The 72,089-nt window shown below is 38.8% G+C and overlaps 5 protein-coding genes and 1 long non-coding RNA gene across 12 annotated transcripts; 1 reads left to right on the top strand and 5 right to left on the bottom strand.

Moving 5' to 3' along the window:
• Positions 1–526: 526 nt before the first annotated feature.
• Positions 527–2,450, bottom strand: LOC133733920 (uncharacterized protein At5g64816-like). Its single transcript, XM_062161567.1, has 2 exons — positions 2,378–2,450; positions 527–1,229 (listed from the first exon to the last, which is right to left on the bottom strand). Exon 2 carries the CDS (start codon positions 1,193–1,195, stop codon positions 818–820), a length of 378 nt encoding a protein of 125 aa, XP_062017551.1. The 5' UTR covers positions 1,196–1,229; positions 2,378–2,450; the 3' UTR covers positions 527–817.
• Positions 2,451–3,240: 790 nt separating this feature from the next.
• Positions 3,241–8,908, bottom strand: LOC133732290 (sodium/calcium exchanger NCL-like). Its single transcript, XM_062159813.1, has 9 exons — positions 8,311–8,908; positions 6,800–7,000; positions 6,220–6,401; positions 5,964–6,109; positions 5,463–5,721; positions 5,136–5,281; positions 4,685–4,943; positions 3,739–4,041; positions 3,241–3,589 (listed from the first exon to the last, which is right to left on the bottom strand). Exons 1-9 carry the CDS (start codon positions 8,747–8,749, stop codon positions 3,341–3,343), a joined length of 2,184 nt encoding a protein of 727 aa, XP_062015797.1. The 5' UTR covers positions 8,750–8,908; the 3' UTR covers positions 3,241–3,340.
• A 7,072-nt stretch (positions 8,909–15,980) lies between these two features.
• Positions 15,981–19,357, bottom strand: LOC133732781 (sodium/calcium exchanger NCL-like). Its single transcript, XM_062160361.1, has 7 exons — positions 18,610–19,357; positions 18,021–18,206; positions 17,497–17,681; positions 17,265–17,413; positions 16,876–17,158; positions 16,504–16,806; positions 15,981–16,405 (listed from the first exon to the last, which is right to left on the bottom strand). The coding sequence occupies exons 1-7, from the start codon at positions 18,980–18,982 to the stop codon at positions 16,157–16,159; spliced, it is 1,728 nt and encodes a 575-aa protein (XP_062016345.1). The 5' UTR covers positions 18,983–19,357; the 3' UTR covers positions 15,981–16,156.
• Positions 19,358–29,126: 9,769 nt separating this feature from the next.
• On the bottom strand, positions 29,127–34,227 carry LOC133732623 (uncharacterized). Of its 7 annotated transcripts, none has more exons than XR_009857223.1 (12): positions 33,988–34,227; positions 33,378–33,760; positions 33,175–33,290; positions 32,987–33,073; positions 32,684–32,828; positions 32,466–32,603; positions 31,301–31,348; positions 30,048–30,144; positions 29,762–29,943; positions 29,540–29,674; positions 29,313–29,450; positions 29,127–29,185 (listed from the first exon to the last, which is right to left on the bottom strand). It is a non-coding gene; the product is annotated as an uncharacterized LOC133732623 (long non-coding RNA). The 7 variants fall into 7 exon arrangements; XR_009857229.1 differs by having other exon boundaries at positions 29,171–29,185; positions 29,313–29,382; XR_009857224.1 differs by lacking the exon at positions 29,127–29,185 and adding an exon at positions 31,722–31,898 and having other exon boundaries at positions 29,196–29,450.
• Positions 34,228–35,253: 1,026 nt separating this feature from the next.
• Positions 35,254–38,941, top strand: LOC133730953 (glutamate receptor 2.8-like; the record flags this gene model as incomplete). Its single annotated transcript, XM_062158449.1, has 5 exons — positions 35,254–35,521; positions 36,220–37,466; positions 37,617–37,929; positions 38,028–38,425; positions 38,546–38,941. Coding segments are annotated over 5 exons (2,622 nt in total), but the record flags the coding sequence as incomplete, so codon positions are not given.
• A 5,516-nt stretch (positions 38,942–44,457) lies between these two features.
• LOC133728118 (magnesium transporter MRS2-3-like) lies at positions 44,458–46,947 on the bottom strand. The gene is made up of 6 exons (XM_062155520.1): positions 46,423–46,947; positions 45,875–46,066; positions 45,632–45,760; positions 45,225–45,400; positions 45,022–45,133; positions 44,458–44,808 (listed from the first exon to the last, which is right to left on the bottom strand). The coding sequence occupies exons 1-6, from the start codon at positions 46,873–46,875 to the stop codon at positions 44,473–44,475; spliced, it is 1,398 nt and encodes a 465-aa protein (XP_062011504.1). The 5' UTR covers positions 46,876–46,947; the 3' UTR covers positions 44,458–44,472.
• Between the last annotated feature and the right edge of the window lie 25,142 nt (positions 46,948–72,089).

Below are 72,089 nucleotides of genomic sequence, written 5' to 3'. Positions count from 1 at the left end.
GAAGCTTGCCTACATATTGGGTGAGATTTTAAAGAAAAAAGATTGCATCCCAACAACTTTCATTATTAAAAAATCATATGTGGATTGGTGGATTTCTCATACACAGAGGCGGTCTAATAGTGAAAATGAGCATGAAATGAGCAGTAAACTCAAAACATTCGAGCATTAAAACCATGTAGACATACAGCTGGGCTTACATGATAGTTGTGGTCTATTGTGCACCCTAAGGTTCTGTACATAAATACATGATTAAAGATAAGGTCACAACTCATCAGAGTTTCCTTAGTAACAGCAAATAATATAAACTAAAAAAATGGCATCCTATTAATGGTCTTAGAAAAGAATTGTAGCCCTAAAATTGATGGCAACCAACCATCTATTTACAAATACATTCAATGTCGTAGGAAGGTTGGTAAGAGATGGTGAGTGGTGACTGACTGCATGTGTTGATGGATGGCCGGCAGTTATCATGAAGAAAAGTATGTTGACGATTAGCATACTTGCACAAATGACACTGACAATTGGCTTTCACCAAGCAAAAGAGAATTTAATATGTTGTTTACTTCTGTGATCTTTTAGTTTTAGTACAGTTTTCATCTATTGTCCACTAAGGTACTTTCCTAGAGCTTAAAGCTTGAAGTTCATAGAGGTTCTACAATAGCAGTCAAGCATAATAGTCCATGCTTCTGACTTGTGAGCTTACACTCAAAATCAATCACAACCATAATCTAGAAGAGATGTCAGAAAATGTGAGTAACAAATACTACATCAAACCAATTTTGATACATATTTTTCATTTAAATTGAAAGAAAATGTACTAGTTAGAAGTCGAAGAAGAGAGTTTCAAACACTCACTCTGGCATCTTCGGAGGCAGATGTCATTCCAGTTTGGTAATTGATGTTGGTTTACACAAACAGTCCGTGCACATGCATCAGCGCATGCGTCAAGCTCAGAAACACCGCACACAGTAACACAAGTATCAGGAATTGGGTCCTTTGAGAATGCACCAACTTTCTTCAGCATCCTCTTAGATGTGCATACCCTCTCGCAGACAAAAATCTCATCAGAACTCTTCTCCCTTCCTCTAGCACTCTTTAATTTCTGCTCTTCATCACGTCTTTTCTTCACTCGAAATGCTTGTCCTGCAACCACTGCAGGGATAGCAGCTAAAAGGGACCACCACACTTCCACCATCCCCAAGGTAGAGGTCAATCTCTTCTTCAGCAGTCTATAACAGCAAAGAAATACAAAGAGCTTAGCTATTCATCGAGCCATCATTAAATTGTTAGGTCATATCTGGTATTGATTCATAGGTTAAATATTACGAAAGTAGGATAATCAGGTCAAGCTGAGATAATTCTTGAATACATCTAACAGATAAAATATCACAGATTTCATTAGGCGCAAACTTCTCTCACAATGAAGCACGCGACACCAATATTATCAGAAGTTTAGGAAGTCATTAAAGTACTGCATTCTGAATGTGATAAGGAAAGTAATTGTAAAATTCAACACAACTGCCACCGCCAAAGTTGAAATGTCATTTCAGAATTCCGCAAGATATCAGACAGATAAGACAATCACATTCGACATGGTTATCAGATATTAGGATCACAAATTAAATACAAAAAGAAAAAAAAAAAAAGTCCTTTTCCATAGTATTGAAATGAACATCAGCAAAGGGACCCCTTTTCTCCTATTACAACTCTCAAACACAATAACAAAATAGTTTCTTCTTGTCTCGCATACAAAGCATTTACACTAAAATTTACCCATACTAATCCTATCAATTCATCAATTCAACCACATAAGCTACATTGAGTACAACAATGGCAATCACAATGAACATTTCTCACTGGTATTTCCAACAAAATTTAACAATCACATTTCAATCATCTATCACAGTCACATCAAAAGAAACTAAACCACTAAAATAACTTTTCAGGATTTAAACTCAGAAGCCCAATAGTAGCTGTGCCCAAAGAAACACTAAAAAGCGGTCCAATTCATTTCACAACAGAGATTGCTTCTGAATCAACCCAACCGATCAACAACTGACACACAAGAAAATAAGAAACAACTACCCCATTGATAATCAACCTACAAAGTACAGCAAGACTAAAAATTTTAAAATGACCAAACATCAGATACCCAAAGCTTAAACCCAATTTACGTTATCTTCTTCAGTTTTACATTTCTGTTAAGGACCCAACTGTTGTCACTCTAACCTCAGTAGTGAACTAAACTGAAAACGGTTAAAGCATGAAACTGGACTCGATTCACAGAAAAATAAAGTGAACCCGGGAAGCTTGAATGGTTTCTGGGGTTTTGAGGTTGTACTAACAGGAGTAGACAGTTGGGGTTTAAGAAGCATACCTGGTATGTACAATGAGGCGTCTCTTCTTCTGGCGAGAGAGCGGGAGCGATGAGAGAGAGTGAGACTGTGGGAGTAAACCGAGGAATGAAGTTGGAGGTGTTTGGACTTGGGCTTAGAAATGGGTAGGCCCAAATTAGACTCCAAAATTTTTGTCTTTCTATAAATGTTTCTTTTGGCCCAAGTAACGTTCTAGGGTTTAGTCTTTTATGAATTAAGCACTTTTGAAGGAAACTAGAACTAACTACTGCAAGTGGCCTAGTGGTTCTTGCCTAGTTGAGTGTGCTCCTCAACCTAGGTTCGAACCCCGAAGTTGTCAAAGTAGCTAGGCACTGTGCTGCAATGCATAGTTGGAGCATTTTACATGCGCCGAAGGAGTTTATCTTGGGCCTAGGAAGCCTTTGGATTTCCCTTAACACAGTCAAAAAAAGGAAACTAGAACTTTTATTGATCAATTTGAGTACAATCACGAGAAAAGACACCCAATCGTGAGAAATGACACCCTGAAGAAATTTACAGAGTATAAGAGGATATCGAGCTAATAAATGAGTAACTTCATTAACATGGTCTATAAATATATTGAATCCAACAACTATTGAATATCCTTCGCCAGATATTCATCAATGGACATAGGATTACTCCTCATTCTCCTTGTTGCTTGTTATTTGGAATAGTATGAGATTTTTTTTTCTCTCTTATTTTGGCTAAATATATGATATTTGATATAAGCAGCAACAAAAATTATTGAAGTTTGGGCGTAATGATTAATTTCTTAAATGGGGACTAAATATACAGGGACAGATTTTCGAGAAAGAGAAGGGGAAACAAACAAGAAGAGACAAAAAAAAAAAATGGAAGTACATAATTTACTGAATCTAATCTTACAAAAAAGAATGGCAAAATTAGTGCCAAATGTGCCTACTTAGTACAAAATTATATTTCTTTACTTCAGAGAGTTTCAGTATTTAGGTATAACCGATGACATCATTGATAATATAGACTAGAAGCAATGATACTGGGTAGAGCAAGAAGGCAACGAATGCTGTCCAGAGAGGAAAGGTAGATCTCAAACTTGCAATGAGACCCACCACAATGCAGACTATTAGAACTACTAATACTTCTGCAGAGAATTCCCATGTCATTTCACGAACATAAATTATGGCCAGAAGCACAGAAAATCCCAGCACATTGTTCATAAAAACCCCACCATAAATCTGCATCCAAAGAAAACTAATCAATTAGTCTATATTTGACAATGCAGTCAATTTAATCAAGGTAATGTATGCCATATAATGTTTAAAAGTGCAGAACGACAAACTGAGAGTGAGAATAATAGGTGAAGTAATTGGACACCAAAAATTACCTCCGAAAATGTCAAATCAGTGGTTCTTGGTGTTTGGCGACTTGCTGCACTAATTGCTGAAATTGCTTGTCTAGCATTGGTTGCTAACGGGACAAGCACAAATGCTACGAAGAAAGAAGGTATGCCTGCAGCGCCGGAGAAGTCCTGAACATTATCTATGAGAGGTTCTGCTAGAACTGCTAGTACAACAAACCCGATCACCATATATGAAATGGCCTTGAACCAACCCCATAATGACTTGTCAACAGGTCCACCGCTCCTAGTTTCTTCATCGACCAACTTATCTGTTGCGTCCCAAGTTCTCTGCACAATCATTCGTTTTTGAAGAATTAAATTTGATTCCAAACTATCATAGTTGAATGTGTTAGCTTGATATGATAAATTACTAGTACTCTAGTCCTTAATAGCTTAAGCTTTAGGTTTGTTTAACACGCATCACCAGACTTTATTAATTTTTGGGTTAGGCTCTTTGAGGCATTTTATCAAACAAATTTCTTGGATCTTAAGAAATATAGAAAGAGATCAGTTATTTGGGCAAATTAATCTGGAGAATTTGTTTAGAGTGGTGCATGGTGCAGCTATACATTTCTCTCGATCGAGCTGCATGTGGGATGATACGACCTAAATTAACTTGATAGTTTAGCCAAAAGATAACAAATTAACTTGACACACATTCGCCTGGCTAGCCCTAGCTAGTTAAGAAAGAGTCGTGGGCGTTCAAAATGGAATTTTTCTAAGATCCATTGCTCGATTTTGCATGCTATGCTCCCAAAATGCAGAGAGACTTTCGAGGGTCCAGAAAGTCATGGGAGAGGCAGGCTAAGTAAAATAGCTTAAGTTTTTGGTTTGAATCTACTAGCTGGCTAATGAGCACAATCTGCAATTCATCATTAATTTCCTTTATAATTTTGGAGATCAAATTGATGCTCTAATTAAGTATACTTACTTGGTAGAGATCGTCCTCCGACTCTAATGACGAAAGAGTTTGGGTATCATGGGATTTATTCATCCATTTTGTTAATCCAGTAACGAATTCCTCCTCATTAATCAAATGGTCTCCACTTGTGTCAAGTTCTTCTACCAATTTGTTAACTGATTCATCAACGTCGAGTGGAATGTTACCAGACTTGATGCTCATGATCAGTTCTCTTAGTTCTGCTTCTGATATATTATTATTTCCATCAAGATCAATCTGTTCAAACAAGCTGTTTTTTCATGCAGAAACAGTCGGTCATTAGTACACACCATATCACAAAAAGCATATAGGTCGAAGAACATGTACGTACCACTTGTATGGATTACATTGCTGATCCCATCTCTCAAAGAGATTTAACTAGCAATGTTATCCATAATTTAATGGTGGTACAGTTCGGGAAAAGATTTTCATGTGTACTAACCTTCTAATATTTTCCATATGAGGCATGCCATTCTCTGTGAGAATGGCTCCAACTGAATTGCTTTGGACGTGTCTTAGTACTTCTGACATCAAATTCTTCTTCATTTCGCGTTCTTTTCTTCTATTTTGAATCCAAGGTTGAAAAACCTGTCCATGCCACCAACAAAGGAGCTTAAATATGAGTACATTAACGACTTTAATAATTAATTATTAGGGCCCTTGGAAGAAAAAGAGGAGATTGAACATAAACAAAAACTTCAAAATTTTACACTTTGACAAGCATTATGTCGATAATGTTGAATCCATACATGGTATGGCTGAATATTACCTGGTATATGTCCTCCAACGATCTTTCGGTATTTTCTTTATGCACTGACTTGTACTCATCAAGCCATTTTGTGAAGCCATTCATGAATTCATCTTTATTAATTTTTCCATCATGATCGATGTCAAACTGTTTCATCACTTCTGCTATTCCTTTGTCCTCATCATTTTCCAATGATGTGAATTTGATTTCCTGAAGAAGTTTTTTTACTTCAGGAATGGATATATGATTGTCACCATCTTCATCGATTTCCTCAAATAGCCTGCAAATATTAGTCATAGATTAGTTGGTATCCAGAGAAGGGCTTATACTTTTGTATTCGGCAAAATCTCATACCGTAATGGCATAACGAGGAATTAATTTGAAGAGAATATCGACACGTGTGTTGTAATTAGGCGCAAGAAAACAGGAACACTCAAACTCATCAACTGCTATACACCAACAAGAACTTCGTAGATATCTTTCACAATAAGAGAGGAAAAACAAAATTGAAAACCTTAGTACCTTCTTATGGCACGTAAATTAGGTGCTCCTTGGACAGTGAGGATTCTCCCTAGCGCGTGTTTTTGCACATGTTGTAAAATGTTTGATACCAAATGCCCATGTTTCACAAATTCTAATCTTCTTTTTTGGACCCAGGGCCGGAAGACCTGTACTTATACATAGTAAAGATAAAGGAGATTATGAGTACTTCATAGACATTCGTAATAGTACAAGAATATGGTGAGTTCATTGACAAATTAGTCACGGATGTGTCTACCTGATAAATGAAGTACAACAATAGGAATACAACAGAAACACCGAGAGCAATCAAGATAAAAATGTTTTCCGCAGAAGAGGAGTGGAAGATATTGGGGATTTGCATTATAAGAAATGGAATCACTGAGAAAATCATGATCCTTGCGAGGACGCTGGTCTCCAAATCAATTGTAATACCACAACCTATAAATCAGAGAAAAAAAAGAATACAAAAAGAAATGAGCCAATGCTAATACAATCAGTTCAACCAATCAGCCAATGCTATACAACTAAGTTGGAGTTGGAGCTTCTAAGTACTAAACTGAGAAATTGTCAGAGGTAGGTAAACTAGTAATTAAAGGTAAGAGATCAATAAGGTACTAATTGTAAGAGGAAAACGAATGAGAGTTTGCTGGTCACCTTGGTCAAGTGAGCATGTTACGAACCTATTAAAAGTTTGTCACACGCACATAGATTGTTAGTGTATGCGACACGTGACATGCTATTAATCGGCGATCACATTTAAATTAATGTTTGCAGAAAATGTAAATCCAAGAAAAACTTGTTACTAATTTAATCGAGAAGAAATTAAGAAAACTGACTAGTCAATAATGCAGGTATTCTTTCCCATGAAAAAGCTGTTGACAAATTTGTATCATTACAACTTGTGAAGTGTTGCCGGCCAGCAATTACACAAGTCCCCCAAACTATTGTTAGGAGCAAAATTGATGTTCCCGCCAACAATCCAACTCCAGTGTACACGTACTCTTCAGCAATTTCCTTGGTGTTAAAGAATCCAGAAGCTGTGAAAAGTTATCAACAAATTAAACATATGGTAACAAAAGTTAGTCAAAGGAATGCATTCTATGTACAATAGTCAAATCAAACCATGCCAGAAGAACATCCACCTAAAAAAAACTTAACATACTCTTTTTATGTTGGCCCGCCTTATATACATACCTCATTTATTGAAAGTAATGAATCTTTAAAGGAGTCACATTTTTTTTAACTGGTAAAACAACCATTGTACTATTGAAATCTAATCAAACGCCAGAATAGTACAAATTCTAAAAATACGCATAACTTACTTATGCCACGCGACTACTCATTATATAAATATTAATGCTTTACCTGAGCCTATAAACAAGACAAAAACACCTCCCATTGGTCGTTTTAATTTGCAATCTTTTTATTATCTATACTACCAAACATCGATCAATGTGTAGCAAGAATAGTTAATTTGTTGATATTAAATCTTTAATGTTAGTGAGAGCATAATCCTAGTACATATCAATGATATCATATATGGACGATAGTTGGAGTAGGCGGTTCTCCTAGGGTTCCCAGCTCATCTGGGATTGAGGGGAAGAGGATCAAGTGGTTATCTAGTGTAGGGTTAAACTTTATTCTTGGATATTAATCAATAAACTATCATCCTAATAAAAGAAAAACAAACTTTCAGAAGGGAGAAAATTTTATGTGGGACTCTTCAAAGCCGGACAACAGTTGACTTGAAAAAAGAGGGTCTTTGGCTCTTTGCATTCCTCACTTGCTTTTCGTACAAGGCACGAGCTTCCCAAACCTTAAGTAATTATACATGCATCAACAAGTCAAAACTGTATTCTAGCATATAATCCCCCCATTTATTATATATAGTATTCGAGATCACTAATTAATTGGATAATTATAGATAGTGATCGGTGACGACCGGCGACAATTAAATACATGTGCAATAACAGCTAAATAATTGACGCCACATGTTTTTCTCTATTTTCTTTGGTGATGAGAATTATAGCAACTACAATAATTCCAACTACTCTCTCTTCATGATCGATATCCAGCAAATGAATTTGTGATAGCTGTATTTCTATTATTTGTCATAGTCTTATTTTTGTATAGTGCTTGTGTAATTTCTCAGTAATTCGTTGAAAGAAAACGAAGTGATCGATGAACTATCCATCAATCTTAGTTTATTTTTCAGAAAATACGTAATATCCGTCTAATTTTAAATTGACACTCTCACGATATATCATAAAATTCATATGACAGTATAAAGAAGATATAGCATAGCCGGAAATTAAAGCAGCAGAGATTATTGAAAATTAATACGTACCAAGAAGCAACAAAGACTCTGGGAGGGCGCCGAGGACATGGAAAGCACTAGCACCGAAGACACCAGGACCCAGAATCTTGAAGATCTGCTCACCTCCGGCGGCCAAGTACGACTCTCCATGGAACAACAAGTACTCATACACCACCATCAAGAACACATGCCCGTAAACACTGTTCGAGCACGGCAAGAACCCGTACAGTTGGTCGCAGGTCTCCTCAGACTCGGCGTCAATTCCTTTGAGAAGTTGGAAGGAGCTTCTGATCGTCCCATTACTTTGGTTGAATCCAACATAATGATGATGATCATCAACACCGTCTGAAACCGATTGAGCACTAGTAGTAACAGTAGTAATATGTCGAAAAGAACGGCCTCTGACTTGGACTAATACAGCAAAAAGAACCAAAATGAAATATACAGCATTTTTGCTGATTGTGTTCATTCCCTCTAGCAGCTGAATGATCGAACAGGAAAACTATATCTAATGGAGGAGGTAGTAAAGGATGTATATACTTACAGATTTGAAACTTCATTTCTTATATCTATATATAATGTATATTATGGTGATTTGTGGAAAAGTATTAGGAAGAATGGATGTGCAAACATAAGGTCAAATGATCCTATGTTGATTTTGGTGTATTAGGTACGGTGTTTGTTATTTTGTTACTTTATTCCAGATAAGAGAACACCCAAGCAGCCATGTTTTTGACAACGTGTACTTTATATATAATTAATGAAATAATTAATCACTAGAAAACTAGGAATGATGAAATAAGAATAAAAGAAAGGGTCCTTAACCCAAAACACAAAAATTGGCCAAACTTATCCGACTTACTTCATCAACAAATTTTTATTCCCACTAACACAATTTAAAGTAAAACGATAATTTTGCCCTCAGCCTAATTAAAAAACTACATCCATGCCATCTCTCTCTCTCTCTCTCTCCCTAGTAGAAAAGAATACTTCAATTCAGGGTTAATTCGATAATTCTATTCATCCCACAATGAGGGTATATATACAAGTACAAAGGAGTAGTCTAACTCTAATAGGAAACAATCTTTCCATAATTACAGGATATCCTAATTAAATAAAATCCTAATTACATACAGATTTACAGCGATTCTACACTCCCCCTCAAGTTGGTGCATAGATGTCTATCATGCCCAACTTGTCAACTGAGCTGTCAAATACCTTCCTAGACACTCCTTTAGTAAGAACATCAGCTAATTGCTCCTCTGAGTTTACAAATGGAAAGCGAATAACCTTTCTGTCGAGATTTTCTTTAATAAAATGACGGTCAACCTCCACATGCTTTGTTTTATCATGCTGAACTGGATTATGTGCAATCTCAATGGCAGCTGTATTATCACAATGCAAATCCATAGGCTTTTTAAGCTTGTAACCCATGTCTTTCAAGACATTACGAATCCACAACATTTCACAGACTCCGTGTGCCATACCTCGGAACTTAGCTTCTGCACTTGATCTGGCAACAACTTTCTGCTTCTTGCTACGCCAAGTGACAAGGTTCCCTCCAACAAAAGTGAAGTACCCAGATGTAGAACGTCTGTCAGTTTTATCACCAGCCCAATCTGCATCTGTGTACCCAACAACTTCCAATTCATCTTTTTTCTGAAACAGTAACCCTTTACCTGGCGCCATCTTCAAGTACTTCAAAATACGAAAGACTGCATCCATATGCTCTTCACTAGGACAATGCATAAATTGACTAACAACACTCACAGCATAAGCAATATCAGGTCTAGTATGTGAAAGATAAATCAACCTTCCTACAAGACGTTGATACCTCCCTTTGTCAGTTGGAACTTGATCAGGATAAATAGCAAGTCTGTGATTCATCTCAATGGGTGTCTCCATTGGTCTGCAGTCCAGCATCCCTGTTTTAGCAAGTAAATCAAGAACATACTTCCTTTGTGAAAGCAAAATCCCCTTCTTAGACCTTGCAACTTCAATACCCAGAAAATACTTCAGTTGTCCCAGATCCTTCATTTCAAACTCCTTTGACAGATACTTTTGCAATTCATTCATCTCTTTCGGATCATCCCCTGTAACAATCATGTCATCAACATACACAATAAGAGCTGTAATCTTACCATTCTTGCGTTTGATAAACAAGGTATGGTCAGAATTGCTCTGTCTGTACCCAAAGGCTTTCATGGACTTTGAAAATCTTCCAAACCAAGCTCTTGGAAACTGCTTCAGGCCATACAAAGACTTCTTCAATTTACACACCTTGCCAACGTCACTTAGGTAATTCTTAACACCTGGGGGCACAACCATGTACACTTCTTCCTCCAAATTCCCATTAAGAAACGCATTCTTCACATCAAACTGGTGCAAGGGCCAATCTTTGTTTGCTGCAAGTGAGATTAGAATCCAGACAGTATTAATCTTTGCCACAGGTGCAAAAGTCTCCTCATAATCAATCCCATAGCGTTGTGTATATCCTTTGGCAACCAACCTCGCCTTGTATCTATTAATAGTTCCATCTGCATTAAGCTTCACAGTAAATACCCAACGACACCCTACAGTCTTCTTTCCAACCGGCATAGGTACTAGCTCCCATGTTGCATTCTTTTGAAGAGCTTCCAATTCTTCATTCATCGCCTTTGTCCATTTTGGATCCATCAATGCATCCTGCACATTACTAGGAATAGATACAGTAGATAATTGATCAACAACAAGTGCATGTGACCCAGAAATCCTATGGTTAGACATAAAATTAGCTATAGGGTATTTAGCTTTGGCTTTGATATCTGGTTCATATTGTTTCTTAGGAATTCCCTTGGTAACCCTTTGTGATTTCCTAGGTTCGACACTTTCTAACCCAGAAGATTCATTAAAGTTTAGGGGTACCTGAGGAGGATCATTCTGAGCGGGATCTTCAGTTGGTGATGCAGAAGGGGGAATATCTTGTGTGTGAGCTTCAGATACGTCTTGATTTTGATTCAAACTATCCAGAAAAGTCGTCTCTTCTGTCTCGGAATTCACAACACTCTGTTCGGCAGTTACATGTTCTGTTTCGGAATTCACAACACTCTGTTCGGCAGTCGCATTTTCTGTTTCGGAATTCGCAACACTTCGTTCGGCAGTCGCATTGTCTATTTCGGAATTCACAATGCTCTGTTCGGCAACTGCATTTTCTGTTTCCAAATTTCTACCCTCAAATGTATCCTCCAAATTTTCCAAGTCTTCAAAGACATCAAAATCAATAATAGAACGAGGATTCCCTTCACAACCTCTCTCCCCCTGAAGGGAAGACTGAGAAGCTCCCCCTGAGTAATAAGGCTCGGATTCACGAAAAGCAATATCAAGAGAGACATGTATAGTGCCAGTAAGGGGATCATAACATCGATAACCCTTCTGGAAGTCAGCATAACCAACAAAGATACACTTACGGGCACGGGGATCAAGCTTGCTGCGTTGAGGCTTGGGAATATGAACATAGGCTGTGCACCCAAACACCCGGGGCTCCAAATTAGGCATAGAAGGGATGGTTAAAACTGTATGAAGCTTCTGATGAGGATTCTGAAACTCAATCACCCGTGAAGGAGTACGGTTGATAAGATATGCTGCTGATTTTACTGCTTCTCCCCAATAGGACCGAGGTACATTCATGCCAAATAAGGAAGCACGAACAACTTCCATCAACTGCCTGTTCTTCCGTTCTGCTAAACCATTCTGTTGAGGAGTATAAGAATTGGAGGTTTGATGACGAATTCCATGTGACCGGCAAAACTCAATCATAGGGCCATTCACAAACTCTCCACCATTGTCAGACTGAAACACTCTGATGGATTGTTGATACTGAGTTGCCACCATTTTGTGAAATTCAGTAAACATTCCAAATACATCACTCTTATTCTTCAGTAATGACACCCATGTCATGCGAGTGCAATCATCAATAAACGTTACAAAATACCGAGCTCCAGAAAGAGAAGGAATTTTCGCAGGACCCCAGACATCGGAGTGAATCTTCATAAAAGGAACATGACTTTTATTAAGACTTGGTGAATATGAAATACGGTGACTCTTGGCCAGTTCACAGATGTCACAGTGGAAATCCAAATCACTAACAACTGAAAACAATTGAGGTTGCAGCTTCTTAAGATAACGAAAGGATAGATGACCTAAACGGCGATGCCATAACCATGCAGCTTCCTTCACATTCTCTACCCCGTTGATCTGATTAGCTTGTCCCAAAAGATGCTTCTGTTTCTTTCCAGTCTCTGTCAGATCCAGATAGTATAATTTCCCCCTTCTAACACCATAACCAAGAATCCGTCGAGTCAGAATGTCCTGAAACACACAGAAAGACGGATAGAAGGTCACAATACATGCAAGAGCTAAAATAACTTGACCAACAGACAGGAGATTATAAGCTAGTGATGGAACAACTAAGACAGATTCAAGGGTTAAGGTATCAGATAAAGCAATAGAACCTTCTCCGGTGACCGGAGTTGGAGTACCATCAGCAGTAGAGACAACGTCTTGAGGGGAACGTCTAAGGTTTTTCACAAGACTAGGGTCATTGGTCATATGGTCAGATGCACCTGTATCAATTATCCATGTACTATTAAAAGTAACCTTACCCTTCATACCTGACTGCGCTACATTAGCGGAGGCATTGTCTAGGTAAACTTCCTCTTTAGTAGCAACAGCGGCCTTGCCCAGATTCTTTCGCGGTTTCTTGGTGAAGTCCCACCAATCAGGGTAACCAATCACTTCATAGCACCGCTCCTTGCTATGACCTAATTCCCCACAGATAATGCACCTTTTGTTTGCATATGGATTTGGTTTACCTAGAGGACGGTGTGGAGAAGGTCCTGAGAAGCCTGGAGGACCCTGTTTGCGTTGAGCCATAACAGAAAATTCGGTAGTCACCGAATGCCCCATAGCCTGTTTCTCTGATTGCATCATTGAGGAATTCATGATTTTCGCAGGATTGGATTTTCAAGGGTTTCAAGATGGATATGAATGTTTTTGAAAAAAAAAAAGTTTTTTTTTTTTTTCGAAAAAAGGTAGGGTGATGGTGGTTTGAAATTCAGGATGGTTTGATTTCAACGGTGGTGGTACGCAGCGGTTTGTGGTGTTCTTCGGGATTCAGGATTCAGGATTCAGGATTCAAAGGATGCAGCGCAAGTTCAAAGGATTGAACCTGCTTTGATACCAAGTAGAAAAGAATACTTCAATTCAGGGTTAATTCAATAATTCTATTCATCCCACAATGAGGGTATATATACAAGTACAAAGGAGTAGTCTAACTCTAATAGGAAACAATCTTTCCATAATTACAGGATATCCTAATTAAATAAAATCCTAATTACATACAGATTTACAGCGATTCTACATCCCTCTCCCCAGAAGGCGGCTCTTCCTACAATGCTGACCTGATGAAGGCACTAACGATGTCGTCTCCACCTCTGTATATCCACTGTTGTTGCTTTCCTCCTCCTCGTAACCGCTGTGTTCTTCCTCTTCCCCTCCGACCCAGCCCTAGAGCTCGCTCGGATCCAACTCAACCACGTCGGAGTCTACTCATCGCCGAAGCTCACCCTAGACCTCTCGTTCTCGCTGATGATCAAGGTCGATTAGTTCTCCGATCCGCCACCGGTCATGGAATCGGACTCATCCTTGAGCCCCGAACCAGACTTCACTTCGGCTTCAACGACCGCAATTTCTTTGATCGGGTTGTCAAGATTGCAATTCCTCCGATCGGGTTCTCAGAATATGGTAATTGTACTCCGAGAATCTGTCCGGAGGTCGAGTCCAAGATTTGCTCCGAGTGGGAGCTCGCGTCGACGAGTCGTTCTAGCTTCTTCTTTTTGTTTCTCATATAACAAGCTATGTGGTCGGAGCGGATCACATTTTTTTTTCCCATGACAACACATGGTTTAATATGGTGTAGTTTTTGTTTAACATGATTGGCCTGGCGCTGTTTCGTTTGGATGTGGCAATCTAGTCGTTCTGTTTTTTTTTTTTTGGGTAAAATGGGGAAGAAGGCCCAAAACGAAAGAAAAAAGAATTTTTTTTTTTTTATTAGGGGGCAATAAAGGTCTATTGGGGCGCAATAAATGTTTTGAATTTGATGTAATCTTCTCGTTTTTTTCCTTAATCAAAGTTTTATTTGTCTAATTTTAGGGAGATTAGTTTCTATTCCGGCAACCGAAAGGTCTATTGGGGGGCAATAAACCTCTCCGGCCCCATATGAGATCTCCGACGACAACATCTTTGGGGACTTTCGGGGAGGTTTCATAAATTTTTATTGCCCCCCCAATAAAGGTCTATTGGAGATTTGGGGGGGCAATAGATGTTTATTGCCTCTCTATTGGGGGGCAATAAAGGTCTATTTGGAGCATTAAACTTTTCCGGCGACCTATGAGATCTTCGACAACCTCTTTGGGGACCTTCGGCGAGGTTTTTAGAGAAGTCCGGTGGTCGGCAACCGGTGACGGGAATCCGGCGAAGTCCCTAATGGCTTCTCTCTCTTCCATTCTCTCTCTTTCTCTCTATGTAACAAAGGGATGAAGGTAAAATAGTCTAAAAAAAAAAAAAAAACTTATTTGGATATTAGAGAATACATTTTTAGAAATTATAGGGAAGTTGTTGGAGTTACTCTTAGGTTATAGATGAAAATTACGTACAAGATCGATAGCGTTTGGCAGGTCAAGCTAGTTAATTGATCTATTATTGCAACATAATTTTCTTTAGTTTTTGGGCCATCTGTCATATGGACCTTGCAGAGTTGCAGCAGGCTGTCATGCTTCAAGCACATGGATTTGTTCATATTTTCTTGACTAAGGTTAAGTATTAGACTATGACAAAAGAAATGGTTAATTATTTTATAGAAAGGGTTTAGTCTCTAATTACTATAAAACATGCATGAATGTAATATTTGACTTCATATATTGATATACGTAAGTGACACAGTTTTAGTCTCTATCTACAAGACTACAACGTAACTCCATGTTCCAAATTAACTTTCAAAAAAGAAGTTTAGGTCTCAGTCAAAAGATCTTGCATGTCATTTGAACTACAAACATTGTTTTCATTAGACCCCCCATCAATAGTTTCTCTACCAACGTCTCATTTTGCTCTTTTAGCTCTTGAGTTTTCAATTTGATGATGATTGGCAACCGAACACCCTTTTATGGTGTTCATGATTATCTAGAGTTAATAACACAATGTATTTTGGTAGCTAATTAGCTACCGCGAATTATGCGATATCAACATCGGAAGTTGTCGGCGTGTTTACGGACCAAAAATAAAGTTATTTTTTGGGGGTTTAACATCAGTTCAAATTGGCTATTATATAGCCAATGGCTGCGCGGCAGCTATTTGAAGATAGCCGCCAGCGGCTTTCAATTCATTCGGTAACATTGGATGGATACAGAGTTTAACTTCTTCTGTTTTGTCTTTCATGATCTTATAACTAATACATTATATATTCTCTAAAATATAGATTCTTTTAATCCAGACAATAAGTCGATCCAAACAATTTTGGTAGTGTGGTGGGTAAATATATTCGCCCCTGGAAATTAGAAATGATCCACTCGACTTTAAAGTACCATTTAGATGGCATATATCAATTCTCTAAATGTTTCCAAAAAAGCAAAAAAGAAAGAGAAGTAAGGTCAAAATTGCAATGCTGGTTCTTGTTTGGTAGTATAACCAAAGAGCATACAGAAGAATATTAGTTGGTTTTAAGGAGAAGATTAGTCAAGGTAAAATGAAGCACTTAAAGAATAATGCAATATATTGTTCTAGCTGTTTAGCCTAGCCAAAGACTGCTATTCTATTTTCATCTTTTTAACATTTCAATCATGATCTATGACCAGCCAAAAATAGAATGCAGGATGTAAACCAATGCGAGCAACAAGGGATAAAGCAGGACGGCTACTACCGATGTCCAAAGAGGCAAAATGGTGCGGAAGCTGGTGAGAGCACCCATCACAATGCAAACAATAACGAGAACCAGCACCTCAGATCCGAAGTCCCAATACAATCCCTTGATGTAAACAATGGCCAAGAAAACTGATAGGCAGAATAGATTATTCAGTGTTACCGTTACGGATAACTGCACCAACAAGTTCAGACATAAGGTTTAATGATCAGACGATTAATATGAATGTTTTAGCCAATGAAGCTGAGGCTAGAGAATAGTGGGAAATGAACCTCAGACAATGTCGATGAGACTGTTCTCTGGGTCTTCTGGCGAGCCATTTTGATCGCTGACAATGTTTCACAACTGTTTGTAGCTAAAGGCAACACAATGAAAGATACAAAGAAGGTTGGAATGCTGGTGGCTTCCGAGAAATCATCAACAGCATCTACCAAAGGGTCAGCAACTAGAACAGCGATACAAGTTCCCAGCAACAACATCATTGCTGCTTTGAAGGAGATCCACTTGGGGCTTTTAACATCCTTGTCCCTCTTATTTTTCGCAGACACCAACATGTAGTGCTCTTGGTTTATCACCTGTACTTATGAACTTTATAATAATTAATCTATTACTAGGGGAAGTAATCGTTGTTAAGAATCTTATACCTTTTGTATGCCCGTAAAGGGGTACTTAATTGAGCGGCGGCCAGGCTCATGAAAAGCATTCTTTGGACGCTTTGCCTTATTAAGCCACTCTGTTATGTGCGCGATAAACTCTGTGACATCAATGCATTTATCCCCAGACCTATCAAACTCTTTCATAATGTTATCCAATTGATCATGATTCCTACTCGAACCAGTCTTTGCTGATTGGATTTTGATAAGCAGTGTTCTCATTTCATCAGGTGAAACAAATCCACTACTATCAGTATCAAGGGTCTTAAACAACCTGAGGAAAGTGGCATAACAAAATCACATGGAGTTCAATAAATCATGTAGCACCTACAACTGAAAATACTAAAAAAATAAAAAACTATTTTCTTTAAATGACTAACCTTTTGAGAACATCTTTATTAGGTTCACCGTCGCTGGTTAGGAGCTCTCCTTGTGCGCAAGAATCTAAGTATATTAAGAGTCCTGACATAACTTGCTTGTGCTCTACATAATTGATACGGCTTGTCTGTATCAAAGGTTCACAGTAGAACTGCACCAACAATTGCAAATTGATAAGCATCAACTTCTAGTTTACCATATAACAAGCTGTCAACAGATTAATGAATCAGTTACCTCATAGAAGATATAAGCTATAGTAAGTACCACGGAGACAATGAGAGCAATTAAAATTGCAAGGCCTTGGCCACCTGAACTTAAGTGGAGAACTTGAGGTACTTGAGAAACAACAACTGGGATGATAGATATGATCATAATCCTTGCAGCATAAGTAGTCCAAATTTCTGTACTCACACCAGAACCTGCAATTGCAAATCAAATTACTTAGAGATGACTTGTTACTATATATCATCGCTAAAAGCAGTAAATACTAAATAATACTAAAAACACGAATAAATTATGGGATAATGTTTATCTGTTAAGGATTGACTTCCCTCCCTAAAGCATGCTATGAACAGGTTACTGCAGAATGCTGTTAGTATATGATACATTGTTCTTATACTAATTTGCTTATACAAAGAACCTCTTCACAAATTAATATTGCTAAAATGAAAAAATTTGATAGAATATAGATAAAAGTTCGAAGTATTTACAAAATACAGTAGATTAAAGAAAGCCTTCCAAAAGGTAGATGCACATACCTAATAGGCTGAACTTTTTTGTGTCTTTTGTATCTTGGCCTTCCGTACCCTCAAGATCACACTTGCCAGCATAAACACATAATCCCCACACAGCTGTAAGGTAGAAAACAGTTGACCCAACCAGCAATCCTACTCCAATGGAAACTTTACTTTGAGCAGTTTCTGTACTGGCAGTGAGCCCGGATACTAGGGAAACAAAAGAGATTTGTGAATCAACATCCAAATTCAACTATAATCTATTCATATATCTATTCCATATCTTTCACATTTAATTTCATAGATATTGTTCCCCATGAGGAATACAAAACACACACATGCAAGTTTTTACTCTCAAATGTTGGCCTGCATACTTGATTTCTCTCATCCGCTATAATACCATGTTTTAGTTAGAAAATCCAACTGAAACTCAAATTGTGTACAATGGGTAGAGGGCCCAAAATTTTATGTGAATATATAGATCAAGTATATTCTCAACAAAACAGCACCAAGCCACCAACTGGGTCAAAAAATATATTTAAATTTTTTTCTTAAAAGCGAAGAAGCAGAAAAGCAGATGATAAATTGTTAGTGATCAGGGCAAGTATTGTACCTAGAAGTATAATGGCATCTGGAATGGCACTGAGGAAGTGAAACAAATTGGCTCCTACAGAGCCATTAACCTCAAAAATCAGCTCACCTCCAGCAACGACATAATATTCTCCAATTATATACAGAAGAACATATCCCACAATCAAGAAGAGTTTCCCCAAAACAGTATAAGAACATGGAAACAAGCCATAGAGTAGACTGCAGTCCTCGGAAGAATCTGTTCCTCCAAAAACAAGAAGAGAAGTTTGGGTGACTGCTTCAATATTATCATTGCCATCTGAAACTAAATTAGATGAGCTGTGTTGCAGAGAGCGGGCTCCAACTTTGAACAGTATTATGGCAAACAGAAGTAAAGTAACGCATACAGTTTTCATGTCTGACTTGAACAAGAAAGCAGAGGATATGAGAAAAGCTTAAACAGTACAGATGAGGATCTAGCTGCTTGATTAATTTCTACCATATTCTGAGCTAGCTAATTTTTTTACTTATACTCAAGTTGACTAAGATTATGTAACTAGCATTTCATATAGCCTCTAATTCCAAGTTGATACAGACAAGACAAACAAAAAATTCTCATTGGGAAGGAGTCCAACACTAATTTAAAATTATATTTATTTCAGTTGATTTTAGTCATTATATTGCAGTGGATTTCTTATAGATATGAAGCAGTCAAACTAGAACTAGTAACTCATTAATTAAAATATAAAATTGGTATTAGACTATTACTCCAGATTAACAATCTGCACTTGCAACTGGCAATATATACAAAACAATAATATCTCTAATATAGTTGACTCTACACAAGTACCTCCCGAAGTCCTCCTTGTGGACAATGCATGTGGCAAGCACAGTAGGGTCTGCGTGAATGTTACTCCAATGTTGGTTCAATATTGTCAGGATAGACATGCTATATACACAACCAGCACTCCAAATCTGCAAATTTATCAATATATGCACTGTCAAAAACTGTTCCCACAATAAAGATAATAATAGTAATAAGAATATTTGTCTTCTGGAGTTCTGGACCAATTCGATTAATAAAATTTATTACTCAACCAGAGATCACAACACTTGTAAAAGATCTTCGAAAAAGATCAATGAAAATAGTGGTTTTGTTTCCTTGAAGAAGCAGAAGATGGTCTAATGATGGGTTTTACTTCTAGTTTGAGAGTTATGAAGGCATGGAAGAAGTAAAAAAATTGGGGTTTTACCTATCTTTGTTAGCAGAGGATCGAGATAATTAGAAGAGTAAGATCTGAGACAAATTGGGGTTTTGCCTTCTTCAAGTTTTAACCGTTTTGGTCTCTTGAAAATCAAATTAATCTGACATAAACTCCTTAATCAACAAAATCTATCAACAAAGATCATGGACAACACAATGAATAAAAATATCTGTTAATATCTGGGCACAATGTTCAAGAAAATGAGCCTACTAATAGTTGGGATTATGAACATATGACTGCAGATATTTGTGCATTCTTTTTACATATAGACTAGTAAACTTAAATCAGTAATTAAATTAGGGATAACCTATCAAATGCCTTGCAGAGGAAGCAATGTTGATCTAGACTATCCAAGTACTACCCTTCTTGAACTCTTGCATCTCCCATGAGGTAGCTATGACCAGCTGAAAAACAGAATGCAGGTCATGAACCAATGTGAGGGACAAGGGATACAGCAGAAAGGCCATACTACCTATGTCCAAAGAGCCAAAATATTTCCGAAGCCAGTGAAAGCACCCATCACAATGCAAGCAATTGTGAGAGTCAGAGCCTCTGATGAGAAGTCCCATTTCAATCCCTTGAAGTAAACAATTCCCAAGAGAACTGATAGGCAGAAAAGATTATTCCGTGTCACCTTGACAGATAGCTGCACCAAGAAATTCAGATATAAGAATGATTAGATAATTAGACTCATGATATTTAAATATCACAACATCAATCAAAAGAGACAGATGTAGAAAACAGAAAATGAAGCTGCGGCCAGAAAATTAATGGGAAACTAAACTCGGACAGTGTCAACAAGACTGTTCTCTGCGTCTTCTGGCTAGCCATTTTAGTTACTGAGGATGATTTGCTATAGCTATAGTAGCTAAAGGGAGCACAAAGAATGACACTAGAAGGTTGCAATTAGTGGCATTCAAGATATCATCAACAGCAAAAGCGTGCATCCATTGGTTACGAAAATATGTCAATCTCTGTTTTGGAAAATGCAAAGCAAGATGATTGTAAAAGATCAAGATACGCATTTACCTAGAAGTACAATGGCTTCCAGAATGGCACAGAGGACATGAAATAAATTGGCTCCAATAGCACCATTAACCTCAAAAATCAGCTATCTCCAGCAGCCACATATGATTACCTAATGATATACAGAAGTTCATACCCACAAAATCAAGAAAAGTTTCCCCAAAATCGTATAGAACATGATGGCAACCAATAATAAAGTATCTTGCATCCTCACTAGACCTTGTTACATTATCAGTGCCATCTAAACCAAAAGCTCTGGCTTCAAGAATTACTGCAAAAAAAGAACCAAAGTGCGGCATACAACCTTCATAGTGATGATTTCTCTTAATGCAATACTCAAAAAGAGGGGATTCAATGAGGATACTTATTTGCAGCTTGATTAAGGTATATTCTATGTATTGAGGTTACGGCACAACTAGATAATAATGCAAGTTTGTTGTAAACTTTAGCATATTATCATAATGCGAATGATCCAGTATTTTCAAATCTGGATAATTCAACTTGATCTATACATGTGTCAATAAACTAAACATTCAAATCCGAGGATAAACATCTTAGCATACAGCTTGATGTATACAAATGTCAAGATACTAATGACCTAATAATATCTTGGTTCTCATTCCTTGAATGAGCACTGAGTTTGGCAGAATCCTGAAAGATCAAGATACCAAGACATATAACAATGAATGAACGTTCATTTTACTTTTAAGTAATACAAATTACAATGAGAACAAGAATATAATTGGCAATCCCCAAACAACAATGCGGCCAAACTAAGAGAAGAATCATAATTTTCCCTGCGATACGATTTAGGGCTAATTCTAAAGTAAGCAAATCGATCAATAGATTCATCATCATGCCAGAAGTGAATCAAAGGCTAATTACATTTACCCTTCCATGCACTGGGGCTAAAAGAAATTATATTTCCTGTCAACTTTCTGAGTTCGTGATCAATTCCGTTTAGACAAAACCAACAACGATTTGATACACTGGGATTGAGCCTGACAAAAGCATACAATTCGAATACTACAACTTGATTCTTGTTCTTTAAAGTAAGACTAAATAGGATCGTAATCTGTGCAATGTGCATATGGGTAGTACAAATGAATCAGTCTAAATAATACTAGATTAGTGATTTTGATGCAAAATTCCTACTTAACAATCTGCATAAACATCTGGGGAGGAAGAGGAACCTTCCCGCCAGAAGAATAATAATTTAACTACGAAAAACATGCCTTTCAAAGTGGTGCCTACTTGTCCTCATTCTAGAGAGAGCATGGCATTGGCAGCAAGCTGCTTGATAGCAGCAACTGAAATTTTCTCTTCCCTTTTTGTATGTTGGGTCGAATGTGGGCAATTGAAATTGTTTTTTTTTTTTTTTGGATTGTATACAACCAGTAATTTTCTATATATAAAAGTATAAAACCCTTCAGTTTCGTTTTCTTTTTCTTTAATTCTTTTTCAGATATTTAGCCAATAATTATTGTATAGTGGTTATGGACTTATGGACTACTATGTTTCGTGGAGTTTCTAGAACCGATTTTGGTGTATCTTTAGATGTACAAGCGAGGAAAGTTGACAATCAAGGAGAAGGAGATGACGGTGAAGAGACGAAGGTGGTGACATGGTGTCGACAGTAGGGTGGTGGTAGTGCTGGGTTTACTAGAGTCCCAGGAGTGTCTAACAATCCATTTTGGATTCAAATTTGCTCACCACCAATATTTTGGTGGTGATACCACCACTCAATATAAAACTGTCATGTGTTATAAAACATAATTATAGTTAATCATGATGTTTTATTAAACAAATAAATTGTAAGTATTAAATTAATTCTACATGACATGACAAGTTTTAATTGGGTAGTGATATCACCACAAAATAAAAATGGTGAGCAAATTTAAATCCATCCATTTTGGTCGGGTCGGAGTCACAATGAGTGTAGGCTAGGTCGATCAAAGGATTGGTCGGGTGGACTCTGGATGGCGAGTTAGTGTTGGCACAAGTGTGGTTGTATGATTCATTGGTTTTCTTGGCTGGACGGGAGGTGAGATTCAAGGATACACTACTCTTGCGCATGGGTTATAACATGAAGTTTTGTTTAGTTGAATCTGCCATAAAGGCATTGCGCAAGACGAGAAGGTAATAAAAATTCTCATCATTTTTTAAAGAAGCCTTTCCTTTGTGCTTTGGTTAAGAGTTGGAGCTTTCTGGGTTCCAAGAGTGTGTCATTATGGACTTTCAGCTTGAAGTTTAGTGCTGGCAAAGTTGGGTTCTATCACATTCTTGTTGACTATTGATAGAATGACTTTTGTACCCTACCCATTGTAATCTTTCATTATAAATGAAGTTTCTCTTCTGATAAAAAAAAATGTATTCCTACATGGTGTCAGCCATAATGTTGGCAAATACATGTAGGGGCAATATGAATGAAAATGAATTGATTATCATCAAGATGAGGCCACATAGACCAATCAGATTGTTGAAGAACATGAACATGTGACGGTCTAAAAATACTAAATAGTTTTTGATTTTTTTTTTTTCAATTGGGAAAATATCAAGAACATTACATGAACATTTGCCCACTGAAAATTAAGATTAATTGCTTTCTAAAATATCACAATGGTATCTGAGGTTGAAGACCCGACACACTTTTCGTACTTTCCATCAATAACACCGTTAACCCTAAACTATTATTTATTTTTCAAAGGGTAATTTAGTATTATCTCTCTATCATACATACCAGGTCGCAAAACCTTACCCACAGTGAAGTTCCGCGACGGCAAAATCATACTTATCGCGTTGTCGAAGCTCGACCAGACCACCGGTGCTGTTTCGAAGTATCAGGTTGTCGGAATTGTCAAGCTGAGCAGAGGAGACGTCGCGGCTGGTGGCGTTGGATTCCCATAGGGCCTACTTATCTCATCTCCTACAATATTTGTCTCTGTAATTGAAGTAATTTGAGCAAAAATTGTAGATGGGTTTTGTTCATTTTGATTGAAAAATTCGGGATTTTTGTTTTCTGATGCCAATTTGGTCAACCACAGGGGGAAATACTCTATGGAAATTAACGTTTTAGGTTTTGGATTATCTTGTTTTCTAGCATCTGGGTTTTGTTGGAGGATTCAAGGTTTCAATGAGGAATTGAGGATCTGATTTTGGTAGATTATTAAAGTGGAAGGGAAAAGATGATGCCCAATCAAAGTTATTCTCGGATCGGTACTTAAGAGCTGAAGGATCTGATTATCCAGAAATGTGGAGACCCAATTCCTTTTATTTTTTTTGAGAGAGTTCCATGTAAAATCATATTTTTATGGGCTAAATACTGTTTAGTACCCTGCATGTGCTATAAGCCCAACATCGATTCAGTCCCTCGACTTTCAATTTCATCAAAAACACCATCGCAATATCATCTTCTCGTCCAATAGGTCCCTCCGTCTTGATTCCGTCAATTTCAGACGTTAAGTGGGACCCACACGGAAGTGAAATTCTCCAAATGACCTTGGCTCTTCATTGTCAGTTCTGCCCTTCTCTTTCTTCTTCCTCTCTCCACTTCTGCAAAAACAATTTATTCTCTCTTTTCTAACATCAACGGAGCTCAGCTTCCCGTTTCGATCAGAGACTTTAGTCTCGCATGTGCTTTACTCTCCTCCTCTCAATCCTTAACCCACGAGCTTCTCTCGTATATCCCCAAACACTTCCCGGTCGCCGCCAAAGCTTATTCCGATTACGGCGAGTAATCTATTGATGGTTTGTTGGCCGAGGAGAAGGGGTCGCTGCTGAAATTGATGCCTGAGGTGATATCGTTGCTGGAGTTGGTCAAGGCACCAATTCATGTCATGGAGTGGTTCACTGAGCAAATCCCCTGTTAATCTTATGCTCAGGCCCATGGACTCAGAGCTGCAAGCATTCAAAACAGATAGAGTTTCCCGAAAAAGGAATGCAAAAAGTGCGTGACGGTTGCATTGGGTTGTTGGGATTATTTTAATTGTTCGCATCTCATTTTAACTCGTGAATTTTCCCCACCGATCTTCTGTCAAAGTTTGCTTCTTTCTTCTGTTTTTGAATTTGGCTATCAAAGTTCGATTCTTTGTTCTGTTTCTGAATTTGGGCTTTGGCGAATGTGGGTGGATTTGGCAATGCGGTTGTGAGATTGGAACTGCATTTGAATTGGTTTTCTGTTTTTGATTTTCAATGAAGTTGCGGCGATGTGGTGTGTGAAAGAGGGATGGAGGTTAGATTTGATGGTACCTGTACATGTGCGGTACGATAAGCTTCCATCGCCGGTGATTCAGTGGCCCAAGATTCAGTCGCCGGGGATTGCGAGGTCGCGTTTGCAGGTGTGGTTCATACGGTTGTGCTCAAGCTTGTTTGTTTCGACTTGTTTGGTTTGTTTGCAGGTGTGGAATTCGCTTTGTTGATGAAATTTAAAATTTGCAATTGTGAGGAATCCAATTTTGAATGCTTGCAGCTTTGAGAACTCGGAGCTTACAGAGTAGAGAGAGAGAGAGAGAGAGAGAGAATTAATTATTAAAAAGCCAGGGTCATTTTGGGAATTTCACTTCCATGTGGGCCCCACTTAACGTCTGAAATTGACGGAATCTCGACGGAGGGACCTATTGGACGAGAAGATGATATTGTGAGGGTGTTTTTGATGAAATTGAAAGTCGAGGGACTGAATCGATGTTGGGCCTATACCACAGGGTACTAAACAATATTTAGCCCTATTTTTATTTATTTGTGGCTACATTCCGCATTTTCAAATGCCCCAATTTTTATTTTCCACTAGAAATAAGTCACCGAACTCATTTTCATCATATTTTCATTTTCTAAATTTAAAATATAGGCATGATAATGTTACCGAACGCCACCTAAGTATTCAACCTAAATTCAATCGGTGTAGAGAAGGCCATAAGAGCATCTTTAGCAGACTCTCTATTTTTGCTCCTTAGCTATTTTGGAGAGCATGTTTAGTTTCTTTATATATTTTAGCTGCTACACCAGACTTCTAAGTGACTCTCTCTATTATAACTTTTAGCTATCTCGCTCCTAAATATAGAGAGCGAGATGAGGCTCTCTATAATTTAAAACATTCCTATTGAGTTATTTTATATAACATATAAATATATTTAAACTATTTAATCTTCATTTAAAAAATAATATAAATTCAGAACTCAAAAATAGCTAAAATGGCTAGCTAAAATGACTCTTCAGCTACTTTAGCTAAAATTTAACTCAAAAATAACTAGCATTGCTAAAGATGCTCTAACCCAATCATACAAACTAATATATATATCTATAGGGGATCATATTTTACAACATGAAATAATTCTCCACATCTGCACACTTATTTCAAAGCAAGAGCATTTCTATGGAAAGATGAAACCAGCAGAGATGTTTTAATCATTAATTAATGTGGTCCACTTTAAGTGATTCAAATATCACCTATACATCACATTTTATATAACGTTACTGACGAAAAAAAGCAGTAGAAATCAGCAAGAATTTTGACTAACATACAGTACGCGTGTGTGTGTGTGTGTATATATATATATATATATATATATATATATATATATATATATATATATATATATAGCCGTTCAGAAGTGGATGTCCGCAACTCATAAAAAGTGCGGACATCGCTTTAATTTCCGGGCTGCATCAGGCGCCGACGGGTAGCGTTGCTCGTACCGGACGGAACCAGGCCACGATGTCGTCCCTCTTCTTGCTGCTGGACTAGTCAATGAAGGGTTCGAAGTCGACCTTGATGGTGCTTCCATGATTTCAGGCGAGCTCACTGCGCATCACTGATAATCCGATCACTTTCGCCTTCGCGTTGATGGCTATGCCGTTCAGGATGTCCAGAGCTTTCGTCCGGTAACAGAAACGCCGCCATCGACGCCTGAACCATCAAAGAGAGGACAACTCAGAGGTTAGTCGAATTATAGATGATTGCAAAGATTACTTACTTGCTTTTGATGTTATTGGAATTTGACATGTTTTGAGAGAAGCAAATAGTGTGGCAGATAGATTAGCCCATTTTGCTAGTTTAGGTCATGTTATTGATCTATCTTTAGAAGAAGCTCTTGATTTCTTGCAGGATGTCCTCTACGAGGATTTTTGTAAAGCTTCTATGAGCGCTCGGGGTTCAGGTATTACGTCCTCCCCAATGCGACAACCTATAATAAATAATAATATGGGCATAGGGATGAGTCTCCTAGCTTGACTGGGTTCCAAAAAAAAAAAAGATTGTTCAAAGTCCCAAATATCTAGCGACTTGTCGATTGTCAACCTAAATTACTATCGCTGTCAATTTGTATGAATAATTATTCAAATTTGTCCATATATGGCTACAAAAAAACAATTGAAAGAAAAAAAAGATGTTAGAAGTGGTCAAGTAGTCCAGGTCTTTTAATTAACGGAATTTAACAATGAGACTTGCGATATTTTCTGTGATCAGAGAATTGACAGAACAAGTATGAATCTTGCTCGATGATCGGAATTCGGAACCATTCAATAACGTTAGTCTCTATTCAAAGATGGTCGATGAAGACAATTAACCAAATTGTACATTTTCAAGGTACAAAATACAGTTCAACGTAATTTAAAGCCTATATACAAACGTACGTAATGCCTCCAATACTAACCACAGCTGAATCATCTGTAGTTAGGCTGATTTTTGAGATATAGTATATGTATAGAAGTCTAAAATATGAACAACGTACGGACCAGATGAAGAGCCTTACATAAACTTCCTCGAACTAACCAAACAAAGACAAATTTGCTCAACGATGTTCAATTTGACTAAGATTTGCTTAAATATAAATAGAATGGTATATTTATCAATATATAATTAACAAGTCGGTTCACAAACGATTTATTAAACAACTAAATAAATAGATCCATGAGTGGAATGACCTTCTATAAATAGATCTCTGAGTGGAATGACGACGTACCTTCTATTTATTTTGTAATTTTTGGCTACTAACTCACTATGTCAAAAAGGCCTTCAGACGACAGACAGTTCTGTCGTCTGAACGAACAAAAATGTGTCGTCTAGTACGATGTCGTCTCTTGGGCGTATCGAACGACAGAAGAGTTCTGTCGTCTGAATTTTCAGACGACATAAAAAATGTGTCGTCTGATGAGTTTTGCATTTTGGGAACATTGTGATCTGTTTCTTTAAAAGCATTCAAACAACGGTTTTGTATTGTCTGATAAACAAAACAATGACAGTATTTTTTGAAATACTATTCTGTGAAGCATATTGCAAGACTTATTTGTGTGGTCTGAATGCCCTTAAATAAGAAATATGAAGACTCATATGTAGTGTCTTCTCTCATACAACAACACTTAAAGGTTGTGTTAATTTACTTTACACGACAATTATATGTGGTCGTAAAGTGTATCAGAGAACAATTAAGTGTCGTTCTATGGTTGATTTGTATGACATTTAAGTGTTGTGTGAAAGATTTTTCAATTATACATATGTGATGTTGGGAAATGGTTTAGACAATAGATTTCTGTTATGTCAATCTCATTACGACGACAATTTACTGTCGTTTGAGATTATTTAGACGACAAATTTTTGTGGTCTAAATATAACAAGGACCACTAATAGTACGTGTTTTATATTGTCTGTAATCACGTCCAATCACACTTATTTGTTGTTGTTATACACTGTGCAGCTGCAACCACACATTTTGGTGTGCTTTTGTTGTAGCTTGCAGTTTGTGATGACACATTTTAGTAGTCCCCTGTACAATTGGTATGCATGCATTCTGGAAATTAAAATTGCCCATTAATGAAAGTATGAAACCATAAAATCCACATTCAAAATCATTCATTGCAATTTCCATTAATCCACTAGTATCTCATGTACACAAACTTAATCATGAACTTCAGTTCAAAATAACTCATATATACTAATCTGGATCTGAAGACAAGTCTAAATGCTTAATGAATGAAAAATTTCTACTAGACACAAGTTAATAAAGGAACTAGCTAGCTATACTGCTGTACTGCTGTACTAGTTTCACAATCTGATCATGAACGGAATCACCCAAATCATAGAAGTGGTCATAGAAAACGGAATGGCCAGTGAGCTTGCAGAGACACAAACCTGCTGACCCATTGCAGAGACACAAATCTTTCTTGACCCCCATATAGACTTATGCTGCATATTACAAGAGCAACTAGTCTTCATTCTCAATGAGGAACAAGATATTGCAGAAAAAAGAACAAAAACCTTTGCTGCAAATCTGGTAGCTAGGTGGTCTACTCGTCTGCATTTAACTCATGTGCAGCTTAGTGAGGCATTTAACTCATCTGCAGAAAAGATACAAGCTACAAATAAAAGATCTACCTTAATTTATAGAAAAACATGACCAGCAGACCTCATAAAACTGTCATAGCCAAACTCTGTGAGCGGAAGGCATCAATCAAAGAGACATACCCTTGTCTTTGGAGATAAACGTTCCATAAGAGCTGATGCAGCATTTCCCGCATTATTCTCCTCTACAAAACTAATGGTTGAATTGATTATTAATAGGACAATAATCCCAACAAAGTCTTGCCAGTCAGGACCTTCACCCTGGAATATCATTTCATTCCAGAATAAGTTACACTTCATATTTAATTTGACCTGAATTGGAAGTGCATAGCTAGTTTAAGACTACTTACTCCCCCATTAGCAAGGACAAGTGCCATAACTACTGCAGCTTCCATAACCCATGAAGAGCCCGGATATTGTATATTCGTGGAGTTAATTTGAGTGAGCAATGAAGAGCCAAATAACCTTGTATTTCCAGCGCAACACTACGACAAACCAATCATCTTGTCAGTATTTAAAAAAAAAAAAAAAAAACAATGGAAGTAAAAAAACGTCGAGTTCTGCGACCAAACCTGAAGAAAGACAAACTTCCATCTTAAGTACATGTCAGCAACACAGGGCCCCGAGCCAACAGAGAAAAACTTCGGGACTCCACAGTTGTGACTGGAGATTTCTGCCTGCTGCTACTTCGATGCCGATGAGAGCGGGATAATACTCCTGTGTGAGAATTCATACTGACAGAATATATAAACCCCTGCAACAAATTATCCAATAGACTACATCAGTAAAAGTTATGCAAGTTCATAAAAAATATATATATAAAAAAAAAACTGCCAATGAATATAGGCCATAACACACCGTCCCATCTCCACAGAAAATGATCTGTCCAGTGTGAGCATGGTCCATAGCGGTAACTTGACTGTCAAATGATGTTTTATGAATGGTCCTCCCAGTACTGAAATTGAAAACATGGTATATCAATGCAGAAATACCACCAATCAAATCTAATCTATTAAATTACATATATCCAGGAAAGACCAACACTATAGGGAAATGAAAAATGGAGTTTTCATATGCTTCGGATAAAGAAAAATGAAAAATAGAAAATCAAGACAGCCATATCATTTTTTTGTTAGGGCTTTTGAATGAAATGCCAACTATGATTGTATTGCATTGCATACCAATACATGAGATTGTATTCAGTCAATCAACATCAATAAACTCTGTAGTTTAAAGCATTACAAATCTAGTTCCATATTAGTTTGAGATCCCGGATAATAAGTTAATAACAATACATATAATACCACCACAACATCATAATGTTAAGAATTTTGATCAGTTAAGGTCAGATGACTAACAGAATATATATCTATTTTGTACTTGAAAAAACATCTATGCAGTTCTCATAAGTTCATAACTATATTACTTGTAGTTTCCAAAAACAATCTCCAGGTACTCTTGATCGTGCCAATTCCATTCATGTTTTACGTTATCCTTTCAAACAGTCGAGCAAAAGTGAAAACATTTAATCATCTAACTGTGATTAAACAATTACAGTTCTTTCAGAAAAAAAAGGGAAAAAAAAAAGAACATCGAAAATATTAAGGTAGTATTACAAGTATGTTCTTTGATTATTACAAGTATGTTCTTTGAAACAAAATAAAAAAGTTTGGATGTGGTAGCACTCTGTAGTGGGCCTAAAGGGGTTGTTAGCTTCATAATAAGAAGCTAACTGCTTCCCTCCAGAGCATTACTCAGGAAATAAGATAGCATAACTATATCCATCTCATCCACTTTACCTCATAGTAAAAGTTCCTTTGTTTGAAGCACAAGTAGAAAAGGTGTTTCAGGCTTTCAGCACACACATACAGAAACTCCAATATTAACAAATTTTCTAGTCCATTAAAAAAAACAAAAAGGGTCATAAAGCAGCTATACCTAAGTCCATAAAAAAATATTAAACATTAAAGTATGAGCTGCAATATCTAAGAAAATATGAGGCCATGCAAAATCAGGAAGACTCAGTAGATATTCGTGACATCATGTTTTAAACCAAAAATCTCATGTTCTCCTTTCTGAAGAAACAACAAGCATAGGTATGCAACCCTTACCGTAATTTCTTTGTCTGCATTGCCAACTGAAAGGAAGTTGTTATTTACCTGCATTAGAAAGATAAAGCAAAAAATAGACATTAAAATTGCAGTATGGCACATCATGATTAAAATATACATAAAAAATGGTGACAAACTCCATTATAATCATCCAATGAAAGTCAAGGGGAAAAGGCATTATTAGCTGATTGTAAATACTAAAAACAGCACTTGATTGAAAACATGGTGGATTCAAGTCTAATGGGGGGGGGGGGGGGGGGGGGGGAAGGAATCATTAATAACTTAGGCTAAATAAAAAAATTGCATAAATGAAATGAAACACAAAAAACTTAAGCATGTATATATAATAAGTTATTAATCATAGAAAAGGATTGAAGCCGTTCGGAAGGGCTAGATATTCTTAATGTCCGTGTACACTTACAGGGTGAAAACGAATACACAGTTGTGGAGAAACTCCATATATTACTCTTATGCATAGGCCTTTTGAAATCTCCCATACTCTCACAGTTTTATCCAACGATGAGGATGCAATGTACTGATTGTTTGACGAGAAATCAAAGTTTGAAAATAAACAAGACATGGTGTTTAGAACAAAGACCTATGCAAGGAAAAATGGAAAGAATAAGACTTCAATTAATGCATCCTCTAACATAATTACACTTCTAAATTTATACTAGAATAAGGAATCATTTCTCATCATTATAGGTTGCAATGACACTCAGAATCCCAATTGATAAACTCAGGGATTATCTAGAATCTACCGGGAAAATAGCGTTGGTCCCATAACCAAGTGGAGATGATGATGCAGGAAACAAAATCTTACCAAAGAAATATGCATCCACTACAGAATAATGGACTTAATGTTTAATCATTTGAAGCACTGTGAACACTTGTAATGTTTTCAGTTGACCTATTAATTTACTGCCACAAGTTGATGGGTTTAGCCAAAAATGAGAAAAAAAGAAAAAAAAATCGTAGCCATTCTAGAGTGTTCAGTTGTAGCAAACTGCTAAGGCCTAATTTCTTATCCATATCTCATTGAATATCACAACTAAATTTTTGCCCATACCAATATACTTATCAGTGGAGGCAAGAAACTTAGAAACAGATATATCAATGCAAAAGCAAGAGAAAAAATAATGGTAACAATACCAGTCAATCCAACCTGTAACATCTTTGGAGTGACCATTCAGATGCTTGAGAATTGAAGGAGGATCAGAGACAGTGCATACTGTCAAGGTTCCATCTGATGCTCCATACGCAAGCAGATCTGAGCTCATGTGCCCAAACTTCAAAACAGTAACTGTGGACAGCAACTAATGAGGTTCTTCCTTTGGAAAAATAAAATAAATCTTCACTTATCTTCCTAATACAAAAGATTACCCGAGGCTCTGCACTGATCAAAGATGCAATGCATTCCTACAAAAGAGTATGTAGGTTGTTCACCCCGTTGACGCAGGCGGTCATTATCACTAGTACTCGAGCCAAAACTTCTACGAGATGAAGGTTGACTGCCATTATGCACATCCTGCAACAAGCAAAACAGTTAACAAAGTAAAGTTCAAACTTGCATTACTAGTTCTCTCATTTCATCCTGGAAATCAAAAACACCAAATCTCCACATTCAAGCGATTTACGAAGATTAAAGAAACTTGAAAACCAAAACCGAGGCTGCATTGCACATACCCTGCCAGGAGTCCAGCTCTCGACATCACACAAAAGTGAGAGTGGACTCGGAGTTTGAATCCATCACCCACTGATGCATCAAGCAGCCTGATGTCAGCATACGAATTTAACAATTCAAAGCACTGACTAATCGAAAACGTGGATCAACCAGCAAAAGCTTGAGATATGAACTTTGATTGGAGGACTACCTGTTTCCCGGAGTGGTCTGGAGGCTCAGAGTCCGCAGACTATCCTTCTCCCAATTCGTCGGCCTCCGAATGTAATTCCGGAACGCCACGTAGCCCTTACCATTGCATCTCCAATCCTTTCAAAAGCGAACAACAACAACTCTAAGACTCAATTCGCAGCGAAAATGAATGAAAACGTTGGGGATTGAGATGGAGAAGCTTACTAGGCGGCGAAGAATGGAGGACCATAATCATGCAACTCACTACATTCTCACATAAATCCAACAATTCCGAGGCATGAATTCCACCAAGATAAAAAATTAATGAGCACCCAATTGATCAATTTCACTTTGGAACAGAAATTCCTAACCGAGACAGATTCTTACGCAATTGAGATTAAATCATGGTCTTACAAAATCATAATCACCAAGAGTTTCCAGGAACTATGTTTATGTTCTAAACAAAGAAAGGTCCAAACTTTACTTACATTGTCCATAATTGAGAGGTCTCAGAACTTCCCCTATAATCTAACAAACACTTTGAAGCAACTTCAAGTAATCTTCAGTTTTCCCAAAATCCTTCTTAGCTCCTCCCAAGTTTTCTCACACTGCAAAACCTGAAACATGCAATTCAGACCCAAACAAATTCCTCATAGCATCTAAAATTTCCCAATTCACACAGAAACCCACTGCCCAGAAACAACATCAACCAAAATTAACAGGTAGGGCACAAAATCGGCTGAATTGAAAATCAGAATCGAAACCTAGACTAAAAATTGAACAAATTGGGAAAATTTGTAGTTGGATAGAAGAGGGTTTGGAGTGCGAATCTGACCTGCGCGGACTTGGAGCTCCTTATGCTGGAGTAACCTCTTCAGGTAATCGTTGATGGCAGTGCGATGTCGTACGGCGTCCTCCATCTGGGTCGAGGTCATCGCGGTGGTGCTGGGCTCTGAGAGGTTTTTGGGAGAAGAAGAAATCTGAGAGGGAGAGACTAAGAAGAAGAATCGAGAGAGCAAGAAGACGAAGGAGAGAGTAAAAATCGAGATTTGAGAGAGGCTGGGAGTGAGAAGTAGAGAGGAGAAGGACAGAAAATGAATTATTTGCGAGGGATTTATGTCAAAAAGCACGAGTCAAAATAAGCTATAAAATTTTGAAACAAGCTCCACACTCAGACGACATTTAAATGTTGTCTGAGTGTCACAACATTTTTTAGTCAACTAGAGCATGGCTATTTGAGAGGGAAAAATACTTATCAAATTTTGGATATCCCTCCAAATTTGAGATAGGAAATCATCATCTTCTACAACGACCAAAATGTGTTGTCTGAATGCTGACCATTTTTTCAAATTGAACGAGTATGGTTTTAGTCCATATTCAGACAACATAAAAAAAAATTGTGTTGTCTGAAAAACTCAGACGACATAAAACAAAACTTATGTCATCTGATGCGTGTCGTCTGAAGGCCTTTTTGGCATAGTGGTACTACTAGTACTGTTAATATAATACTTCTAGATGTTCCATGTATATTGTCAAAAATGAAGCTCAGGGGCTTTGATTTGTTTGCAAACTTGTAAAATTGAACATAGGGTTTACCATTTCCTTACCCATAATTGAAGCTATTAGTTCTAGACTTGGTTGGTTCGAAGTAAACAATCTAGAACTACAGGTCATGAATTGTCTACCTTCTTCCGAGATTCTCTAATCGTAGAACTGACTCAGTCCACATGCCATGATTTTCCATAATTTAATAGCTACAATTACTATGAAATTTAATCGACATGCAGCTCCCATAATTTGCAGTGGACTAAGCTACGAGCGAATAAATCTAGCAGAAAGTATAGATGCATGCATACGTAGAGACATTGGAATTTAAACCCAAAGTGTGTTGAATTAATTCCTACTGTTGACTAGGACCCAAGACAAAAAGGAGGGAATCATTTTAAAGTTGACCGAGTAAAAACCACGGTAGCTACTCAGCAAATTCTAATGCATATATAGATACACACACACACACACACACACACACAAACAGATAGCTCGATCATCTGGTATAGCTATGAAGAGAGAGATAAATAGAGCTAGCTGATGCAAACAAATTAAAATGAATCAATTTGCTCCCCTTTTTTATTTTGTTACCATACTTTTAGCATTTAGGCCAATTGCTGCAAATACAGTGAGGAATATTGAAGCTGGAAAGGGCGTCGTCGTTAACGTTGGGGCCATTATAGATAACAGTTCTCGAATTGGCAAAGAACAGAGAGTGGCAATGGAAATGGCAATGGAGGATTTTTGTGCAAATAACAATCAGAGATTGGTTCTGCAAATAAAACACTCTCAGAGGGATCCCATGCAGGCGGCTCTTGCAGGTTAATTGGTTTACTTTTCTCTCTTCAAGATATGGTTCAAGTATAAACCATGTTTCAATGATCCAAGTTACTTTTCTCCCTTCAAGTATACATTTGCTTAATAAATTTCTGAAAGAAAAAAGAAGAAGATATTAGCAAAATAATTAATGATTATCATTATAATGCTCTAGTCGGTGAGACGTTTATTTCTAATAAGATGTTATATTATTTTTATTTTTTATTATCTAATCTCTATAATAAGATGTAGGTAGAAGCTGATCAAAAAAAAAAAAAAAAAGATGTAGGTAGAAGTTTCAAGTTTAAACTTGAATTTTTTTTTTATATTAAAAAATATATATATGATATATACGAATGCATGTTCACACGGTCCAAGTGATCAAAGAGTTTTATGGTCACCCACAATATTTAAATTTAATTCAAATGGTTGAAATTAAAACACTTAATTTCTTAACCGTTGATATTAAATTTACGGATGAATGACTATAAAATCTTTAGCCACCGGTGACCATGTGAACAGTATTGGATATGAAAATTAGTATCGACAAAAAGACCTTTTTGAAAACATATAAATAGTGAATTGGTTGAATCTCCATAAATTCCTTTAAGTTTGCAGACATTGATCGAGGTGTACGTTGTAGTTGTTGCAAGTACTATTCTAAAAGGTTCATTTTTGTTTTTTTTTTTTTCCAACACCACAGCTAGAGATCTCATAAATATGCAAGAAGTCCAAGCCATTCTAGGACCGCATACATGGGAAGAGACATCATTAGTAGCTGGGGTTGTCAGTGAGAACCACATTCCAATTGTTTCTTTTGCGGAGGCTACTCCAAACTGGGCAACAGAGCTCTGGCCCTTCCTAGTTCAAGCTTCTCATAACGAGCTAAAACAAATGGAAGCAGTAGCTGCTATAGTTAAGTCTTTTGAATGGTATCAGGTCACTGTTATATTCCAAGATAGAGATTATTCGTCCAACGAAATTTTGCCTGGCCTCTCTCGTGCCTTGAGACAAGTAGGCTCAGAAATAAGCCAGCTCGTAGCTCTTCCCCCTTTCGGTTCTTCTTCATTAGTCAGAGAGCTTGAGAAGCTTCGACAAGACCAATATAGAGTTGTCATCGTGCATTTGTCTTTGCCGTTGGCATTGCAACTATTTGAAAAAGCTAAAGAAATGAAGATGATGGAAAAAGACTATGTATGGATCACCACAGATCCTATTACTAGCCTAGTATATTCCTTCAATGCCTCCACCATTTCCGCAATGCAGGGGGTTATCGGAGTCAAGAGCTTCTTCCCTGAAAGTGAGAGTCCCCAATTTCAGGGTTTTCATCGTAGATTTCGTAAAAGGTTCAGCTCAGAATATCCTGAAGAAGAAAACAATGATCCTGGGGTCTTCGCGGCACAGGCCTATGATGCTGCAAGGGCAGTGGTTCTAGCAGTCACACAAAGAAAACACAATGGGAGGCCCTTGTTGGAAAATATTCTTCGAAGTGATTTTCATGGCTTAAGTGGAAAAATTCAGTTCACTGACCAAAAATTACCACTACAAAAAATGTTCCAGATCATCAATGTTATAGGAAAGAGTTACAGAGAACTCGGATATTGGTCAGATGGATTAGGCTTCACACAGACTATCGGGGGAAATGATACTATCAGCTCATCCATGAAAGATTTTGGATCAGTGTTTTGGCCAGGGGGGACTTTCTATACTCCAAAAGGATGGACTGTATCAACAAGTTCAAAGCCATTGAGAATCGGAGTACCTACCGGAGCGGCATTCAAACAGTATGCAAATGTAGAAAAAGATCCCTTGGGTAATAACTTCTCATTTGGTGGAATTGCAATTGATCTCTTCGAAGAAACCCTAATCGAGCTGCCTTATCATTTGCCATATGAATTCTTCCCATTTAATGGCACATATGATTCATTAGTGCAGCAAATTCATTCTAGTGTAAGTGACTTACTTGCATTCTCCTTTCTTGATCAACTTAATTAGTTCCAACTTGTATGTGAATATGTGATTATTATATATATATTTTTTTTCTTATGATCAACTCTAATGAAACTTAATTGACTTGAAATTGTCTGTGCATTGAAGCAGAAATTTGATGCTGTAGTTGGTGATGTAGCAATAGTGTCGCAAAGATATCAGTATGCAGAATTCACACACCCCTATTCTGAAGCAGGACTGATGATGATAGTTCCAGTCAGGTCCAAATTTTCCAACAAAGCATGGTTATTCATGAACCCTTTCACACGAGCCATGTGGGCGCTCATAGTGGCCATCAATGTCTACAATGGTTTTGTCGTTTGGTTGATAGAGCGCAACTACTGTCCCGAACTCAGAGGTTCTCTGCCAAATCAAATTGGAACCTTGATTTGGCTTTCCTTCACCACTCTATTCTCCTTACATGGTAACTAGCTAATTCAAAATTTTAAATCTTATTTTTTACCTCTGCATTGGACGATAATATATGCCTAATATTACTCCAACTAATTTGACTGGGAAAAGGAGAAAAGCTACATAGCAATTTGTCAAGGATGACAATGGTGGTCTGGTTATTTGTCGCACTAGTCATCACACAGACATACACCGCCAACCTCACCAGCATGCTCACGGTTCAGCAACTTGAACCAGCTGTAGCAGATGTTGATGCACTTCTACAAAGCAATGCCGTTGTTGGTTATTGTAAAGGATCATTTGTTTCTATGTATCTAAAGAAAGTCTTGAAATTTTCCCCTGATCACATTCGGGAGTTTAATTCCCCGGAAGAATATGCAAAAGCCCTCAAAAGCAAAGCAATTGCTGCTGCATTTCTTGAAGTCCCTTTTGCCAAGATATTCCTCGGACAATACTGCAAAGATTTTGTGTCGGTTGGGCCAACATTCAAAGTCGGAGGATTTGGATTCGTAATGCTCTCTCTCTCTCTCTGCCAAATCTCTTCTGCACTTCAAATTTACAACTATTAAGTAGTAGGTACTCATGATTACAATTTCTCATCTGGTTTGTGTGACGTAATTTTGCCACAGGCATTTCCAAGGGGGTCACCATTACTTCCGAGTGTAAATGAAGCAATGCTGAAGGTGGCCGAAAGTGGTAAGCTTCGAGATTTGGAGAACAACATGCTGGCATCTCAGAAATGCTTGGATGCAGAAACAGATGGTAGAACCCCAAGTCTAAGCCCCAGCAGCTTTTGGGTACTATTCACATTCTCAGGAGGGACATCAACAATTGCTCTTCTGGTTTACATTTTCCGCATTTATAAATCGATGCTTAAGCACAAAACAGTCTGGAACTTAATGTTGGCTGTAATCAACCAATGGGGGAATCCAAGTATGCAGAGGTTCTCAAGAAGAGATAGCGACATTAATCCAGAAACTCCGACACATTCTGCAAATGTCCCTAACTTGCAGGCTCAGGTCTAGATTTTTTTTTTTTTTTTTTTGAAAGGGTTTTGACTACTGGATTTATGTACTAGAGTCCTGTTCCCTAAGACATCTGGATCATTTCAGCAGTTTGAGGCATAAACATGTAACTTGTAAAGTATCAAAATTGAACATGTAACAAGGCAATTACTTCTCATATTTAGGGGTTTAGGACCCTAAACCCATAAATTGAAAACAGAGTTGGCTGATTACCATCAAAAGGGACAGTAATAGTAAAATCTCCTGTTGAAATCTCCCATTCACAACTGTAGAATTTCATCGCTTAGCCTTTTCCAGCCAACTAACACACAGAAACCAAATTCCCCAAATGGCCCATTACCTTTTTTTTTTTGGATTGAGCCCATTACCTATTTAGCTAGCTTGTAGTTTTGGGGCCGTGACCACTTACCCGATTTTAGGCTAAAAATTGCCCACTTACTCCACTAAGAGTTTTTTAACCTCATTTACCCAATCTAACAACTATTGACAGTTTTAACCTTATTTTAATTATTAAAGGGGTTTTATCCATTTACCCCATTTCTAGGGATTTTTTTCTCCCTTACCCCATTAAGTTTTTTTAATTCCCTCTTACCCAATACACTCTAAGGGAGTCTTCCCTAATACCCCATTAAGATTTTTTTTTTGTTTTTAAATTTTTTTTAATACCATTTTACCCCTCACCCCTTTGTTACTTAGAGAGAGAGAGAGAGAAAATGGAAGAGAGAGAAACTATAGGAGACTTCGCCGGAGCCCGTCACCGGCCGCCGGAATCCGGTCACCGGTCGCCGGAATCCGGCCAACTTTCGCCGGATTCCGGTCACCGGCTGCCGCCCACCGGAAATTGCTGCAAATCTCACCGGAAAGTTTTTTTTGCCCCCAATAGACATCTATTGCCTCCCAATAGACGTCTATTGCCCCAATAGTCTATTGCCCCCTAATAGACGTCTATTGCCCCCTAATAGACGTCTATTGGCCCTCAATAGACGATTATCAGCCATGTATTGCCCCCCAATAGACGACTATCAGCCATGTATTGCCCCCGAGTAGACGTCTATTGCCCCCCAATAGACGTTTAGATTACCAAAATGGTAATTAATCTTCCTAAAACTACACAAATAAAACTTTGATTAAAGAAAAAAAACGAGGAGATTACATCAATTCAAAACGTCTATTGCCCCCCAATAGACGTCTATTACTCCCCAATAGAACTTTGGGTCGCCGGAATAGGAACTAATATTCCTAAGATTAGACAAATAAAACTGTAATTAAGTAAAAAAAAATGAAAAGATTACATTAATTCAAAACGTCTATTGCCCCCAAATATGGATATTAATACTCGATTTCTTTTTTGTCCTAGGTAACAAATATGAATATTAATCAAATCTACAATATTTAATCCAAAGGATAGTCATGTAATCTCTGCAACTCATATCAAATTATGTCTGTTCGTGGGCTATTGGATGGACAAGAAAGGAGGAAAATAATATTATGGCAAGGTCTGTGTCACTGGATGACTCAAAGTGACCAAGTTTTTGACATGTATTCGATTCATGTGGTTACCATGGCGACCTCTTTTGTATTAATTATAATGCACCGCTGCACACCTAATGATGAAGATGATCAAATCCAGAAAAAAATAAAAAGTCACGAACAGAAGCAACAAAATGCATTAAATTTGACATTTTAATAGCAATAGAAACCTCAAAGACTGCCTCTGGCCCTCTACAGCAAAAGCTTCACAAAAAACTAAGTTTCTAAAGCCTCCCTATTTCGTAAGCAACAAAAACAAAATCAAAAATGGCTTCCAAAAACCCACTGACCCAGTCAGTCAAAGGTGCTTAATTCTCTCCTCCTCCATCTCTCAATGACTCTTTATCACACATACAGACCCATTTTGCTTTTTGGACTAGAGTTTCTGATACGAAATTGTATAATTTGAAGGGAAATAATACCAAGGACTCAAGGAGCAGCGAATCGGCAGTGGTGGGTGCCATCTTCAACTTCAGGTAAGCATTTCAACCATTTTACTGGGGTTACAATCTCCTTCTGTCCGGAAAGGTTGTGCCGGAGATTGGGCTTCTCACTAAGCTCGATCGTGAACCTCACAATTACCGCCGGCCTACCTTGCACAATCGATGGCGCCGCCTCGATTGGATCTGCACCTTCGCCGACGTAACACCTCTGTGCGGAGGACATGAGGCGCGAGGTGGCGATAATGAAGGATCTGCCTTAGAATTCGAGAATTACAGGCCATGTGGCCGGGAAACTTTCTCCGGCGAAGAGGAGAGAGAGAGAGAGAGTTGCGTGCCTGTGTTAGCTGGAGAGAGAGAGAGAGGGGAGAGAGTGGATTAATGATGTAATTTATTTATTAGGTTGAGGTCAGAATGGTCATTTTACTTTAAATTGGGTTAGTGGGAATAAAAATTTGTTGCTGGGGTAAGTGGGATAACTTTGGCTCATTTTGGGGCTTTTGGTCAAGGACCCATTATTAAATTACAATCATCTCTCTCTCCCCCCTCCCCTCTTTGATCTATTCTCTCTCTCCTCCCCCTCACTGATTTCTCTCTCTCTCTCAACTCGTCTCAGACTCTCTCTCTCTCTCTCTCAAGCTAGGAAATCCGGTCTGAGATAAGTGAACCGAGTACCAGATCAACCTGGGTCAAGATCGGAAACCTTGAAATAACCCGACCCGATTCCACAAAGCTCCAATCTTTCACCTTCACAGACCTCACAAGCCGACCCTGGAGGCTCAGCCACCGCTTGCAGACCAGCGAGCTCGGCTTCCGATCCGGCTCCTGCAGCTTGGCCAGAATTTCGAGGAGGATTTGATCGATCTGCAAGTACTCCGACCAATCTGCAAGTACAGCCATTTTCGGAGGCAAGAACCTAGCGAGCACAGGCAGCAGATCAAGGAAGCCAACGCTGTCGTGAAAACCGAAACAAAGCGACCCCCAAACCGCCGCGGGGAAGCACCGGTGAAAAAACCAGCCGGCCTCACACGCTGATGGGTGCCCAGAGCACTTTTTTTTTTTGGTATACTTTGAGTTCCGAGAATGAGGAAGGAAAAAAAAAAAAAGTAAACGTGTACAATTGAACATATAAATTGATCAATTGCGTCTGTAGTGTATTCATTTTGGTTTTGGGAGTTTATGCCATTCACTTCAGGGCAAACATATGATTATTGGAGGGCAATAATAAGATTACTGAGGGGCAATAAAATGTTTATTGGGGCAATAATAAGATTATTGGGGGGCAATAATAAAATTATTTATTTGGATAAACCTCCGAAAGCTTTCAAAATTCAAAACAACTTCATTTTTCACTAATTATTGATTCCCAATACAAGTTTATTGGGAAACAATAATATGTTTATTGGGGGGCAATAATATGATTATTGGGGGGCAATAATATGATTACTGGGGTATTATTGGGGGGTAATAAAATCAGACGCCGGAATCCGGTCACCGGTCCGGTAGCCGGATTCCGGTAACCAGTCGTCGGATTCCGGCAAGGTCTCCTATCACTTCTCTCTCTAAGTGACAAAGAAGGAGAAGGCAAAAGTGTCCCAAAAATAAATAAAAAGAATAAAAAAAGAATTAATTGGGTATTAGGGAAATAATCCCTTAGAGTGTTTTGGGTAAATGAGGTTAAAAAACTGTTAGTGGAGCAAGTGGACAATTTTTAAGCTGAAATTAGATAAATGATCATTTCCCCTATAGTTTTATAGCAAGTAAATTCCCTTGTTTCTTCTCAAAAAAAAAAAAAAAAAGGTAAATTCCCTTGTTCCCGTTCATCGTGTGACGTGTCGGTAGATAATTTTGGCTAGAGACACGTGTTGGTCTCTTAGCTGTTTGAGGTTGGCTTGTCCCCCATTAAGAAATGATCGAATATATGAAATCCAGTTTTCACTTTCCTTTCACTCTCTCTGTTTTTCATTTGATTTCTGCATTCTCAGATTGGACCCCTAACACTGACTCTCTACCGTCTCGCCGCCGAAGGTAACTTTCTGACCAACTTTTGATCTGCGTTTGGTGAAGTCAGTGAATATTTACGGTTTCAGATTCAGCACAATCATCTCATATGGATTAAGATAAGTTGGTCTATTTCTGTGAATGATTCCTTTGCACTAGTGTTTCTCTATTTGTTCATTGATTTTAGATTTGGCAACTGTTTATGAGTAAGTTGTTCAGTGAAGATTGTTATGTAGTTGACACTGCTTCATTTATACTTCGTTAGGGAAACAATTGAAACAAGTTGTTTAATATTTTTAATGTTGGCAGAGGCAAAAATCTTGATTAGGCCGATTTGATGATAAGGTTTGGTTGCTTGCTATTTGCTGATTGTTAATTGGGTAGTGGGTTATGGAGTAGTTCATCTAATAAATTTGAAAGAAGATTTAACCTTTACATATGAGGATGAGAACCTTTAACTTATCTTGATACTCTGTAATCTTAGTATATGGAGACAGCTTATGAATTGCAAACTCTCTGATCCTACTTTAACTGATTGACACCAAACAGGTATTTTATAAAGAGAGTAAGAATGGAAGCCGCAGGTATGCCGTCTTTCTAACAACTGGTCTCTGTTTCTCCCCTAATATGTTTTTCCTTTTTATTCTTCACTTCGTTTTAGATACCAAATATTATTTTGTAATCAAATCAATGGATTTTCTGAATTTGGTTTTGGTACATGTTACGTGAAGAATGGTTATAGAAATTTGGGGGAAGCTTAATTTTTTGTCTTTCAAATGATCAGGGCATTGTGGGAAGACAGGACCGATGAAGAAAGATGGTAAAGCTTCAAAGAACAAGTTTGGGGCAACTAATCCCACTGAAGCAAACCAAGAAGCTCCAGTTCAGAGCGTGGATAGTCCATTGGAGTCATGGATCTTTAGCACTGCAGCGTGCTATCATGTTACACAACAGCGGGAGATTCTGGAGAACTATACTAGTGGCAATTTTGGCAAGGTCCGCACAATAACTGGTGAAACAATAGATGTTGTGGGTAAGGGTGATGTTCGCATCAAACTGTCCAGTAATGCCACATGGATTCTACGTGATGTGAAACATATTCCGGGTTGTGTGTGGAATTTAATTTGTGTGGGTCAGTTGGCTGGAAAAGGCTATGGGATGACACTCTCTAGTGACGGCTGGAAGGTCTCAACAGGAGATTTTGCTTTTACTGCCCCCCTTGATCCAAATCCGCCCAACCGCATCACTTACCTATCCGCTTCACCCTAGCTTGACGGTGTCAGTGTGGCTTAATTTCTGAAGGTTGTAATCAATCATTTGAGTACGTATTAGTGTGGAGCTTCGTAACCTTGTTATCCTAGATTCTCTCAAGTGAACTTATAAGCAATGATCTTCTGTTTACTATGGCATAATGCTACTCTTATCTGAATGTTATTCAGAATATTAATATATTTAGTGCGTGTTTATAATATATTGCAGTTCCTTAAAGATTTTATCTTGTCTGTGACATTCTGTATGTTCCCTAATGTGAGTGAAGAAAATCACTTAAGCAAACCATCTTTAATTCTTTCTGATTCTCCTTGAGCAAACAAAGAACAGTGATGGGATATCCAGCAAGCGCATATGCTTACCCCAGGCAATGGCAATCACAAAGAAGAATACACACGCCATGGAACTCCCACCAATAGTCCACATGAACTTCTTATTTCCTGTTTTAAGTTCTTCATGGAACAGTTCGATCCCTATATTCATGCCAAAGATCCCGGCAACAACGATAAACGCATTCACCACAAGTGTTGCTGTGGATAAAACTACTCCCATCTGCAGCAGCTGATTCTGTTTGTCATCCAGCATTATGTTGATGTAATCCTCTGTGTCGTCTACATCCTCCCTCAGCTGAAATTCCAAGTCATGATCATCATAAACAAAAGAAAAAAAGAGACAGAAAAACTAGTTGACTTTCAGTTGTAAAAGATTAATAATGCTAAATACGGAGACCACATTTAATGTACCGTGTGACATGTTAACAATCGGATGTGATTCGTTAAAAGTGGTCTGGAAATGTAGTCATTTTAGGATTAACTAGACTGATCTGAGTTGCAGATATACCGTGGATAACTTGTTTAGTGTGCCATCAATTTGGACAAAGTATGCCTCCAAAAGCATTTCTAGCTCCTCAACATCAAGCTGCTTGCTTGTACCTGTACCAGTATCGCTGTTCCTGCAGATTTAGAAACTAGAGATGTTCTTACATGATTTTCAAACTTTTCATATTCGAAATCGTAGAGAGAGATTACTAGCTCGCTACGTGCCTGTCGTCCACTTCTGCTGCTTGATGAATTTCATCATCCATTTCATCTCTCATCTGCTCATTCATGGATGAAGCAGAAGAGTTCTCTAGGTCTGACTCAACAGAAAGCTTGTCAGTCAGATACATCTCAGCCATATCTTCATCATCATCTAGCAAATGTTCTATTTCATCCCTCACCTGCCAATCAACATGTGTATACACATTCACATGAAAAAGAACACACACACACACACATAAAGGATTAATTTTCACTAAAAATGGCACCCAGAAATTCCAAACTTACAAAAAACAGTACTTTTCTAATGTTTCGTTAAGTGACTGTCATTTAGTGTAAAACTTTGATCGGTTGCCATGTTTAGTAGAACCCCGAAGAAATGCAATGAAAGCCCAATTAATCAAGTGAAGTACCTTCTGGACACGTCCTGATATAGCAACCAAGCGGCTTTTGATTTGGCGGACACGTTCTAAATTCAAAGTACTAATCTTGGAACTGAGCTTCTCCAAAGCTGGATGAGCTTCTTTCTCCAATCCCTTTGCCTGTTTTTAAACCCAAACAGATTAAAAATGAAAACAGTGATGTAGTTTTGCTTCGGTGAGAACCATGAAGTTATAAATGAAGTACATAAAACAAAGGGATTTGTATATACTTACTTCATTTTCTAAGGAAGTGCAAGCAGCCTCAAGACAAGTCTCCAGTGCTACAAACTCAAAGCTAAGAACCTTTGATCCATATAATTGCTTCTTCACAACTTCTTTCCCTACTCCATCATGTTGACCACTTGGAGAATTCTGACGCGACTCTCCCAAATCATGCAACTTTGTATGACCATCATCATTACCCTCCTATACATAAACGTTTACACAAATGGAAGAGGAGAGATATGATCATATCCATCATATATGAAATGCCAAGTTCAAACATAATGGCAAAAACCGAATGATAAAAAACGCAATCCTTGCAAATGATTGATTATACATCAGTAGTTCAGTACGAGCTCCTAAATCATACTTTAAAGTAGCCAAAAGAAATCTAAGATACAAAAGAAAGACAAAAAGTTTAGAGCCTTCGAGAAACCATACTAACATTATTCTAGAGGCCGGATTACCAACATTATTCTAAAGGAAAAAAAGTAAAAGCAACAAAAGATTCTGATAGAAAACCACAAGCTAGATGAATAAGAATGAGATAAACTGCTAACCGAAGCTATGGTGGTTGCTTGTTGATGGCGGACCAGCCTACGTCGAAGCTCGTCAACGAACGGCGTGACAGAAAGGTCAGCGGAGTTGACCAGCAAGACCTCCTGGGCAGTGATGATGGCCTTGATGTGTTCCAGGTTTATAACAATAGCTCTCTCTCTCCCTAGCACCGTCGACGGGCACCGCAGAACCGGGTCGAGGATCCGGAGGTCCCGGGCCGGCAGACCCGTGCGCCGCATGATGGCGTGTTTTCCGGCCTCCAAAACTTGAGAGTTGCCTTCGGAGTCAATCAGCAGCCACGCACGAACACTTGTTGTAGCCTTGGTCCCTTTCTTCCTGGGCCCAAGAAGGCCCACTGACCCGGCGGCGGGTGGACGGTGGGATCCGGCGGGGTCTTCTACGGCTGGTGGGCTTGACTTGGAGGGCTGGGGAAGAAGCTGATGATGAGGTCTCATGGTGGCTTGGAGTGACAGGGTTGGCTGTTTGTGCTGGTATATATGCTAAGGGAATAGATCCTTCGATCTTTTCTTCACGTGAGACAGATTAAAGACATGGGCAACGGGGATTTGTTATCGTTAGCATTAGAGGTAGTTACCTATTCCACGTCTTCTTCTTCTGCTAGACTTTCTTTTGTTTTTTCATTTTTTATATTTTTATTACTATTATTTATGATGAAATAGCAGCAAGATTTTTCTTTGGATTAAATCTTGCTTACTACCTTGTACTTTCAATAGTTCATCAGTTCAGTTCCTGCACTTCTAATTTAATCAAAAAAGTCCTTGCACTCTCCAATTTCATCAAATCGATCCAATCCGTCACTATTCCGTCAATTTTCGCTGTTAAAATGCTGACATGGGACCTTCTCACAGGGAGAATTCCCAAACTACCCATCGCTAGGCAGCCCGCCGACGCATCAGTGTTGTGACTGCAGATGGGTAGTTTCAAAATTTTCCCCGAAAATTGACGGAGTGGTGACGGATTGGATCGATTTGATGAAATTAGAGAGTGCAAGGACTTTTTTGATTAAATTAGAAGTGCAGGGACTGAACTGATGAACCCCTAAAAGTACAGGGTAGTAAGCAGAATTGAGAAGTTCCAAAAAGAAACAAGAGCAAAGAAGGTGCAATTGTAGACTTAGGGTTTAGCAGAGAGCGGCGGCCGAGGATCCTGAGGTTGCACGTTGGTATAGCGGCGATAGGGCTTCTTGTCACTGGTAGAGACGACTTCGGGGAGGGCTGTGTTCGTCGGCCGGTCGGATTCCAAATCTCGGTGCTTGGACGAGGGTTTTTCGGTGGTGGAGGAAGACCAGTGGATCGGAGAGGTCGACACGATCGCGGTGTGCTTATCGGGTCCGTGCGAGGTTGGATTCCGGTGTTGAGTGCAGGGGCTCGTCTGGTCTCCTGATTCCGACTTGGAGGTGCGGCGCGTTGGCTGACGTTGTTCCTCGTCAGTGGATCCAGACTTGCAGGTGCTCAGAGACTTTGCTTGGTTTGCAGCTTGAGGTCACCATGGCCAAGCTCCGTCGCGGACGGCTACCGGAAGGTTGGACGGCGGCAGCGGCGGCTTGGCTACTGGGGGCTAGGGCTGCTGTTTTGGCTGCTCGGGTTTGCGCTTGGGCTTTTGGGCCTGAGCTCAAACTTGGGTTGTTGGGCTATAAACCTAGGCCCACATTATGGGCTTAAGGTTTTTTAAAGTGCCAGTACTAATTCAGATCATGGTTCTTCGGAATTGGTAATTATCTTGAGTTGGACTGGAGGAAGCGGCTTATGGATGAGGAACTGACTCCTATTTGTTTGCTAGGAAGTGGCTCTCTGTTGGTACCGCAATTGCATGCCTGGCTAATGGGGATGCTAGTCAATGATTTTTCCCTAGAAGACACGGAGTTGTTCTTTGTTTATGGGTTCACTTCCAAAGCGGGCTCAAAATCGACTTGTAATGAGTTTACATTACTTAGATAGGAGTGGGGTAAATACCCCGCTATTTTTCTGTCTTTAAGTGTATGTTAGACTCTGGCTTTTTGGCTGGTCATCTAATGCAATGAACCTTTGTTTCAAAAAAAAAAAAAAAAAATTCTTTTGTTTTTGGATAATATGCATAGCTGCTATTTAGGTAGAAAACAAAAGGCTAACATCACGACCAAGCGCTAAGGTGAAGGAAGCCCGAGGCGAGGCTATCAGTTTCACCTAACAAGGTAGCTTGGAGGCCTAACATCAGGCGAAGGGAGCCCAAGACCAAACAATCAGTTTCACCCAACAAGGAGCTTGGATGCCCAACATCAGGCGAAAGGAGCCCAAGACCAAACTATCAGTTTCACCCAACAAGGCAGCTGAGAGGCCCAATATCAAGTCAACGGAGCCCAAGGCCAAACTCTATCACTTTCACCCAACATAGGAGCTTGGAAGCCCAAGACCAGGCACAAGACCACCGAGGCTGTATCTTCATTAATTTAGTCACAAGAGGTGGATGACCAAGACTAGACACAAGACCACTGAGGCCATACCTTTAGTCACATGAGGTAGAAGACCGAGGCTACTTATGTTGTCAAACTAATCGAAGGAAAAGATAAGCCCGACCACTTGAAGAAAACAACCCCAAGACTTTACACTTGGATTTCAACAGAACTTTCGTTGACTCATTGATGCCGAAATTGTCACCAACACTAATCTAATTAATTGCACTGATCTGAATATGAATAAGTCAGGGAATGGATTTATTACTAAAGTCTCGGTTACTGCTGATTGATGATCCAGCCAGATCCTTTTTCTAATGCCCTGTAACCTTGTTGTTTTGAATCGGTGGAATAAACATAATAATACATTCATCTAAACAATGTATAATGGGATCAAAACAAGAACAAGTGAACAAGAGGGTTGTGAAGAAGAAGAATGGGAGTTGAGAGAGAGAGAGAGAGAGAGAGAGAGAGAGAGAGAGAGAGAGAGAGAGAGAGAGAGAGAGAGAGAGAGAGAGAGAGAGAGAGAGAGAGAGAGAGAGAGAGAGAGAGAGAGAGAGAGAGAGAGAGAGTGGAAGAGAGAGAAACCATAGGAGACTTCGCCGGAGTTCGGTCACCGGCAGCCGGACTCCCATCACCGATCGCCAGAATCCGTTCACCGTCGCCGCCCATCGGGCTTCTCTGAAAACCTTGCCGGAGGTCCCCAAAGAGGTCGTCAGAAATCTCATAGGTTGCCGGAAAGGTTTAGTGCCCCCAAATAGACCATTATTGCTCCCCCAATAAACCTCTATTGCCCCCCAATAGACTTTTATTGGGAAAAAATAAAAGTTTATGAAACCTCGCCGAAAGTCCCCAAAGACGTTGTCGGAGATTTCATATGGAGCCGGAGAGGTTTATTGCCCCCTAATAGACATTTCAGTTGTAGGAATGGGAACTAATCTCCCTAAAATTAGACAAATAAAACTTTGATTAACGAAAAAAATGAGGAGATTACATCAATTCAAAACATTTATTGCCCCTAATAGATGTCTATTGTCCCCCAATAGACCTTTAACAGACCTCTATTGCCCCCCGATAATTTTTTTTTCTTTTTTCTTTCCTTCTCGGACTTCTGCCACAGTTTATTGAAGAAAAAAAAAGAGCTTTTAGTATCTATTATTGAAAAGTTTACATTCCAACTATTCACCCACATGTGCAAAGAAAAGAACTTCCAGCAAACAAAGTAGATCAGAAACGCTCATGTCCTTATCTTTATAAGAACATTCTCAGTCGTCTGCAATGATACACCAATAAAAATTCAAAGAGAAGTCCAACTCTTGCATAGAAAATTAATAAGTCTGGCACTGTCATTTGTTTTTCTAACTTCACTATAAAATCAAAATTAACAATTAACAATCAATCGTTTTTGTTTATCAAATTAACACCTGAGGTTTAAAGTGCCCATCAGGAAGCTTGTTTGCTTCAAAGAATGACTCCAACCACTCCTTTGGACAAGCAAAGCATACCTTGACATTGAATCCGGCGCCGACGAATCTCAAAAATTCCAGTAGAATTGGGCTGGGACTGAGGAAGGCACAATAGTAGTTGGCAACGGCGGTTGCGAAGATGACGTTGGGGAGAGAGAGATCAATCTATATACTTGAGGGATGAGAGAGAGTGCATGGACAATGATGTAGTTATTTATTAATTAGGTTGAGGGTAGAATAGTTATTTTACTTTAAATCGGGTTAGTAGAAATAAAAATCTGTTGCTGGGGAAAGTGGGCTGTTGCTGGGGAAAGTGGGATAATTTTGACTCATTTTAGTGTTTTGGGTCAAGAACCCAACATTTAATTGTGCTATATATTAAATCTTGATTACGTTGACAATTGTAAAATAATGACTAAAAATGGTAATTAAGGAGGAGTGTTAGACTACTCCCGCAAACAGTGGTGTTTACATGGTTAGTAACTAAACAAGAAAAGTATGCTCAATTACCGTTGGATGTAAATCTTAGTGTAGAAAACGGAACAACTCAACTTAAAAATAATTATTTCCACCATTAGATTTACATCGAAGGGTGATTGAGCATAAATTTCTTGATTAGTTACGGACCAAGTAAACATTAGTGCCCCCGCAAATGTAACAATCTTGGAGAGACGAGATTTGATAGTGCAAATACGCAAACAAGAATTCTACTAGACACAAGTATGTCATACACACATAAATCTGACACCCAGTGATGAGAGAGGAACGCTACATATGCATGGCTTACACATCGTTAGATTTTGTGTATATGCTATACATGTGTGTATAGTAGAATTTTTGTTTGGCTTAATACGCGCAATATAATAGAGTTGTTATACATGTATTTCCGCCCTAATGGAGATCGTAATGATAAACCTGACCTCGATCAGAAGTACTTAGCCTGCCTCCATTGCTAGCGTGAGGTGTGAGCCACAAACACAAATTCGAGAAACCAACCAATATATTCTTCTGAAAGGAAATTGCTTTGACATTATATTTAGACTAGCCTTCCTGCACGTGCCATGCACGTGCGGAAGGGCGCGCTCGCGCGTGCGAATATGTTTTTTCATTGGACATGTTAATGTGATTTTCTATTGTTAATAAATTGATACTTGATTGTGTTGGTCTCAGCAATCTCTTTGAACCTGAATCAATTTGGTAATTTGGTTTATTGAACGCATTCAATTTAGTTTCATAAGGAAAAAAAGAAGTCTCTCATGCATATAGGAAGAGGCTGTTTAGAATTTTCGTTTCACAATGATGAACATCAACCATCATGAAAGTCTACTTGAGCAGTTATATTTTTCGTAGCACTTATACCAAATTGCGTCTTTAACGAAAACAATGGAGTAAATATCTTTTTTTCGTTTTTGCTCCTGTCAGTACTCTATAAAAATATATCAGTTGCTCCTTATTCTAATGAAAATTCCAAATAGATCAATGTTCTGGTAAACGAATGTGTACGCACTTTCAAATTGACACTCCTTTCGCTACTAGAATAACCAGCTAGGTGTTCCTTGTGTGAGAACTCATGTACGATTTCCATAAGTTGCTTTAAAAAAATAAATATACAAAATTCTGAACTCCAAAACCAAACCATATATTCAAATGTGTACCTGGCAAATTATCATGCAAAAAATTCATACAATGAACCAAAAAAAAAAAGCAACGAATTGGAGCTAAATACAAACAGCAATATATGAAAGAATGAAAGATCAAAGACCATGTTTAGATCTCAATTTCTCATTAATTTGTACTGCATCATGATTAATACACAATTTCTACGTATACTGCTAATACAATTTCCAATGCATCATATAGACAAAAAAAATTAAACTCGGCTATTCATCTATATATGGATATACATTTTTATAGCACAAACTAATCTTCCATGATGCAATAATTGCCTCCAACTAAAAATGTAAAGATGTCGATTGATTTATGAAATCAAAGTTTCCAGATGAAAGATATACTGCAAACAAATTTCTACATTCAAGTTAATGTGGAAACGTCATGTATGTTTGTCATCAATTGAACATGCAACATCCTGTCACAAATGCACAGAGCATGATCAAGATTTTTGGGAACAGAACAGAAGAAATAAAAATATATAAACTTATAAAGTACATATCATTCCTTCACAATTAAATGGAGGAGAAAATAGGAAACTACAACTTGAATCCATCTGTTACCAAAATATAGGGATTTCATGTTCATCTTTACCAACATAAGATCAATAACTATATTAAGACCAAAATCAGATTGTGGAAGAATATATATAGAGGAGGCAATAACAAATATATTTACCTGGCCAATAATTTTACTTTCTGGAGATCAAACCGGTCAATATCAAGTTTGAGACCCTGTAAACATGCAATTGTACGTAAGACTATCAAAAAGTTCTGGTATTTTGTAATTTTCACTTCTCAGCACCCAAGTAGCATAGAATATAGCTTCATATATACCTGATAATTTTTAAGCCCCTGAACAACTTCACCAGCAAGCCAATAGACACCAAGCGAATATGCTCAAACCTGAATTGCAGAGCCCCATGATAAACTGAGTTCGTCATTCCTGAGACATGTTAAAACATACATGTAAGCAAGAATGCTTCTTAAATGAATACATGTAACTAATTCAAGCAATATATACTTAACTGTTAACGATAAAGAAGAAAACAAAACCCTCAACAAAGTGTTGACAGTATGCATCATAACTCACACATCATCACTGACCTGGACAAAGTAGAAGATGAATCACCAAACCAGTCAGCTGCTGAAGTGTCAAAAACAATCAAAACCAAAGCATGCTCAACAAGACAAGCTCCGGATAAGGATAACCTGCACAACTCAAATGGAGCTCAGAGACAAAATACAACTCTGCAAAACAAAGCCAAAAGACACATTGCCATGGTGCAACAGATGTAGCAGAGACCAGACCTGTGTGTTGCCATAGTACTGATGTAATTAGGATCACACAAGTGTCAATACACAGATGAATAGCAATAGGAACATTACAGCCTTCACAAGGCACTCTAGCTTGTATAAATACACACCAGATTGTAAAGTTCAAGTATTGAATGAAACACAAAGTTCTCAAACAAATTTTAGTCACTCAATCATGCTTTTACTCTGTTTATTTATGCATTTCTATCATGGTATCAGAGCCTAGTTACCCACGTGTGCATGCCTAACGGCCACACGGGCTCCACGTCACCCAAAGATGTCCACGTGTATGGCTTGAAAATTCGCCACACGTGCGGGGGCGTGTTGAGAATATATGTCATCCCACATGGGAAAAATGGGACCTTGCCTATGGGTTTATAAGGGTTTGGGCCACTCCATCCATTGCCAATTGGTTTTGGATGTGAACCCCAGATTACTTTATGATGCCTAACGGCCTGATTCACCGTTCTTCAAGTTCATTCACCCATTAATCTTTGTTCTACTCCACTCCTCAATTCTTCTATTTCTACTTCAACAACTCAATATCCCTTTTTTTTTCTCTTCATAAACACCTTGTCTCTTCTTCTTTCTGCAATACTCAACACACTTTCTCTCTCACATCAGTACACCCGTATTTCATTCCTTCACCATCAATATGGTTGATGCAACGAATCCACAGCCTACTCCACCAAATACACCTCCAAACATGAACAACACCTCACCACCAGTTTTTCAACTTTCTCTTGAGGTCACTGCCCAACTTCTTAATCCAACTATTACCCCTCAACAAATTTCGTCTCTTGTGCCTATCAAATTGAACACGGGCAATTATGTGCTATGGAGATCTCTTCTCACTCCCATCCTACAACAATACAATATGTTTGGCATTGCTAATGGCACAGAACCTTGCCCTCCCATTTTTCTATCAGATTCAACCGAAATCAATCCGGCATATACAGAGTGGTTGAAGTGAGATCGTACCTGTCGAATATGATTGACTGCTACCCTCTCTGATGTTGTTCTTCCATTCCAAGTGGGCACAACGACAGCTCAATCTCTGTGGGTGACCCTTGAGCGACGACTTGCGGCCACAACTCGCTCCCATGTCTTACAGCTCCGCCGTCGACTTCAAACTCTCCAGAAGGGTAACTCAAGTATGCAGGCATACCTCCAACAATTGAAAGAGATCTCTGATGCTCTCGCTCATGCTGGTGAACCCCTTGCCAACGCTGACCTCGTGGCTCACACTCTCCATGGTCTCCCACCAGATTATGATGCATTTGCAACCTCAATTAGAGTCAGAGCAGACCCAATTTTACCTGAAGAGCTTCATGGCTTTCTTCTTAGCAAGGAGGTTGAGCTCCTTCGCCGAACAGAATCCCTCAATCCCCATCTCAACCCTAACCCACCTCAAGCCTTTGCTGCTTTTACTCAGCACCAAAACCCGGCTCGGCCCAATAACAACACTTTCTTTCGACCCAGAGGTCCACGACCACACCCAAATGTTCAGCGCCCACTTCAGCCACGTAACCCCAACACCCTTCCACGCTCATTTTTCAGACCACCATCCCACACACCACGTCCCTCCTTCAACTCTGGTGGTCCAAGGGTTCGCTGTCAAATCTGTGGCCGTAACAATCACATTGCCCTCAACTGCTTCCAACGCATGAATTATGCGTTTCAAGGACGAGCACCACCTGCTCGATTTCAGGCAAACTATGCTACTCAAGCTCCACCACAACCACCATCTCTTCCGGCCTCTGTCACCACTTGGTATGCTGACTCTGGTGCTACCAACCACATCACCAATGACCTCTCCACCATGTCTATTGCCTCAGAATACACTGGCCCTGATAATGTCTCAACTGCAAATGGTGAGCAGCTCCCAATCACACACATTGGCTCGTCCTTTACAACTCCTGCAAACATTGGGTCCTCTGCTCAATCTGGTTCAGTCCTTAAACTTAACAACATTCTTCATGTTCCATCTGCTTCACAAAATTTACTTTCCGTCAATCAATTTTCTCATGACAATCATTGTTACTTCGTTCTTACTCCATATTCTTGTGTTGTAAAGGATTCCACATCGGGGAAAGTTCTGTTTCAAGGCCCTATTGAAGGAGCCCTCTATCCTATTCATCTCCACATTCATCAACCGTCCCCTCCAGCAGCTCTTTTTACCTCAATTGTTTCTTCTTCTCTTTGGCACAGTAGGCTTGGTCATCCTTCCACTCCGGTGCTCAACCACATTTTGTCCACCTTCCAACTCCCTGCATCCAAGACCAAGAACAAGTCTAGTTTTTGTTCGGATTGTCAGCTTGCTAGAAGCTCTAGATTACCATTTAGTCTTTCCAAATGTAACAATACTGCTCCTCTTCAAATCATCCATTCGGATGTTTGGGGGCCTGCACCTGTAACATCTTTGAGCAATTTCAATTACTATGTTACTTTTATCGATGATTGGTCTCGTTATACTTGGATTTTCCCCATTCATTCCAAAACCAATGTCTTCCATGTTTTTAAACTATTCAAGAGCTCAGTAGAGAAACAATTTGATCTCTCCATTAAAACATTGAGAACGGACAATGGTGGTGAATATTGTAGCAATCAATTTGCTAGTTTTCTTGCCGATCATGGCATCTCTCATCAGTTTTCTTGTCCCCATACTCCTGAGCAAAATGGCTTGGCGGAAAGAAAACATCGACACATCATTGAACTCACCAGAATTTTATTCTCCCAATTTGGATTACCTCATCAATATTGGGCAGAAATTGTGCATACAACTGTCTATTTGATCAATAGACTTCCCTCTAAAACCCTTCAGAACATCAGTCCACTTCAAAAGCTGTTACATTGTTCTCCTGACTACAAATTCCTGAAAGCCTATGGATGTGTGTGTTACCCTTGGCTTCGACCCTATACCAGTAACAAATTTGATCTTCAGAGCAAGGCCTGTGTGTTCATTGGTTATGCCATTAATCACAAGGGTTATAGATGTCTTGATCCTCAATCTGGCAGAGTCTATATATCTCGGCATGTCGTGTTTGATGAATCTCAATTCCCATTCAAGATCCTACAATCTCAATCCTCTCTCTCAAACACACAATCTCAACCTTCTCTCTCAAACACCACTATATCACCCACAATCTTTCCACCAGCTCCTCTTCTGTTTTCGCATCAAATTCCTTCACACCAATCGACTTCGCTTACACCATCTTCCCCTGAAGCACCAATCGAACCTCCTACTTTTAATCCTCCACTCTTTCCTTCCTCACCATGGTCACCGCCATCTGATTCACCTTCTACGCCACCTCCTCGTCAAACTTCTAGACGACAACCCAAACCACTCCCACCTCCTCACCCAATGACTACCAGATCCAAAGTTGGTATCTTCAAGCCAAAGGTATACCAAATCAAACATCCATTTCATTCAGCTTTTCTTTCTTCAGTTAACACTTCATCCCTTCCCACCACATTCCACCAAGCTGCCAAAGATTCAAATTGGCTCCAAGTTATGCATGAAGAGATCAATGCCCTTCATCAGACTAACACTTGGTCTTTTGTCCCTTACCAAACTCATATGAACTTAATTGGATGCAAATGGGTTTTTCGAATCAAACAAAAGCAAGATGGGTCAGTTGAGAGATTCAAAGCCCGACTCGTAGCAAAGGGATTTCATCAACAGCAAGGCATAGACTTTACCGAAACTTTCAGTCCTGTGGCAAAACCTACTACCATCCGATTGATTCTTACAATTGCTGTACAACATGACTGGTGCTTAAGACAACTTGATGTGTCCAATGCCTTCCTTCATGGGACCTTACATGAAGAGGTCTATATGATCCAACCTCCTGGTTTTGTCGACCATGCTCACCCAACACATGTGTGCAAGTTACACAAGTCTATTTATGGCCTCAAACAAGCGTCATGGTCTTGGTATGAAGAACTGCACCATCATTTACTTTCTTTGGGTTTTAGAGCATCCATTTCAGACACCTCTCTTTTCATCAAAATTGACTCCACCATCACCTTTCTCTTGGTCTATGTTGACGACATAATACTCACAGGCAGCTCTCTGAGCTATTGTGATTCTCTGATTGCCCAACTGAGCACCAAGTTTGCTATGAAAGACCTAGGCCCCTTGCACTATTTTCTTGGCATAGAGGTTACTCGTGATTCGAATGGCCTTTACCTCTCTCAATCCAAATGCATATGTGATCTTCTTCACAAAACCTCCATGATTGAGGCCAAACCTTTTCCCTCTCCAGCCTCTCCCACTAATCTTGATTACCATAGTGGAGAACCCCTCAAAGATCCTTCCTCCTATCGGTCAATAGTCGGTGCCCTTCAATATTTAACATGGACGAGGCTTGATATAGTCTTCTCTGTTAACAGGGTTTGTCAATTTATGCACAACTCGAGAACTTCTCACCTCATTGCCGTGAAAAGAATCTTGCGTTACCTCAAAAGTACACCAGACATGGGTCTTCAATTCACAAAAGGGGCTGCTGCACTAACCATCTTCTCTGATGTAGATTGGGGGGGTTGTCCCACTGATCGCCGCTCAACTACTGGGTATTGCATCTACTTAGGCAACAACTTGATCTCCTGGTGTGCCAAGAAGCAACCCACTGTGTCCAGGTCATCCACCGAAGCTGAATATAGGGCTTTAGCATACTCCCTTGCAGATATTGTATGGACTCTCAACCTCCTAAAAGAGCTTAGCATTTTTCTTCCTTCTCCACCCTCCTTTTATTGTGACAATGTCAGTGCAATTGCCCTCACAGCCAATCCAGTCTTTCACTCTAGAACCAAGCACATCGACATGGATTATCACTATATTCGCGAGTTTGTAGCCCATAAGTTGATCACCATCCATCATATTCCCTCTCTTTTTCAAATAGTCGACATCTTTACCAAACCTCTCCCAATTCAGCGTTTTTCTCTTATCAGTTCCAAGCTGACATCTCTCATTCCCAATGTCAGCTTGCGGGGGGATGTTGACAGTATGCATCATAACTCACACATCATCACTGACCTAGACAAAGTAGAAGATGAATCACCAAACCAGTCAGCTGCTGAAGTGTCAAAAACAATCAAAACCAAAGCATGCTCAACAAGACAAGCTCCGGATAAGGATAACCTGCACAACTCAAATGGAGCTCAGAGACAAAATACAACTCTGCAAAACAAAGCCAAAAGACACATTGCCATGGTGCAACAGATGTAGCAGAGACCAGACCTGTGTGTTGCCATAGTACTGATGTAATTAGGATCACACAAGTGTCAATAAACAGATGAATATCAATAGGACCATTACAGCCTTCACAAGGCACTTTAGCTTGTATAAATATACACACCAGATTGTAAAGTTCAAGTATTGAATGAAACACAAAGTTCTCAAACAAATTTTAGTCACTCAATCATGCTTTTACTCTGTTTATTTATGCATTTCTATCACAAAGAACCAAAAGGGAAAAAAAAAACAGCATTAGCAAACAAATAAAGAGGAAGTAGAATCACATCATAAACAGCACCTCGCCATCGTTGAACACCGCCGCCGCCGAATCAAACCGACGTCGAACTAGGACCATCGATGTTGGTGATTGCCGTACACTGGCTTGACCACTCGACAATTGAGACCGGCACCCGGCTGCCACGACCGCCACCAATCAACAGAGGCTGGCACACTTGGCAAAAGAGACCGAAATGCCTGAGAAGAGAGGCGGATCCACCCTTCGAAGTTGCAAAACGACGGTTGCAGACTTCTCCTCAGAAAACCAGAACTCCGCCGTCGCTCCTCCTTGTGCAGCTATGGATCTTCACTTGTGGATTGAACGAAACCTAACCGTCCGATGACGACATCCAAAAGACGCGCCGCCGGACGGAACACGGGTGCAAGAAGCGTGACCAAGGATTTCTCTTCTCCGGAAAACGCAGAGCAAACCTTCGTAAGCAGTTTGTTTCAACTATCAAATCCTAGTTTGGTTTAACTTTGTCTCACATGATTGTGATCGGGCGGCGCACTTTCTAGTAAGGAATGTGCTTATGGTTCCTGACTTTCATGTTCGGGTATATGATAGTCTTTTTGGCTATCTCGTTTGTAAACTCTTTTGTTTGTTCAATGGTAATTCCACATTCTCAAAAAATAAATAAATAAATAAATAAATAAATAAATAAAGAAGAAGAAAAGAAAGAGGAAGAATGATTGATTAATTTTAGTCAAATATGACTTGAAATTGATTATGCACTGAAGCAGAAATTTTGTTGCTGTCGTGTCACGAAGGTATCAGTTTGTAGAATTTCCACACCCCTATTCTGAAGCAGGGCTGATAATGATTGTTCCAATCGCTTCCAAACTATGCAACAAAGCATGGTTATTCATGATTTGTTGTTTGGTTGATAGAGCGGAGCCACTGCCCTGAATTCAGAGGGCTACATCAAATTGAAACCTTGATTTGGCTTTCCTTCATTCCTCTAATCTCCTTACATCGTAGTTAATTTAAAATTTTAACATGAAATTTTCCTTCTGCAGTGGACTATATGATGTGCCTACGTACTATGCTAATCGATTTGATTGCGCAAAGGAGAACAGCGACATAATGTTGAAGAATGTTGACATTTAGTGTGCCTTGTCAAACCAGGATTAGTTATATAGTTGTAATAGAAGAGATTTCCTACTCCGAGTTAGAATATGAATCCTTGTACTCCAAGATTATGTACTTTGTAATCCATATATATAGGGCTCCTATTATCAATGAATACACCACAACTATTCTCCCAATTCTCTCTACATTCCAATTTCCTTAAACACGTTATCAGCACCAGCCCTAACCCCTGTTTCAAGAAGCCGAAGTCCCCGTTTGCTGCGCACCTACCTCCGCCAAGCACAGCCCCCATGTGCCATTTGCTTTTACCTACCTGCGCAGCACCTGCACACCTAGTGTACAAGCCCGCCTGCACACACCTAGTGTACAAGCCCGCCTGCACACACCTAGTGTACAAGCCCGCCTGCACACACCTAGGATTGAAGCTCGACTGCAATTCTGCTCTCGGATCGAAAGCGCACCAGCAATCCTATACGTCTGCAATCCTACCACGCAATTGGGATCGCGAAACAGCCTGCAATCCTACTTCCGGATCGATAGCAAGTGGCAATCCTAAAAGTCTACACGCCTACATCAACATGCGCGTGTATTTAGAATTTCAAGCTCCGAAATTCACAAGTAAGTTTTCACAAGTAAGTTTTCCCCATTTTTGAAATTTAAATTTTTTATTTTCTTCGGGGACTTACAAAATCCTTTCTCCTACATCTTACCTCTCTTATAACGTGGGTTCGATCCACAAAAGAGGAACCGTGGGGAGCTCATTCTAAATTACGAACTATGAGCGTTTGTAAACCACGAACTAAGAGCGTTCGTGAGCATCGAAATATTACAGACTAAGAGCGTTCGTAGGCTACGGACTAAGAGCGTTCGTGAGCATCAAAATTTAACCATACAAACGTCATTGTTTTCAATCCAAATCCAAAATTTGGAAATTATCAACAAAGACAATGGTTATAACTCTTTCTCACTAGGCTCATCCAATTAATTGTGGTGTCTAGGAAATGTTTGAACTGTGAGAATGGTTTTACAAGTGAGCATAGATCCACCAAAATTTCGCCTTACTTGGTCACAATCAAATTGGAGTTACCGAAAGGATTGAGTAACTACTGCTTGTCTAAGCTTGATTATCATTTTTGGATTAAATTTTGATTTAGAAATTTTGACGTAATCATTGGCTTTCATTGAAATAAAGTGTCAATTTTGATTCGAACTTTATTCATTCAAGTATGTTTCTCGGAGAGCTAGAATGCCTCATGGATAGTGCAACTACGCACACCATACTTCGAAATAGGCAGTTATTTCTTGAGATGACGCCTACTCGATCTTCAGTGACTACGATGGTAGGGTCATCTAAATTGATTCATGGTCGAGGATCAACCAGCTCAATTCTTGTTGCCAAATGGCACAATTATTCATGTAACTGAAGCTCTCTACGCTCCTAGGACCGGAAGAACCCTTTTGAGCTTTAAAGATATAAGAGCCAATGGTTTTCATATGGAAACACATTGTGAGAATGGACAAGAGTTCCTTTGCATCACCTCTAATGACTACGGACATAAACGAGTATTAGATAAACTTATGTGTCGTTCTAGTGGGTTGTTTATAACCACTATTTGAATGATTGAATCAAACCATGTCATGAGAGATGACTTATGGGTTTCCGACACATATAAGCATGACCGTTTGGTACACCCAGGTCGTGACATGATGATCCGTCTATTAAAGACTTCACACGGACATCCATTCTTCAGAACAAAGAGAAGTAAGAATCAAAAATTGATTCGAGGAGAAGCATGACACACCCCTGCTCTTCACGGTGCCGCCACCATGCTAGACCGGCCACCAATGGCCAACACCGCCTACCCCTTGTGGCCATCACTTGGCTTTGACGCCAAGAACCCCAATTCAACTCCTCTTTTTACGTCTAAAGTCAATTGTGACTTCATGGCTCAACCAAAATCCTTATTGGTTGCTTCTAAATCCCATCTTTTGTTCTGTAAAGCCTGCTTTTTAGGATTGAGACCATCCTACATAAAGGACACTAAGGAAATAATTTCATTCTTACATAGAATCCAAGCGGATTGTGTGGATCGATTTAATCAACTTGCGGACGGCTTAAATGTTTTATAGTGTTGGTTGATGTGCGGACATGCTGGTCACGTGTCGTGCTATCATCCTCTCGTAATGCTGCTTATGATAAACTCCTAGCCTTGATCATATGGCTATGGGTTCACTACCCAGATCATCCCATTCAGTCAATTCGACTTGATAATGCTAAAGAGTTTATATCGAAAAATTTTCGATGACTATTGTATATCATTGGGGATTGATATTAGGCATTATATTCCCATGTACACACCCCAATGGTCTCGCGGAAACGACTACGATGGTAGCCCAAACATTGGTCATGTTCTCCAATATTTCCGCTTGGGGTTATGCAATATCACATGCAGCTATGCTAATTCGTCTACGACTCATAACCACTCAACTTTTATTTGCGTTACAGCTAGTGACTGGGTGCGAGTCTAATATCTCGTACTTTTGCATATTTAAGTGTGTGGTTTATGTGCCAATTGTGCCGCCACAACACATCAAAATGGGTTATTGCAATGAATGCATATATATATATATATTTTTTTTTTCTTTTTGTATATAACTCCAACTATATATATTGCATTCATTGCAATGAATGCATATATATATTTGTGTTGGATATAAATCTCCAACTATAAGTCCGCTATGTAGAATCCTTGACAGGCGATCTCTTTTCCGGTAGATTTGCGGATTGTCACTTTGATGAGACAATCTTCCTGTCGTTAGGGGGAGATTAGAATGTCAACGTTCAACAGGAACGACATGAATTGTTGTGGTCTGTCCCCACTATGTCTCATCTCGATTCCCTAAAAGTGACAAGATCACATATACTTGTTCCAAAAATGCCAGTAAGGATTGATGTTTAGGGAGAACGACAAGAGGACATGGTGCCACCCAGAAGAGATGGGCATGGCACCACCACCATGGATAGTGGTATGATGACGCCACAAGGTGGCATAATGGCGTCATAGGCCATGGGTTCCGCTAGAGAGCGTAGGAGACCCATAGATTCGATGGATTCTCGCCCTAGGAAGAGAGCGAGTTTGGCACAACTTGATCCATTGATACTCAAAATCCATCTCATGAGAATATTCTGGATTATAGTTATGTCCAAGATAGATCGTTGAGGGACGCCTAAATGTTAGAACCAATTCCTATGAATATAGAGATCTCTACAAACTACACTTGTGTACATGAGGACGTGGGATTATTTAGACCAATGACATTGAACCTTGCTCCGTTGAAGAATGCCAATGTAGAAAAATTTGGCCTAAATGGAAAGATGTGATCGAGGTTGAATTGGATTCACTAATGAAGAGGAAGGATTTCTATCCTGAGAGGCCAATACCTCCTAACATAAAACCTGTTGACATTAATAGGTCTTCGTTAGATAGCGTGATGAGAAAAAGAGATGGTAATCTCGCCTTATGGTGCAAGGCTTCTCACAAAACGCCCTGGAATCAACTACGAGAAGACATATTCTCTCGTAATGGATGTCATTGCACTCCACTACCTTGTCAGTTTGGTAGTTTCCGAATAACTGAACATGTAGCTTACGAATGTGGTCACTACGTACCTTTATGGAGATCTAGATATGGAATATAATGAAGTTTCTTGTGAACATCATTTACCCAAGTCAATTGGTTCTAGACCACGAAGCGCGTTTGCAATGAGGTTGAAACGCTCACTAAAGTGACTATTTGATTGGGAAGGGATATGATGAACCTATGCCCGTGCGTTTCCATGACAAGCTCCGGATTTGCAATTGTCATGGTTTATGTTGATAAAAATAATTGGAACCCTTGAGAGATAAGGGAAACCCCTGAACACCTGAAATTTGAGTTTGAGATGAAGGACTTAGGGAGAACACGGTTTTGTCTAGATTTAGAACTTGTATACCGTGTTAATGAATGCTTTGGCACTTTGATAAAGTCAAGATGCACTCCCATGGCCGTCTGTAGTCTTGACCCTAAGAGGGATACGTTTCGTCCCAACGATGATGATGATGACGATGACGTGTTAATTAGCAGAAGTGTCCTACCTAAGTGCAATAGGCTCATTATTGTACTTAACACAATACAAGACCGGACACCTCATTTGTTATGAACTTGTTGGCTAGATGTAGCTCTGCGCCAACGTGATGTCATTGAATTGGTGTAAAGACAATCTTTCGATACTTAAAGGGTATGATATATATGGGTTTGTTTTATCCCTACAGAGAGAATATGAATGACAGAATTATGGGATCGGACCCCATACGACAAAGCGTCGCCGTCTACACCGTCGTGGCCGACCATGTCGCTGCCAGCACTGCCGCCGCCACCTAGGGCGGCCGGCCTCACCCACCTCCCTTATATCAAAACGATGGTGATGTTTTGATAGGTTTTGCCGATGCAGGGTATCTCTTTGACCCTCACAAAGGTCGCTCCCAAACGGGTTATGTCTTTACCATGGGAAGCACCGCAATATCTTGGAGGTCTAAAAAACAGACTATTGTTGCTATTTTCTCGAATCATGCAGAGATTATTTGTGAGCCCCGGTATGTTTATGGTTATACGAATTACAGTAGCAAGTAAACCTTAGTCGACGATTTTTATTGTGGACGATAAATGTTGCTTGACTACATTAATTTGGGCTCGACTAGTTTGATTGTCGGAATTGGGCTATGGAAAAGATTTGGAACAGCCCAGTCCACTTTGGGTCACTAATGGGTCAACTTGAGGGCAAGACAATAATTTCGCACGGTGAATGGTTAGAAGCTTCTGGCGTCCGCTCTCTTCCACCCAGAGATCGATCTCTCGTCTCCTATCTCATCTTCTCTTCACCTCCCTGATGACATTGCCTCCATGGTCATTGTCAAGACGACAACGTTGCCACAACGAACTAACTTCGACGTCGCTAACCTTCAACTTGAGGCTGCAACGGTGACGGAGCTCGGCGGCGAATGTGTCAGACCCACTGTCGACATCAAGTTGAGTCTTGGAAATCGACATGCAAAACTGTCGCCCTCCTTCTCTTGTCATTGCGAGGTAAAAACCTGAGAACCCATCTATATTGGATTTTAATTATAAGGGAGATTGGGTTCTGATTGTTTGTTGGTGGTTTGTTTGTCGGTGACGACGGGAAACTGGAACTTGATTGGGTGAAGAATTCGGTGGGTTGAGAAGCAAGATAAGGACCTTCCATCAAGTCAGAAATTGAGAAAATGGAGGATATTAGACGATGAAGGAAAACAGAGGGGGAACTAGAAAAGGGTAAGAAGTCCGAATGGGTTTTGTACTTCAGAGTTCAGAGTCTGGCAGTGATGACGTACTGGTGTTTCTATTTGATGAAGATAAAGAAGAGGAGCGTACTGTTGCTTCTTGTATAACAACGCAGCGAGAAGAAAGGAATTTGTGATTAAGGACTTTACAAGGTAAGGTGGCAGTTTACTTTGAATCATTGTCGTGATATTTGATTAAGTTTTGGACGACGTATTAATTGGCTGCTGTAAGTATTCAAAGTGGTGTGGTTTGGATCAATTGGTATGATACTGCACAAGTTACAAATTGGTTCAGTTAAAGTATAATTGCTATCCTAATATGCAAGAAATGACAAAAGAGTTAAAATGGTCTCTTAGCCATTAAAAGTGATGAAGTACCAGATTTGTTTAATTGGAATAAAGTAACTATGAATGTAAGGGTTGGTTTTGTTCGATTTGTGTAGTGAGCAACCCAATTGAAAACGAATATAAGGTAGAGCTTAATTTAAAAGCTTGGACAGAGACTCCAAATACCAATAATGAAAACAAGTTCATTGAGATGACTGTGGTCATACCATATGTTTATTTGAAATTGGAAGCTCATCGGTAGTTATTGGTAAATCAAGGAATTTTGAGTAATTAAGTCCTTTAAGCATGATGAGCTTGAGAAAAGTTTGTTCATGAAAATAAGAAATTAACATTGGATTTGTCGGACAGACCTCCAGTTATCCACGATGCAAGTAGTGGTGGTGTTTGCCGAACATTGTGGAGTAAAGGCTCAAGCTCCAGGAATACCAGGTAGGGGATTCAAGACTCTCCTTGATTAGTGGCTTTCATATATAACGTATACACAATGGTGATTGCATGGCTATGGTTATTTCCTTATGAATTTAAAGATTTTGATATTTTAATCGCCATGCTTGTTTTCAATTATTTTTGAGATTGTATGATGACCTGAGAGTGAGCGGAGCATAGCGACTACCATGGGTTTCAATCCCCTAAACCTCCGGAGGGGCTGTATGGACAGTATAGTGTCTAACATCCTTTGTGGTGTGGCACTATTTCTAGGTGATATGGCGTAAATGGACACTCTCGCTACTCCTTGCCGGTTATGATGTAAATCTTGGTAAGGGTGTAGTTGGCATAGTGACCGGTCATCAGGTTTGTGTTTTCTGGGCCCGCAAATGTTTTTGAGACAAAAATCTCTACCTTATGATTTGATCTTGGTTTTTATTTGTATACATGGTTTTCGCATACTGGCCAGTAAATTAAATAGTTTTCGAACCTAGTCGAGTTGAGTCTTTTTTGAGCAGCGATGACGAAAGCTCACCCCTACAACAGCTTTGGATGCAGGTACTGTGCACAAGAATGGAGAGAGCTGAATCAAGCTGGGTGTGCATAATTGTTCAATGTTAAGTGTCTTTGAAACTTTGAAATCACACGTAAGGTTTCAATTTCATATCCTAGTGTTTGGCACATTTCTTGTATTATTGGAAATCTTGCTCGGAATTGTTTGTCTTGCAATTGCCTTATTCTTCGACCATTTACCCACACCGTCAATGAGCCATGTTTAGGTTAATCGTGAAAATGCCATTTTTGAGTTGTATTTTGACACTATTCTTGCCTTGTGATCTTTAGTTCGACTTCAAAGAAAGATAACTTAGTTTTTAGAATGTTTTACACCTCAAATTATTTCACGCTTTCGATTTTAACTCTGAGTTTTGAATTTCATAAATTATGGTTTGTTTTAACTAAAATGCCTTGCGGGTTTTTAGGATGTAAACGAAACCTTCAGTTTATGTCTTAAGGACACGCGGCGCTGTGACGTGCCTAAACTGATGAGGTGCAGTTTGGGGCGTTACATTATTGTTCTACATGAAGCTGTGCGTGAATACATATGGCTAAGGTCTATAATTAGACATATTCGAGGAACTTGTTGTTTGAAGTCTACACCTATATGCATTTATGAGGATAATGCAGCTTTATATTGAACAAATGAAGTTAGGTTTCATCAAGGGAAACAACACCAAGCATATATCGTCTAAGTTCTTTTACAATCAGCAACAACAATCACTTCTAAAGATTGAAGTGAATCAAATCTGATCAAAGGATAATGTAGCGGACTTATTCACTAAGTCGTTACCTAAATCTACCTTCGAGAAACATGTGAAGAGCATTATCCGAACTCCCATGATTGTAGTAATCAGGGGGAGATGTCGACATCAGATGGAGGTATGATGTCTACATGTTCGATCTCGAAGAGTGAAGGACGTGTTGTACTCTTTTTCTCCTCTTCGAGGTTGTTTTTGTCCCACAAGGTTTTTATTACTCGAGCAAGATTTTTAATGAGGCAACGATCAAAGCATCACCACCAAGTTTGAGCATCACAAGGGGGAGTGTTGAAGAATGTTGACATTTAGTGTGCCCTGTCAAACTAGGATTAGTTCTATAGTTGTAATAGGAGAAATTTTCTACTCCGAGTTAGAATAAGAATCTTGTAATCCCTATATATATATATATACCTATTATCAATGAATACACACAACTATTCTCCCAATTCTCTCTACATTCCAATTTCCTTAAACACATAGCAATTTTTCAAGGATGACAATGGTGGTCTGGTTATTTGTGCACTAATCTTCACACAGATGTACACTGCCCACCACACCAGCATGCTCACAATGCAGCAATTTTTTGGAAACTAAATACATAAAATATATCTTATGCTTTGTTTGCTTAAGGAGAATCAGAAAGATAGTTTGGTCATCGAACATGTATATATCTTGGAAACGTTATCCAAATGCATGACTTGCAGAGCGCATATATGTGCTCAGTGATTTTCACTCACATTAGGAAACACAAAATGTTGTAGACAAGATAAAATCTTTTAAGGAACTGCAATACATAATAACATTCACCAAATACATAAATATTCTGTTATGAGTAGTGTTTTATGCCATAATAAACAGAACATCAATGCTTAAAAGTTTACAAAGCTCCATGATAATACCTAAATTATTGATTATAACCTGCAGAAATTAAGCCCTACTTACGCCGCCGAAGGGGTGAAGCGGATAGGTAAGTGATGCGGTTAGGCTGATTTAGGATCAAGGGGGATGGTAAAAGCAAAATCTCCTGTCGAAACCTTCCAGCTGCCACTAGAGATTGTCATCCCATAGCCTTTTCCAACCAACTGATCCACATAATTAAATTAAATTCCATGCATGATCCGGAATGTGTTTCACGTCACGTAGAATCCATGTGGCATTATTGGACAGTTTGATGCGATATCATCCTTACCCACAACATCCGTGGAATCACCAGTAGCTAGGTAGACCTTGCCAAAATTGCCACTAGTATAATTCTCCATAAAGTCACTGGAAATGCTCTACCTGCCGACGACCCGCGTTCCGGATCACACGAACCCAATTGCGGGGCGTTCGCAATCCGGATCGGCAAACATAGCTATCCCATATATGCCGCCTGCGTTCAATCAACGCCAAACATAGCCCAGTCGGCGCCTCAGCCATGTTCTTGAATCTGGGATTCTTGATTTTTCCTCCATATTTGCGATCGAGATTCGAGAATTCTAGATTCTAGAATGTGAAACTCTGAAGAGATGAAGAGAATCAATAGATTACGTTTTCTTTTCGATTTGCTGGGAAGATTAAAAATTTTCCAATGAATCTCTGGGATTTTGGCGACGGCTTTCTTAGCATCTTCTCTAATAAGCGTTGTGGACCTGTGGTTGTTCACGACGTGAATTGAGATTTTTTTTTTTTTTTAGTCAAAAGCATAGATGATTAAGCTGATGATGATTATCTACAATTTTTTTTTTTTTTAATTAAAGGCAGCTTTCTTTATTATTTATTTTTCTGTTATTTGTTAATTTACTTGTTTATCCTCCATAAGTAATGTGGTTGTCATAGTATGTTAATAAGGGGTATTTAGGTAAAATAATAGTCCTTTAGGATTAAGACTAGGAATCCTAATTTTCAAAGATTTTGTTGATTGATTAACTCTATATAAGCTGCAATTCATAAGTCATAACAATACGTACAACTACAAAGCATAAAACAAAGCTCTATTATTTTAGCTCAGTTCAACAATGGCGTTTGGAAAAAGAAAACCGTCACATCAAGAACCAATTTTAGAAGAAAATTATGAAGATCATGCCGGTGAGTATGAAGACAATAATTTTGTTGAAGAAACTCAAGAGAGTAATACAGACCAATCATCGAGTAGTTACAGCCATGAACAAGCTCAAGAATCCCAAGAAATTCCAATGAATTCCGACATAAAGCCATTACTCAATGAATTTATTATCACAGGTGGAGCGCAAGGAAAAAATTCGGGTGGAACAAAATCATGGACCTGCAAACATTGTAATGGTCAGTATAAGAGTTCATACACTCGCATTCACTACCACTTTTTTGGTAATCTCCCTGGAAAAAAATCAAAGATCCGTCGATGTCAATCATTGATTAATAATCGGGAGGAATATGAGAGGGTTTGCAGAATGGTTATGGAAGCTGAAAAAAAAAAAGGAGTTTCTTCATCTTTGAAAAGCTCAACAATCTTGAGGCAACAACCACAAAAATCCACCGTGGGTGCTCTTGATGATATGTTCAAGATTATGGACAAAAATAGTGTTGATATGAAGGTGATGAGAGGATTGTGCGCTAATGGAATTCCGTTTAATGTGTTAAGAAATCCCCAATTTCATGAGATGATTTCAGCTATAAATAATGGACCCAAGGGTTATAAGGCTCCATCTTCTGAAAAAGCAAGAACTACTTTGCTTGATGAGTGTAAACGAAGTCTGGAAAAAGAATTAGCTCCTGTTAAAGATACATGGTTTACTCACGGTGTTTCAATTGTATCAAATGGATGGTCTAACAGGAAGCATGAGCCACTTATCAACATTATTGCTGCAAATAGTAGAGGAGCGTTGTTTCTTTATGCTCAAGATTTTTCTGGGATACAAACAACTGGTGAAGTGATTGCTGCCTTTATGCTTACTGCAATTGAAGATGTGGGATCGTCAAATGTCCTCCAGATAGTCACTGACAATGCAGCAAACTGTGAATCTGCTGGGAGAGAGATTGAAAAGGTACATAAACATATCTTTTGGTCTCCCTGTGTTGTTCATACCTTGAATCTTATTTTTAAAGATTTGGCAAAAGAGTTTGAGTGGTTTCAGAAAATTTATAATATTGGAAAAGCTATTGTTAAGTTCTTTTTGAACCATTCACATGCTTTGGCCATGTTCAGAAGTCAATCAAAATTGGAGTTACTGAAAGTTGCAAAAACTAGATTTGCATCGCATTATATCTTGTTGAAGGGACTTATTGATTGCAAAGAAGCACTAGCAAGTACGGTAATTCTTCAAAAATGGAAAGATTGGGTGAAGACTTTAGACCCCGAGAAAAGAAAACTTGGGGAGAATATAACACAAGCTGTGTTGGCAGACAACTTTTGGGATGATGTGTTGGCTATAGTGAATATCACAAAGCCAATATATTTTTTAATTAAATATTGTGATGGTGATGGTCAAAAGATGGGTGAAATTTATGAAAGGATGGACAATATGCTTGGAGAAATAAGAGAAGTTATGAGTTCTGAGCCGCACTCATATGTATGTTTACTAACTTGCCGTCTTTTTCTTTTGCCAAGTATATTAATTAGTTTACTAACTTGATATATGTATGTTTTGTTTCACACGATATCACAAATAAACAGGTACTAGCTCAACCAGTATCAAGTTCATCTGCTGAAAGGAATTGGAGTACGTATTCATACATTCACAATGTCAAGAGAAATAGGCTGAATGCTGAAAGAGTGATACTTCAATATTTGTCTGCTTTCACGTTTCTCCGAAGGCTACAATAATGGAACTTATAAGAGATGGAACATTAATCCAGAATCAATGAAAGTAGATGATTCGCCAATGAGATTGGAGGACTTGCGATGGAGAATGTTAGACGGAGACTATGTTGATGAGGAAGAATCATCGCATACCAAGAATACTTCAAGCAGACCTGTTCCACCCGCTCTCAATGCACAACCGATTCGGCCAGGAACACATTAAACTCATATATCCAGATTTGCAAGAGCAAGAGACTCAAGTGGCACTTCGAAATAAGAACTTAGACAGGCGTGATGGCCAAGCCTCCCACTGGGTTCCAGCCATCGAAAAAAAAAATTTACTTTTAAACATTATTTTTCTTTGTTGGATTGAAAAACTCAATTAAATTTTAAGCAGTAGTGACAATTTATTTTTATTTTATAATTTTTCTTGAGATTTTTATTTATGGTATGGTTATCTCTTTATTATTTTTTATAATTTTATTTATCATAAGTAATTTATTTTAATTAAAATTAGCTAATATATCCTAGCGTACCGCGTACCGTAAAGAACAGCGTACCGCGTACCCGTATCGAAACGTTTCGCGTTTCAAGTGACTTTGCTCCATAATCTCCCGATGTGGTGTACCATGACAGCATGCTGCACTACTAAAGGTCCATGACTCCAATGGACCATCTACGCTCTTAATTGGAGCATCTTGGTTTGCTTCAGTTGGATCAGTTTCCCCAACATTGTTCTTCAAAGCTTTACCATCTTTGTTCATGTGTCCAGGCTTCCCAGGATGCCCTAATCATTTGAAAGACAAAAAATTAGGCTTCCCCCAGAGCTATATAATCGTTCTTCATGTAACATGTACCAAAGCCAAATTCAATAAATCCATTCATATGATTAAAAAACTTATATTTGGTATCTAAAAGAACACAAGAATAAAAGGAAAAACATTTTAGGGGGAGAACAC

Source organism: Rosa rugosa, chromosome 2 (assembly GCF_958449725.1).
Source record: "Rosa rugosa chromosome 2, drRosRugo1.1, whole genome shotgun sequence".
Taxonomy (NCBI): Eukaryota; Viridiplantae; Streptophyta; class Magnoliopsida; order Rosales; family Rosaceae; genus Rosa; species Rosa rugosa.
This window is presented reverse-complemented; position numbering and strand designations above follow the sequence as displayed.

What these genes read in the sequence shown, in the direction of transcription:
- LOC133732290 (XM_062159813.1), bottom strand. Translation starts at nt 8,749, where the DNA reads ATGAACACAATCAGCAAAAATGCTGTATATTTCATTTTGGTTCTTTTT. An exon ending in AATACCTGCATTATTGACTA is followed by an intron (nt 6,402 to 6,799) that starts GTCAGTTTTCTT and finishes TCTGATTTATAG; the next exon opens with GTTGTGGTATTACAATTGAT. An exon ending in AATTTACGTGCCATAAGAAG is followed by an intron (nt 5,722 to 5,963) that starts GTACTAAGGTTT and finishes TAATATTTGCAG; the next exon opens with GCTATTTGAGGAAATCGATG.
- LOC133728118 (XM_062155520.1), bottom strand. Translation starts at nt 46,875, where the DNA reads ATGAGACCTCATCATCAGCTTCTTCCCCAGCCCTCCAAGTCAAGCCCA. An exon ending in GCACTTCCTTAGAAAATGAA is followed by an intron (nt 45,761 to 45,874) that starts GTAAGTATATAC and finishes GTTTAAAAACAG; the next exon opens with GCAAAGGGATTGGAGAAAGA. An exon ending in TATCAGGACGTGTCCAGAAG is followed by an intron (nt 45,401 to 45,631) that starts GTACTTCACTTG and finishes GTTGATTGGCAG; the next exon opens with GTGAGGGATGAAATAGAACA.
- LOC133733920 (XM_062161567.1), bottom strand. Translation starts at nt 1,195, where the DNA reads ATGGTGGAAGTGTGGTGGTCCCTTTTAGCTGCTATCCCTGCAGTGGTT.
- LOC133732781 (XM_062160361.1), bottom strand. Translation starts at nt 18,982, where the DNA reads ATGAAAACTGTATGCGTTACTTTACTTCTGTTTGCCATAATACTGTTC. An exon ending in AATAAAGATGTTCTCAAAAG is followed by an intron (nt 17,159 to 17,264) that starts GTTAGTCATTTA and finishes CACTTTCCTCAG; the next exon opens with GTTGTTTAAGACCCTTGATA. An exon ending in CCTTTACGGGCATACAAAAG is followed by an intron (nt 16,807 to 16,875) that starts GTATAAGATTCT and finishes TCATAAGTACAG; the next exon opens with GTGATAAACCAAGAGCACTA.